At 43.5% G+C, this 72,089-nt stretch overlaps 1 protein-coding gene and 1 long non-coding RNA gene across 2 annotated transcripts; one reads left to right on the top strand and one right to left on the bottom strand.

Moving 5' to 3' along the window:
- Positions 1-12,304: 12,304 nt before the first annotated feature.
- On the bottom strand, positions 12,305-16,149 carry LOC119939950. The gene is made up of 3 exons (XR_005454862.1): positions 15,974-16,149; positions 14,245-14,347; positions 12,305-12,397 (listed from the first exon to the last, which is right to left on the bottom strand). It is a non-coding gene; the product is annotated as an uncharacterized LOC119939950 (long non-coding RNA).
- A 24,032-nt stretch (positions 16,150-40,181) lies between these two features.
- FUNDC1 (FUN14 domain containing 1) lies at positions 40,182-55,694 on the top strand. Its single transcript, XM_038760352.1, has 5 exons — positions 40,182-40,271; positions 43,399-43,555; positions 49,510-49,585; positions 54,299-54,427; positions 55,045-55,694. Exons 1-5 carry the CDS (start codon positions 40,244-40,246, stop codon positions 55,120-55,122), a joined length of 468 nt encoding a protein of 155 aa, XP_038616280.1. The 5' UTR covers positions 40,182-40,243; the 3' UTR covers positions 55,123-55,694.
- The last annotated feature ends 16,395 nt before the right edge of the window (positions 55,695-72,089 follow it).

Here is a 72,089-nt window from a genome sequence, read left to right as displayed (position 1 = left end):
CGTGGAACCCAGACCTGCAGGCAAAGCAACCACATCTCCAAAGAGAACCCCCTTACGGCTTTCAGTCTAGGCAAGCAATAATAGTACTATTAATTAAGCATGATTACCGGTGCAAGTTCACCTTTTTTATGGTCCACGGGTCATCAACAAAAAAACGGAAGTGTTTTGTCAACAAAAAAAGCGGCATATTTTTGGGGGTGTCAGAATGAGTGCTGCTTAACTGCTGGTTTGGATGAGGGAGTGTGGAGTGTAGTCTGAGACCGTCAAATCGAGAGAGAGCTGGGTATACCCAGGTTCCTTTAATCAATCAATCAATCATACTTATTGAGCACTTACTGTGTGCAGAGCACTGTACTAAGTGCTTGGGAAGTACAAGTTGGCAACATATAGAGACAGTCCCTACCCAACAGTGGGCTCACAGTCTAAAAGGGGGAGACAGAGAACAAAACCAAACATACTAACAAAATAAAATAAATAGATATGTACAGGTAAAATAAATAAATGAATAAATAGAGTAATAAATATGTACAAACATATATACAGGTGCTGTGGGGAAGGGAAGGAGGTAAGATGGGGGGATGGAGAGGGGGACGAGGGGGAGAGGAAGGAAGGGGCTCAGTCTGGGAAGGCCTTTAGTCGGATAGTGTGGAAATTCATCATTAGGCTGTTTATGTGGGCATGTCTTCTTCACCTGCCTCTCATGTCTGGCTCTGAAATCCATGATACCTAGGGTAAAGATAGGGCTACCTTGGAGGAACCATAATCTCTTCTCCTTTGTTACCTCTAGGCCACAATTTGTAGCAAGCCACCTGTCCATTGGAGTGATTTTTCCATTTCACTTCACATCCACCCTCAGTAGGCAGTGTTGCTTAATTATTATATAGGGGACTGTTTAGGAAGCTCCCAGCTTCCAGAGGGGCTGATGCAGTGTGGTGAATTATCTGCACAGAAGATGCTTCTCTATAGTTTTCTGCCTGGTCGCGGCAAATGTGAAGTGACAAAAACTGTTTGCCGCATGTTCATTCAGACAGGGCCACCATTCTTGCCTCACTGGTAGGGACCTGTAACAGTTGAGGTGAAGCTAATGCCTCTCAGAGAGTCAGTGGTGTAAAAATAGGCCATTTTCCCCAATGAAAGGTCACTCACCTGAAATGCCTGTATCCCTACAGGAATGTTGGAAGTACCAAGGAGAGGATCTGGGGTGGTAAGAAGGTGGCAGGGTCCATCGTAGGAAGATCATGGGACCGGGAATCAGGAGACTGGGATTGGAGTACTAATCCCAGCCCCCTCACTTGCCCGCTGTGTGACCTGGGGCAAGTCACTTAACTTCTACGAGTCTCTGATTTTTTCATCTGTAGAATAGGGATCAAGTGCCTCTCGTGTTATACTCTCCCAAGCGCTTAGTACAGTGTCCACACACGGTAAGCACTCAGTACATATGATTGATTCATTAGAATGCAAGCCCCATGTGGAACAGGGATTGTGTCCGATCTGATTATCTTCTATATTCCCCAGTGCTTGGCACAGAGTAAGTGCCTACAAATCCCATTATTATTATGATTATTATTATCATTATTAGATGAAAAACTGTAAGCTACTCCTCTAGGCTGTAAGTTACTCGTGGGCTGGGAACGTGTCTACCTACTCTGTTGTGCTCTCCCAAGTGCATCGTACAGTACTCTGTACACGGTAAGTACTCAATAAATATGATTGATGGATTGAAACACCTCTGATGGTGAGGAGTTTTTGCTTGGTGCCGAGGAAAATCATCTAATAAAAGATCTCACATCATCATCATCATCAATCGTATTTATTGAGTGCTTACTGTGTGCAGAGCACTGTACTAAGCGCTTGGGAAGTACAAATTGGCAACATATAGAGACAGTCCCTACCCAGCAGTGGGCTCACTGGAGAGTTACAGCAGAAACATCTGGAGCAACTTCTGGATGCCCTTTGGCATAGTTAAGGGAAATGCCAGTCAACCTGCAATGTTTCCTATTTTTCAATAATTTTTCTGGTAGAAATTCAGCATCTCATACGCCATTCAGCTTCACCATGGGGAAAAAAAGTCCATTTTATTTTTATTTTCTCCATCAATTTTTCAATAAGCATCTCAAAATATGCAATGGTTTCTTTATAACGTGAGACTTACATGACGGCGTCGATAAATAAATAACGCGGAAGTGGTTCGACAAGACTTTTAAGCAAATAACTGGAGTATTCTTTAAATTAAAGGAGCATATAGATCATGCAGACCATGTGGAGTCATTAAAGGAAACTACCAGGGTTCCATTCCCAGAACCGAGCGCATCTGTCCAGCGCAAGCACTCTAACTGCAGTGGGAGTTTTCATCTATTTATTTATTTTATTTTGTTAGTATGTTTGGTTTTGTTCTCCGTCTCCCCCTTTTAGACTGTGAGCCCACTGTTGGGTAGGGACTGTCTCTAGATGTTGCCAATTTGTACTTCCCAAGCGCTTAGTACAGTGCTCTGCACATAGTAAGCGCTCAATAAATACGATTGATGATGATGATGATGATGATCTAAGCTGTAGTCGATCCACAGCCACTGCTTCCATTTTTGTCACTGTACACACTGTACGTTGGAAGGAAATAGGAGACGTGAGGCAGAGGCGGGAACTGTGCCGAACCACAATGTATAGCTCCGATCCTCCCTGTATAGATCCTCCCTGAATCAAAGGAAAGATCCGCGGGTCCTTGCCGATCTGCCTGGAGATGGGTTGGAGAAGGGAGGTACTTAATAATAATGACGGCATTTATTAAGCGCTTACTATGTGCCAAGCACTGTTCTAAGCGCTGGGGAGGTTACAAGGTGATCAGGTTGTCCCACGGGGGGGCTCGCAGTCTTCATCCCCATTTTCCAGATGAGAGAAGTGAAGTGACTTGCCCAAAGTCACCCAGCTGGCAATTGGCAGAGGCGGGATTTGAACCCCTGACCTCTGACTCCAAAGGCCTGGCTCTTTCCACTGAGCCCCGCTGCTTCCCTCTGCTCCCGCCCGGCCCGCGCTGGGGCCCGGCCTCCTTACGGCAGGTCTGGCCCACCCGCCCGGCCCCTATAATAATAATAATAATCATGATAATAATAATAATCATCATCATCATCAATCGTATTTATTGAGCGCTTACTATGTGCAGAGCACTGTACTAAGTGCTTGGGAAGTACAAATTGGCAACATATGGAGACAGTCCCTACCCAACAGTGGGCTCACAGTCTAAAAGGGGGAGACAGAGAACGAAACCAAACATACTAACAAAATAAAATAAATAGAATAGATATGTACAAATAAAATAAATAAATAATAATAATAATAATACTTCTGACCGGGTTTGGGTGACTCGGGCCCTGTTACAAGGGTGAGCGACCACTTGTCTTCTTTCCCACTGATCTTCAAGGGCAAAAGCTCTTGGGAATGCTGCTTGGGCATATCTTTCTTTTCTAATGCCACCTCCTCTCCATAATTATGAATAATTGTGGAATCTGTTGGGTGGTCCATGTGCTAAGTGCTGGGATAAATAAAAAATAACGGTACTTGTTAAGCGCTTACTATATGCCGGGAACTGTTCCAAATGCCGGGGTAGAGACAAGTTAATAAGGTGGGACACAGTCCCCGTCTCACAGGGGGCTCACACTCTTAATCCCCATTTTACAGATGAGGTAACTGAGGTAAACAGAATCAATCAATCAGTCAGTGGTATTTATTGAGCGCTTACTGTGTGCAGAGCACTGTACTAAGCGCTTGGGAAGTACAGGTTGGCAACATATAGAGACAGTCCCTACCCAACAGTGGGCTCACAGTCTAAAAGGGGGAGACAGAGAACAAAACCAAACATATTAACAAAATGAAATAAATAGAATAAATAAATATGAATAGATATGAAATAAATAGAATAGATATGTACAAGTTTAAAGTAATATTTGAATAATCTGGAAAGAAGTAACAATTTTTATGTCGGTATTTTTTTTTTCTATGAAAAATGTCAGATGTTTAGGAAACACTGAATCAAGTTATACTGTTTAATTCACATTAAAAAGCCTTTTATTTTTAAAGCCTTACTTTAATAAAGAACCTGCGACAAGTTCACAAAAGGCCCTTCTAATGAATGAGTCTATTTTAATTCTCTTCAGATCTCTGTACGGACATCATCCTGCTATCCTTTTTGTTCCTAAGCATAGCTTCGTCCTCCTCTCACATTTCCAACAGGATATTTCAGATTTCTTTCAAAAGGGAGAGATATCTTCTTGGATTTATTTAAAGATGTAGTGTTCTAACAATCTAATTAATCACCGCTAGTATAGAGCATGAGAATTCTGACTCCTTTTTATCCTGGATATATTCTGGATATATCGTGGGGAACTCAGACGCCTTTATATCCTGTTTTTCCAAATCAGGACTTACAGCTTAGTTTTTGTTTTCCAGAATTGTGAATTTTTATACAAGTTCCCCTCTAGGGTTAGAGATAACTTCTAATGATAACTGATGATGCCACTTACCTCATCTGTAAAATGGGGATTAAGAATGTGAGCTCCTTGCAGGGCAGGGACTGTGTCCAACCTGATCTACCCCAATACTTAGAACAGTGTCCGGCACATTGTAAACACTTAACAATGCCATTTTTTTAAAAAAAATAAGAAGGTATGAGTGGAATCTATCAATCAATCAATCGTATTTATTGAGCGCTTACTGTGTGCAGAGCACTGTACTAAGCGCTTGGGAAGTACAAGTTGGCAACATATAGAGACAGTCCCTACCCAACAGTGGGCTCACAGTCTAAAAGACTGTGGAAGCATTGACACAACACTTAAAAGAAAAAATATGTGCTTATAGGGGAGCTAAAAGCAACAGGGTGATTAAACAGGAGGAGGGAATAATAATAATAATAATGATGGCATTTGTTAAGCGCTTACTATGTGCCAAGCACTGTTGTAAGCGCTGGGGGGCTACAAGGTAATCAGGTTGTCCCACGTGGGGCTCACAGTCTTAGTCCTCATTTTCCAGCCGAGGTAACTGAGGCACAGAGAAGTGAAGTGACTGGCCCAAAGTCACACAGCTGATAAGTGGTGGAGTCGGGATTACGACCCACGACCTCGGACTCCCGAGCCCGGGCTCTTTCCACTAATCAATCAATCAGTCAGTCGTATTTATTGAGTGCTTACTGTGTGCAGAGCACTGGACTGAGCGCTTGGGAAGTACAAGGTGGCAACGTATAGAGACGGTCCCTACCCAATAGTGGGCTCACAGTCTAGAAGGGGGAGACGGAGAACAAAACCAAACATATGAACAAAATAAAATAAATAGAATCGATATGTACAAGTAAAATAAATAAATAAATAAATAGAGCCACGGAGGGTAGTTGCGACCACCAGTCCATGGCATTTAGTGAACACCTACTGTGGGCAGAGCCCCGTATTAAGCGCTTGGGAGATTTATTACTCTATTTATTTATTTATTTTACTTGTACATATCTATTCTATTTATTGTATTTTGTTAGTATGTTAGGTTTTGTTCTCTGTCTCCCCCTTTAAGACTGCGAGCCCACTGTTGGGTAGGGACTGTCTCTATATGTTGCCGACTTGTACTTCCCAAGCTCTTAGTACAGTGCTCTGCACACAGTAAGCGCTCAATAAATACAATTGATTGACTGATTTAGTGAACACCTACTGTGGGCAGAGCCCCGTATTAAGCGCTTGGGAGATTTATTACTCTATTTATTTATTCATTTATTTTACTTTTTACTTGTACATATCTATTCTATTTATTGTATTTTGTTAGTATGTTTGGTTTTGTTCTCTGTCTCCCCCTTTTAGACTGCGAGCCCACTGTTGGGTAGGGACTGTCTCTAGATGTTGCCAACTTGGACTTCCCAAGCGCCTAGTACAGTGCTCTGCACACTGTAAGCGCTCAATAAATACGATTGATTGACTGATTTAGTGAACACCTACTGTGGGCAGAGCCCCGTATTAAGCGCTTGGGAGATTTATTACTCTATTTATTTATTTATTTTACTTGTACATATCTCTTCTATTTATTGTATTTTGTTAGTATGTTTGGTTTTGTTCTCCGTCTCCCCCTTTTAGACTGCGAGCCCACTGTTGGGGAGGGGCCGTCTCTATATGTTGCCAACTTGGACTTCCCAAGCGCCTAGTACAGTGCTCTGCACACGGTAAGCGCTCAATAAATACGATTGATTGATTGATTACACCAGAGTTGGCAGCTTCTTCCCACTTCTGGCGGTCCCCGGGCTACCTCCATCCCTGCAGCTACTGCTGTTACCCAAGGTCACCCAGCAGACCAGCGGCAGGGCCGGGATTAGAACCCAGATCCTTCTGACTTCCGGGCTCGTGCCCTCCTGCTAGGCAGTGCTGCTTCTCCTCCTTCCCCACTCCCACCGTAGCCTCCCAAGGGCTAAAGTGACCTCCTTGACTGGCCGTTTCGATGCCATCGCGCAGTTTCTTGGACGACTTAAAGACCTCGGTTGGGTCGCCGTCGGCCTCGCTTTAGTTTCTCAGCTAGGCAGCCCCAAATTGGCCACGCGTGGTCCTCGGCTTGATCTGCGTAGCCTGAACTCGGTAGTCCTTAATTCCCGCTGGAGGATCGGGTTTGTTGCGGCCCGCCGTTGTCTGGAATTCTTCTTGACATAGTGGGTGGCGAGCAGCTGGGATTGGTTACCGTAGGAAGCTGCGGAGGGTTTGGAAAATATAACCCGAGGGAGGGTTCGGTGGCCCCGGCTAGGGGAAGGGGGGAAGAGTTAATGCTCAAAATGAACCAGTTTGTGCTCCAACTGGGAGAAGCTGGGATGGTTTGGAAGACCCGAGAGGCAGCGTGGCCCAGCGGATAGAGCAACGGGTCTTGGAGGCGGAAGGACCGAGATTCCCATCCTGGCTCTGCCCCTTGTCTGCTGTATGACCTTGGGCTTCTCTGTGCCTCAGTGGTAAAACGGGGATCAAGACTGGGAGGCCCGTGGGGGAAACGGGATGGGTCCAACTGATGAGCTTTTTCTACCCCGGCGCTTACCGCGGTGTCTGGCAGAGGGCCTGGGTTCAAATCCTGGCTCCGCCGCTTGTCAGCTGTGTGACTTGGGGCAAGTCACTTCACTTTCAATCAATCAATCGTATTTATTGAGCGCTTACTATGTGCAGAGCACTGTAACTGTTCACTTCTAGACTGGGAGCCCCCTGTTGGGTAAGGACCGTCTCTAGATGTTACCAACTTGGACTTCCCAAGCGCTTAGTAAGCGCTCAATAAATACGATTGGTTGATTGATTGATTCTCTGGGCCTCAGTTCCCTCATCTGTAAAATGGGGATGAAGACTGTGAGCCCCCCGTGGGACAACCTGATCACCTTGTAACCTCCCCAGTGCTTAGAACAGTGCTTTGCACATGGTAAGTGCTTAATAAATGCCATCATTATTATTATTATTATTGTAACCTCCCCACCACTTAGAACAGTGCTTTGCACATAGTAAGTGCTTAATAAATGCCATCATTACTTGTATATATTTGTACAGAGTTATTACTCTATTTTACTTCTACCTATTTACTATTCTATTTATTTTGTCCAAAAAATAAATGTTTGTACATATTTATTACTCTATTTATTTATTTATCTTGTACATATCTATTCTATTTATTTTATTTTGTTAGTGTGTTTGGTTTTGTTCTCTGTCTCCCCCTTCTAGACTGTGAGCCTGCTGTTGGGTAGGGACTGCCTCTATGTGTTGCCGACTTGTACTTCCCAAGCGCTTAGTACAGTGCTCTACACACAGTAAGCGCTCAATAAATACAATTGATTGATTGATTGATTGTTAATGATGTGCATAGAGCTATAATTGTATTTGTTCTGACGATTCTGACACCTGTCTACATGTTTTGTTCAGTTGCCTGTCTCCCCCTTCTAGACCGTGAGCCCGTTGTGGAGTAGGAACCATCTTTATATGTTGCCGGCGTGTACTTCCCAAGCGCTTAGTACAGTACTCTGCACACAGTAAGCACTCAATAAATACGATTGATTGATTGATTGATTGATTGGTTGGCACGAAATAAGTGTTTAGTAAATAATATTTTTTAAAAAAACCCACCATCCCAGAACTCCTGCAGCAGTTCCTGAAAGCGGGAACTTTATGGATGCAGGGAGGAACTCCTCTGGGTACCTGTGGGCCTTCCAAGATTTCCTTGAGCCTTGGGCAGGCTTGGAGACTCCCAAATCATCATGGGGCTCAAGAATTTGGTACCCGGGGTCCATGGGTTTGTGCCAGCTTCACCTCTGCCGCTGCCAACACCGTAGCCAAGACGGTGCTCGTTGTGGGTAGGGAACACGTCTGCCAACTCTGTTGTGTTATACCCTCCCAAACGCTTAGTACAGTGCTCTGCACACAGACAATAAATACAATTGATTATCGATAGTGGTCACCCTACCCTTAAATAATAATAATAATAATAATAATAATGATAGCATTTATTAAGCGCTTACTATGTGCAAAGCACTGTTCTAAGCGCTGGGGGAGATACAAGGTAATCAAGTTGTCCCACGTGGGGCTCACAGACTTAATCCCCATTTTCCAGATGAGGGAACTGAGGCCCAGAGAAGTGAAGTGACTGGCCCAAAGCCACGCAGCTGACAAGTGGCGGAGCCGGGATTCGAACCCATGACCTCCGACTCCTAAGTCCGGGCTCTTTCCACTGAGCCACGCTGCTTCTTCTTAAATGGCACAGGGACACTGACTAGGAACCTTGCACAGTCTCGCAGGAAGTGAAGAGCCTGAATTCTCCCTCCCTTCCCTCCGACTCCTGTGAGGGGACTGAATTCTCCCTCCCTTCCTTCAGACTTCCATGTAAAACCTCAGAAGTTAGTGTCTGGAACCCTCAGCCGAGTCCTCTCCTACGCAAGGGGGAAAATTTAATTTTTTATATTGCAGTAGGTAGAACTGGAATGGTATAATCCAAAAATCTTCTCTCTCAGTTCAGGGCTTAGAACGGTGCTTTGCACATAGGAAGCGCTTAATAAATGCCATCGTTATTATAAGTTGGGGAGAAGGAGAAGCAACATTAAGGTCCCTAAGAGACCTGGAATTAACGTGGAGCGGTCTAGGGAAATTTAGGAGGGTACACCTTTAAGAGGAAAAGTTCCAGAAAGACGGTAAGTGTTGTGAGCGTCAACATAAGCAGCAAAAATTCAGAGCAGAACGGGAGAGTGGCTCATTTGTACATACTCATATCTTATAAACCAACAAGCTCAATAAATACGATTGATGATGATGATGATGTTGTTTAATAAAACATTGAGTGACTGAATTATCCATGTAGATACACAACATGGCACCAGGAGTGAATTGAAGAGAGGATACGAGCTGCTGAGGGAGAAATGATACTTATTTAGATACAAATGGCTAAAAGGCATCCGAGACTTAAAAATTGACTGTAAATCAATCAATCGTATTTATTGAGCGCTTACTGTGTGCAGAGCACTGTACTAAGCGCTTGGGAAGTACAAGTTGGCAACATACAGAGACGGTCCCTACCCAACAGTGGGCTCACGGTCTAGAACGGGGAGACAGAGAACAAAACCAAACGTATTAACAAAATAAAATAAATAGAATAGATATGTACAAGTAAAATAAATAAATAAATAGAGTAATAAATGTGTACAAACGTATATACATCTATACAGGTGCTGTGGGAAAGGGAAGGAGGTAAGACGGGGGGATGGAGAGGGGGACGAGGGGGAGAGGAAGGAGGGGGCTCAATGCTGCCCAGGACTGGAAACATTTAGTATAGGGGCTGATTTGTTTCTGAAAACAGATTAACTCTAAATTAGAATCCTCAATCAATCATCAGCGGTATTAATTGAGCACTTATTTTGTGCAGAGCACTGTACTCCCTGCATGGCAGAGTACAATATAACAGGGTTGGTAGACAAGGTCCCTGTTCAAAAGGTGGGCAAAATGGTATAAGGGTTAGAGCACAGGCCTGGGACTCAGAGGGTCAAGGGTTCTAATCCCTGCTCTGCCATTCATCTGCTGTGTGACCTTGGGCAGGTCGCTTCACTTCTCTGGGCCTCAGTTCCCTCCTCTGTAAAATGGGGATTGAGACTGTGAGCCCCACTTGGGACAGGGACTGCGTCCAACCTGATTTGCTTGCACCCGCTATCGCTTAGTACAGTGCTTGGCACATAGTAAGCATTTAACAAATACCATAATTATTATTATTATTGTTCGAAGAGGAGCTGACAGTCTAAAGCAGGGTAAAACGGTGTTTCATTATTCAATAATTTAAATCCCCTGGAACCTGAAGAGGATTTACCTGAAGAGATTACCTGCTAATCTGGGGTACGAGGAAGGATTTAACACGAGTTTTAAAATATCATGGGAAGAATCAAACTGAAGAAGGATACTTTTGCAACTTAAAGGTTTTAAGACAAAGCTGCAGTTTTAGAATTTGAGCAGAATCCTTGATTGGGCCTCAAATAGTGATTAAAATAAGGAATGAGACTATGGAAAAACTACTGGAGATAGAGGAACTGGATTTAAACAGAACTGTTAAGGTACGTGAATCCACTGAAGCAAATTCATTATATAGGGATTTTGGGGAAAACAACAGACAGGGTTATGTGGCAAGAGGATAAGAAAAAATGGGTTGAGGTGGACTAAGAAAACATGGAAATACAGTGAGAATGACAACCCCCTCTCCATCTCCCCCATTTTACCTCCTTCCCTTCCCCACAGCACCTGTATATTTGTATACATGTTTGTACATATTTATTACTCTATTTATTTTACTTGTACATATCTATTCTATTTATTTTATTTTGTTAGTATGTTTGGTTTTGTTCTCTGTCTCCCCCTTTTAGACTGTGAGCCCACTGTTGGGTAGGGACTAGTCTCTATATGTTGCCAACTTGTACTTCCCAAGCGCTTAGTACAGTGCTCTGCACACAGTAAGCGCTCAATAAATGCGATTGATGGATGGACCATTAGTTGCAAAAACTGTTGTTGGAGACAACACAAGAATATCCATATGCTTGTCCAGCATTTGGAAAAATCTGTTACTGCTGCAGTGAATTTAATCATTTCTTCAGTTGTTGGTATAGCAAGAAAAAAACAGGAATTGAAGAGAAGCAACATGTTTAATCAATCAATGGTATTTACTGAGCACTCGTTGCGTGCAGAGCTCTGTACTAGGCGCTTGGGTGAGTACATGTTCAGCGCTTAGAACAGTGCTTTGCACATAGTAAGCGCTTAATAAATGCCATTATTATTATTATTATTATGACATTATAACAGAGTTGGTAGACATGTTCCCTGCCCACACTGGGTTTACAGTGTGGAGGAGTAAGACAGACTTTAATATAAACAAATAAATGATGTATATGTATGGATTGAGGGAGGGGTGAAATTGATCCACGGGAGCATATGAGAAGTTTGCAGTGATCTAGAAAAAAGACAACTGTAAATTTCTAAAAGCAGGCGTGATGGCAAAAATAAAAATTAATCTCCCCCTTTAGACTGTAAGATCATTGTGGGCGGGCAACTTGTTTGCCAATATTGCCGGATTGTACTCTCCCAAGCACTTAGTACAGTGTTCGGCGGATAGTAAGCACTCAATAAGTACTCTTGATGATGACGATAATGATAACGATTATGAATGGAAACAGCTTAGATTGGAGTATTCGGTTAGATTGAAGAACTCAGGTAATTCAGTGTTTAGTTTTGCTAAGCATGGGTAAATAGTGTGCCACAGTAGATTCTTATGTGGTTGAATATTAAAATCAGAACATTACAAATATTCAGAGGTAATACTTGTATCTATACTGGAAATAATTTTTCAATCATATTCCAATCGCGAGCCCTTGCCATATACCAGTAGGATTTCCAGATTGGGGAAAAATGTGCAAGGAATTATTCTGTGCCAAATGGTGCCAAGATTGCATGTGGTTAAAACCGAAAAGGCACAGATCTAGAAGAGGAGTGGGAACATTTGCAATCCTACAAGTTGAGAGGAAGAAAAGCAACTTATTATGACAATAAGGTTTTAGAAAGTGCTGCAAGAGTCAGCCCAAACAGAACTGAGTGTAATAAAGTAACTGACCTGAACCAAATTAAGTCCTAAAAATTGTTTGTTGTTTAGTAAACCTGGCAGTGATAGGATGCATTGACAAAGTGAAGAGACACAAGAAAACCAATGGAAAAATGGTAAGTGCCATAAAATGGTAACTACTTCAAGAACTGGACAGCCAAGTTGAAGAACCAAATTTTTTTAATGAAATGTTAAACAGAGGTTTTAAGACCGCTGACAGTGGGTCCACACCACCGAGGCTGAGTGAATCAGAAAGGCTCGAAAAATGCTACGAAAATCCATCAGCATTGTTGAGACCACCGTGGAACTAATAGGATGAAAAGAAAACAGAGTCCATCTGATGTAAAATGAGGTTTTTCACATGTTGTTGACAATCATTACTGATTGTTGCTACCTGTTGGCACCTAGTTGGAAAGGACAGTTTAAGAACATCTTTAATTTGTGTTCTGCTTTCATCTCAAAGGATACCCGCTATAGACATAAGGCACATTCAGACACAGTATTTTACATGCAGGCAGATGCCAAAAAACCAAGACAGAGACAGAAAAAGCCCAGAAGAGGTTTGGGAGAGGAAATAAAGAAAACAGACAAGAATTTAAGGGACTAAGTAGAGCCAGATAATGAAGTCGTTGCATTATTGGATTTGTCGTGCAGATTTCACCTAATTTGTGATCAGAGCATGACAAGTCAGAAACCTCTTGCACCAAACTTTTGGCACCGAGGAACAGAAACAAAAATCAGCAGACAACTGAAAATAAACTCCCTTCTGCCCAGTGTATCTTAGACTCTATCATCCTAATCTTACGTTTATTTAACACTTTTGATTTTGGATTGTTGCCTTTTAATTGCTCCCATGGTTAGTAACTTATTCCTGTTTTCTGTGTATCTGTTTTCCTCAGCTTAATTGGCCAGTCGTTCAGTAGCATTTAGTAAGTGCTTTTTGTGTAGAGTGCAAAGTGTATAGAGTACAGCAATGTACTAGGAGCTTGGGAAAATGAGAAAAGTAATGGTGTCTCCTGGTTTAAGATTTCTTTTCTGTCTCCTCTTGTAGACTGTAAACTCCTTGTGAGCAGGGATCATGTAGCAACATGACCTAGGGCATAGAGCACAGGCTTGGGAGTCAGAAGGTCCTGGGTTCTAATCCCGGCTCCGCCATTTGTCCGCTGTGTGACCTTGGGCAAGTCACTTCACTTCTCTGGGCCTCAGTTACCTCATCTATAAAATGGGGATTAAAAGTGTGCGACCCCTGTGGGACAGGGACTGTGTCCAACCTGATTAACCTATATCTACCCCGGCGCTTAGAACGGTGTTTGGCACATAGTAAGCGCTTAACAAGTAGTATAATTATCATTATTATTATTACACAGGAGGAAATTGGACATGGTCCCTGTCCCTCCCAATCTAAAATGAGTATCATAGTGGTGAAGCCAACATCTGGCAGGAGGGGAATGATCCAGAGATTCAGAGGTGGGCTGGGGGCAAGGAGGATTAGGATAGATTAGCCCACTGGGCTAATTACCAGAAGAGGTAATTGGCAACCTTAGAGAGGGCATTCTCAATGGATGTGAGTGGGGCAAAACCCCTCCATTTAGATTATGAGCCACTGATGGGACAGGAGCTATGTCTAAATTGTTTATTTTGTGTCTACTCTAGCACTTAGCGCAATGCCTAGCCCATAGCAGATGCCTAATAAATACCCTTATAATAAAGCAAACGATAAAGTCATTTCATGGTTGGCCTGTTTCCCAGCCCAAACAACTTGTCTCACCTCCAGCCACACCCCAAGTTAAATGCTGCTATTTATCGAGAGAAATTCCACTGACACCCCAACGAAACCCAAGAAAAGCTACTTTAGCATTTCAGTGTAGTGACAGTGGCACCTAGGAGGGTAAGGTTTATTTTCCCAAGTCGTTTCAGCTACTTTGCATGCTGACTCTTCAGCTTCAGTGCTAATCGGAGATCTTTTAAACTTCAGGGTTTATCAAAATACAATACAGCACGGTATGCTCTGATTTCCTATAGCTTCTTTCATCATAACGAGCTTTACAGGCTTTACTCACTGACCCTTGCACATTTTCATTGAATTAATAAATCCACCATTCAAACAGGAAAAATAATAAAGCTGTTTCTTATATAATGACTCTTTAAACCCACCCGATTTCCATTTTCTTCATTCGCATGGAATTATTTAGTCTCCCTATTCCATCGGAAGGTCCAGGAGACAGACAAGGCATCAGAGAACCCCAGGAGATCACTACTACAGTGTACAAAATAAAAAGGATTATTCTGAACTCATGTTTTGTTACTTTTCCCCTTTAATCGTGACCTCCAATTGTAAAGAAAAGATTCAGGAGCCTCCTCTTTCCTTGCCTCCTCTTTCCTTGCCTCCTTTTTCTTCATCTTTCAAGGGAAGGACCAGATCTACACTCTCCAGAGGATCTGCCTACTTTAAATTCTGGTGTAACCCAAACCGGGCACTCTTTTGTTCATTTTTTAAATTAGTACTATTATTATTTTTCTTACTGATAACAACAGTGATAATAATGGTGGGGTTTCTTAAGCACTTATTAGGTTCCAAAGACTGAGGCAAATACCAAACAATCAGAACAATCAATTGCATTTGTTGAGCATTTACTGGTTGTAGAGAGTACAGTAAAAAAAAATAGTGGATAGACATGTTACCTGTCTCCAAAGACTTTTCAGTCTAAAGGATCAGACATGAGCCTCTGTTCCACATAGGGCTCATAGTCAGAGAGGGAGAGAGAATAGGTATTTAATTTGTGAGGGAACTGAGGCCCAGAGAAATTAAGTGACTTGCCCAAGGTCACGCGGCAGGCCTAGTGGAAAGAGCACAGGTTATGACACTTACCTGCTGTGTGACCTTGGACAAGTCACTTAGTTCCCTCAACTGCAAAATGGAGATTCATCATCGTCATCATCAATCGTATTTATTGAGCGCTTACTGTGTGCAGAGCACTGTACTAAGCGCTTGGGAAGTACAATTTGGCAACATATAGAGACAGTCCCTACCCAACAGTGGGCTCACAGTCTAAAAACAGTCTAAAAACTCAAAACTTATTCTCCCTCCTACTTAGACTGTAAGCCCCTTATGGGACCTGATTATCCTGTATGTACAGTGCTCCGCACAAAGTAAGTGCTCAGTAAATGCCACTGATTGATTGCACTAAATGATCGGAACAATAATAATAATAATGATGGTAATTGTTAAGTGCTTACCATGTGCCAAGCACTGTTCCGAGCGCTGGGGTAGATACGAGGTAATCAGGTTGTCCCACGTGGGGCTCACAGTCTCAATCCCCCTTTTACAGATGAGGTAACTGAGGCACCAAGAAGGTAAGTGGCTTGCCCAAGGTCACACAGCAGACAAGGGGCGCAGCCGGGATTGGAAGACTGCAATAGCGTAGGTAGATACAACGCCTGCCCTCAAGGAGCTTACGATCTAGAGCTCCACCAATTGTCAGCTGTGTGACTTTGGGCAAGTCACTTCAATCAATCAATCAATCAATCGTATTTATTGAGCGCTTACTATGTGCAGTGCACTGTACTAAGCGCTTGGGAAGTACAAATTGGCAACACATAGAGACAGTCCCTACCCAACAGTGGGCTCACAGTCTAAAAGGGGGAGACAGAGAACAGAACCAAACATACCAACAAAATAAAATAAATAGGACTTCACTTCTCTGGGCCTCAGTTACCTCATCTGTAAAATGGGGATTAAGACTGTGAGCCCCCCGTGGGACAACCTGATCACCTTGTACCTCCCCAGCGCTTAGAACAGTGCTTTGCCCATAGTAAGCGCTTAATAAATGCCATCATTATTATTATTATTATTAGAGAGGGAGGCGGGCGTGCTTATCCTTACGTCAGATGGTGTTGAATTATGTACCGAGATCCTAGTTAGCATTCTTCTATTTGTTGGATTGGAGATAAGGCCAAGACCATAGTGGGAGTTAAACAGTAGCCCTTTTGATACACTGGAAAGAGCCCTGCTGGGGAAATCAGGAGATCAGGAAATCTGATTTCCAGAGCCCGCTAAACCATCAGCGGGGAAGGATTCTGACTGAAGGAACCACTTAACAGGTTCCACGAGGTGGACGGGCTCCGAAGGAATCACGTACAAATCGGTGGCTACCGTGGGCGGCAAAGCAGGAGGCCGTTGCCAAGGCAACCGCCCAGCGGGTCATGGTACTGCAGCATCCCCACTGGCACTGCGTTACAGTCCCTTCGCCATAAGTGGGTCTCGCTTATAAGGAACTTTTGCGTGCTCTTCTCAGTGTGTTGCACTCTTTGCCCCAACAGACGTATGACGGGCAGGGAAGAATGAACGTGAGGTGGACTGTCACTAGAGTCAGTTCGGCTGTTCAGGGTCTCGGTCCCAAAAAGGCCTGACTGTCGTTGCCGACACCAAAATCATTTACACTTCACTCCCCCTTTTCGACTGTGAGCCCACTGTTGGGTAGGGACCGTCTCTATATGTTGCCAGCTTGGACTTCCCAAGCGTTTAGTACAGTGCTCTGCACACAGCAAGCGCTCAATAAATACGATTGATGATGATGGTGATGATGATTTACACGGTCAGTGAGACCCGCTCAGTTTTGCTCTTTCCAAGCGACTCTTGGACTCTGTCTTCCGCGGACACATCTTAAGCCTTTTTACGTCTCTTCTGCTGAACCGATCAATCAATCGATCGTATTTATTGAGCGCTTACACAGTGCAGAGCACTGTACTAAGCGCTTGGGAAGTACAAGTTGGCGACGTATAGAGACAGTCCCTACCCAACAGTGGGCTCACAGTCTAAAAGGGGGAGACAGAGAACAAAACCAAACGTACTAACAAAATAAAATAAATAGAATAGATATGTACAAGTAAAATAAATAAATAAAGAGTAATAAATATATTATACATAATAATACATAGTAGTATAGTAATATATATAATGTATAGTAATATAGTTTATAGTAATAACAAATGCCATCATTATCCCAGCGCTTAGAAGAGTGCTTGGCACACACCACAGAGCAGGGGCTTTGGAGTCAGAGGTCATGGGTTCAAGTCTCGGCTCCGCCGCTTGTCAGCTGTGGGACTTTGGGCAAGTCACTTCACTTCTCCGTGATGATGATTTACACAGTCAGTGAGACCCGCTCAGTTTTGCTCTTTCCAAGCGACTCTTGGACTCTGTCTTCCGCGGACACATCTTAAGCCTTTTTACGTCTCTTCTGCTGAATCAATCAATCAATCGATCGTATTTATTGAGCGCCTACTGTGTGCAGAGCACTGTACTAAGCGCTTGGGAAGTCCAAGTTGGCAACATATAGAGACAGTCCCTACCAAACAGTGGGCTCACAGTCAAAAAGGGGGAGACAGAGAACAAAACCAAACATGCTAACAAAATAAAATAAATAGAATAGAAATGTACAAGTAAAATAAATAAATAGAGTAATAAATATGTACAAACATATATACAGGGAGGGAGCCTTGTGGCCTTCTGGAAGCACGAGAGGACCTTGGTCGAGTCACTTCACTTCTGTAGGCCTCAGTTTCCTCATCTGGGGACTCAATACCTGGTCTCAGTACCTGTTCATGAGAAGCAGCGTGGCTCAGTGGAAAGAGCCCGGGCTTTGGAGTTCAGAGGTCGTGGGTTCAAATCCCATGTCAGCTGTGTGACTTTGGGCAAGTCACTTCACTTCTCTGGGTCTCAGTTCCCTCATCTGTAAAATGGGGATTAAAACTGTGAGCCCCCTGTGGGACAACCTGATCACCTTGTAATTGTAACCTCCCCAGTGCCTAGAACAGTGCTGCGTGCATAGTAAGCGCTTAACAAATACCATCATTATTATTATTATCATTATTATGATGATTATTCTCCCTCCTACTTAGACTGCCAGCCCCATGAGGACAGGGTCTGTGTCTAACCTGACTGTCTTCTGTCTACCCCAACACTTCCTACCGCGGTTTGCATGTAGCGCTTAACAAATACCCCTCATTATTAGGTACCTGCAGGGCCCCTTGCTTGATCCAGGTCATTTGTTTTATTTTTGATCTGTAGACACCCTGAGTTTTCTGAAATCTCACATATTACGCATTTCATTTACAAATGTAGTATGTCCTGCCAAATTTTCTCAGAAATAAATGTCAGCGCGATTATTTGACGATAGTGACCGATTCCATCAAATAATTGCGTGTGTGTCACCAGACACACATAATATGAGGCCACTTTCTCTCCGTAAGGAAAAATACGCATGCAGGGTATGTGTTGGCAAGAGTTTGTAGATAGCTTTGAGAGAAGCAAGGGCACTGATTGGTTCGACTTTTGTCATCAAGCTGTATTTTGATGAAATATCAAGCTGTATACCTCTCTGAAATTCCATTAGAGCAAGCTTTCTATTCTCTCACCTCTTCCAGGTGTGGAGTAGAGTGGCCAGTCGTTGATTCAAGAGCTCTCCTTGCCAGTTAAAGGCCAGGATCATTTCTGGCAGTATAATGATGTGTCTCCTGTCCGTTGCACCAAAATTGAAATCTAAAGTAGTCTCGGTGCGGCTCTTCCTCCAACCAAGAAAGCGTTGTCGGGTCTTTCACATCTGGGCTTTCAGTGACCCGTGCCAAGAACTCAAGTGGAGAACTACAACTGTCTCAAGTGGCTTTTCTTGACTTCAACCTCCACCCGGAGCTCTTGCAAAAGAGACGGTACGGCAGATTTTGATGCAGTGTCCTTCATGCTTTGGAAAAACACGTGGAGCATTGATCAGCGTGGCTTAGTGGGAAGAGCACGGGCTTGCGAGTCAGAGGACGTGGGTTCTAATCCCTGCTGTGCGACTTTTGCCCGCTGTGTGACTTTAGGCAAGCCGCTTAACTTCTCTGTGCCCCCAGTTACCTCATCTGGAAAATGGGGCTGAAAACTGGGGGACAACCTTGATTACCCTGTATCCCCGCCCCAGCGCTTAGAACAGTGCTTGGTACATAGCGAGCACTTACCAAATACCAACATTATTATTATGATCCCATTCATCCCCCACAAATGCAGATGCCTCATACCGCTAACCACCGGTCTCCTTGGCAACATGACCAGGAGCTAGCTTAAAATCAGTAGCTGGCACAGAGTCAGGCAGCAGAAATCCGGATACCCCTAGGGCAAGACTGCCATGCATCTGATAGAGAAGCAGCGTGGCTCAGTGGAAAGAGCACGGGCTTTGGAGTCCGAGGTCATGGGTTCGAATCCCGGCTCCGCCACATGTCTGCTGTGTGACCTTGGGCAAGTCACTTCACTTCTCTGAGCCTCAGTTACCTTATCTGTAAAATGGGGATTAAGACTGTGAACCCCACATGGGACAACCTGATCACTTTGTATCCCCCCCCAGCGCTGAGAACAGTGCTTTGCACATAGTGAGCGCTTAACAAATGCCAACATTATTTTATTAGACTATGAGCCCACTGTTGGGTAGGGACTGTCTCTATATGTTGCCAATTTGTACTTCCCAAGCGCTTAGTACAGTGCTCTGCACATAGTAAGTGCTCAATAAATACGATTGATGATGATGATGATCTGATTTCCCATCTATCACAGGAGATGGGAATCGCACACCGACTCAGCTCAAGTTTTGACAAAAGGAGATGCACAAGGGAAGCCAGGACACCTTAATCAAGACCACTGTGGTGCCAACTTGTACTTCCCAAGCGCTTAGTACAGTGCTCTGCACACAGTAAGTGCTCAATAAATACGATTGATTGATTGATGGGTGATCTGCAGGTCCTTCAGCCTCTACACGCCCATTCATTATGTTTTGTAGCGGTCCTTCTGATTTGAAGCTGAGGCTGCTGACGGTAAAGTCCTATCCATGTGTTGGCCCTGCTGAGAGCTCACCTCCTCCAGGAGGCCTTCCCAGACTGAGCCCCTTCCCTCGTCCCCCTCTCCATCCCCCCATCTTACCTCCCTCCCTTCCCCACAGCACCTGTATATATGTATATATGTTTGTACATATTTTTTTTACTCTATTTATTTATTTTATTTTGTTAGTATGTTTGGTTTTGTTCTCTGTCTCCCCCTTTTAGACTGTGAGCCCACTGTTGGGTAGGGACTGTCTCTATATGTTGCCAATTTGTCCTTCCCAAGCGCTTAGTACAGTGCTCTGCACATAGTAAGCGCTCAATAAATACGATTGATGATGATGATGATGTGCGTGACTGAGGCCGAGAAGATCGATACGGGATCGACACGCTCCGATTCTAGATCCTGGTGGAGCTAGTGGTTTTGTCCCACGTCGGGTCTCTGCTTCCAAACTTGCCTTCTTTCTGGTTTTCATGAAATCGTTGCTCTAGGAAAGCAACGCCGCTCCTGATTTCCACCATCCCGGCTTGTCCGGGTGCTGTAGATTTGAGATAAAGAGCCTATTCTTCAGTGACTTTCCGCATTCATTTTAGGTTCGGCAATTCAGTCACCATAATAATTACGGTGCTGAGCCCGGGGTAGATACCATCAGGTCGGACCCGGCCCCTGCCCCACAAGGGGCTCGCAGTCTAAGGTGGAGGAAGAGCAGATATTCGAGCCCCATTTGACAGATGTGGCAGTCAAAGCACAGAGACGGTAAGTGACTTCACCAAGGCCACGCGAGCCAGTAAATGGCAGAGTAAGATTAGAACCCAGGTCCTCTGACTCCCAAGCCTGTGATCCTTCCACTAGGTCACGCAGCTTGCAACCTTTTAGGAGAAGCAGCGGGGCTCAGTGGAAAGAGCCCGGGCTTTGGAGTTGGAGGTCATGGGTTCAAATCCTAGCTCCACCACTTGTCAGCTGTGTGACTGTGGGCCAGTCACTTCACTTCTCTGAGCCTCAGTTACCTCATCTGTAAAGGTGGGACAACCTGATCACCTTGTAACCTCCCCAGCGCTTAGAAAAGTGCTTTGCACATAGTAAGCACTTAATAAATGCCATTATTATAATTATTATTAGAACCCAGGTCCTCTGACTCCCAAGCCTGTGATCCTTCCACTAGGTCACGCAGCTTGCAACCTTTTAGGAGAAGCAGCGGGGCTCAGTGGAAAGAGCCCGGGCTTTGGAGTTGGAGGTCATGGGTTCAAATCCTAGCTCCACCACTTGTCAGCTGTGTGACTGTGGGCCAGTCACTTCACTTCTCTGAGCCTCAGTTACCTCATCTGTAAAGGTGGGACAACCTGATCACCTTGTAACCTCCCCAGCGCTTAGAAAAGTGCTTTGCACATAGTAAGCACTTAATAAATGCCATTATTATAATTATTATTAGAACCCAGGTCCTCTGACTCCCAAGCCTGTGATCCTTCCACTAGGTCACGCAGCTTGCAACCTCTTAGGAGAAGCAGCGGGGCTCAGTGGAAAGAGCCCGGGCTTTGGAGTCGGAGGTCATGGGTTCAAATCCTAGCTCCACCACTTGTCAGCTGTGTGACTGTGGGCAGGTCACTTCACTTCTCTGGGCCTCAGTTACCTCATCTGTAAAGGTGGGACAACCTGATCACCTTGTAACCTCCCCAGCGCTTAGAACAGTGCTTTGCACGTAGTGAGTGCTTAATAAATGCCATCATTATTATTATTATTAGAACGCAGGTCCTCTGACTCCCAAGCCTGTGATCCTTCCACTAGGTCACGCAGCTCGCAACCTTTTAGGAGAAGCAGCGGGGCTCAGTGGAAAGAGCATGGGCTTTGGAGTCGGAGGTCATGGGTTCAAATCCTAGCTCCACCACTTGTCAGCTGTGTGACTGTGGGCAGGTCACTTCACTTCTCTGGGCCCCAGTTACCTCATCTGTAAAGGTGGGACAACCTGATCACCTTGTAACCTCCCCAGCGCTTAGAACAGTGCTTTGCACATAGTAAGCACTTAATAAATGCTATTATTATTATTATTATTATTATTATTATTATTATTATTATTATTAGAACCCAGGTCCTCTGACTCCCAAGCCTGTGATCCTTCCACTAGGTCATGCAGCTTGCAACCTTTTAGGAGAAGCAGCGGGGCTCAGTGGAAAGAGCCCGGGCTTTGGAGTCGGAGGTCATGGGTTCAAATCCTAGCTCCACCACTTGTCAGCTGTGTGACTGTGGGCCAGTCACTTCACTTCTCTGAGCCACAGTTACCTCATCTGTAAAGGTGGGACAACCTGATCACCTTGTAACCTCCCCAGCGCTTAGAACAGTGCTTTGCACATAGTGAGCGCTTAATAAATGCCATCATTATTATTGTTATTTTAGGTATATGTCCCTTTGCATAATACATAATGGGAGAAATTGCTTTCTGCAATTATGGAAAGCAGTGACCTGACCTGGCTGAGAAGCAGCGTTGCCTTGTGGATAGAGCATGGCTACCTGGGAGTCAGAAGGACCTGGGTTCTAATCCTGTCACAGCCACTTGTCTGCTGTGTTACCTTGGATAAGTCACTTAACTTCCCTTTGCCTCAGTTCCTTCATCTGTAAAATGGGGATTACGACTGTGAGCCCTATATGGGGTGGGGACCGTGTCCAACCCAATTATCTTGTATCTACTCCAGTCCTTAGAATAGTGCTTGGCACATAGTAAGTATGTAACAAATACCACAATTATTATTATTATTGTTCCCCAATCATTATTATTGTTGTTGTTGTTGATTAAGGAGGCCTGACTTTCCTTGCACATTTCATTTGTCCAACTGGGGGTTGAATCTGTGCAAATGATCTCCTGTGATGGATGGAAAATTGGATGCTGTGACAGTCTTGCCCTAGGGGAATCTCGGGAAGTGGTCCACTGCCATTCAGAAAATGGTGGACATAAAATTGATGGACAGAGTTGACCCACTAAATCCTAATGGTTAGCATTTTAATGTATTTTTCTCTTTTTTGTTCTCCTGATTTAAAATAGTTAAGATATTCCCCTCAGACTTTGTGATTTTTCATGATGAAAAACCAATTTGATCCCGCTTTTTGTATAGATTTTCTGGGGCCAGCAATCTGTATAGCTGGTTAACCACTTTTCCAACTTGAGCAGAATTTGGAAAAAAGAAGAGGATTAATGTAATTTCTGCTTTTGAAAGACTTTCAGCATGACACAATCTGTTCCAGCAAAATTGGACTGTTCCCTGTCTTTTTCCTCTAATTTTTTTTTATCGCAACCAAGACATAAGGTTCATTATTATTTGTTTATGCTGGCAGACGCTCAAATCTGAAAAAATCTTCCCTGAGCAGTTGGTCAAAGAATTTGGGTTTCAAAACAAACTTTTTGTCATTGTATTATTAATTTTAAACCGGACCCTAGAAAAGGAACTGTGAGTGGTATTTTAATTTAATCTAGCAATAGTATTTACAGAGCCCTTACTATGCACAGAGCACTGTGCTGTGTGCTTGGGAGAATTCAACAGAGTTAGTAGATGAGATCCCTGACCTCCAGGAGCTTACAATTCAGGAGGTGAGGGCAGACACTAAAATAAATGACAGATTTGTGGAAGAAGTGCTTAAAGGTAGAGCGTGTACATCGATATGTACAAAAATGGAGTAGGACTGTTAAATGCTGAGTTGGTCCAAAAGCGCTGAATTGGTATTTGAAAGGATTTGACTCGGGGAGAATAAAATATAATCGGCAGAACTCTCCTGGATGAAGTGGGATTTCAGAAGTGCTTTGCAGATCGAGATCTTTACATTCATTTTTAAAAGTCAGACCTTCTGAAGCCCCTCACTTTCCCTTCTTGGTCTTTTTTTATTCAGGGTGACCTACTAGAAAGAGAATGAGAATGAGGGGACCCAGCTCCTCATCCCAGCTCTACCAACAGCCTGATGTTTGACTTTGGACTCTTAAGGTCTCTCTCTCTCTTTCTGTATATATATATTTATCTTTACATATAGATATATGCATGTGTGTGTGTGAGTGTGTATGGTTTTGACACCTCAACCATCGGCCTGGTTTCTCTGCAAGTCATCGGCTCTACTGTCTTCCCTCCCCCCTCAGTGATGGTTTTGTGGTATTAGTGGTTTATGGACTTATGGACTTTTGGTTTTCTTACCTGGAAAATGGGGAGAGATACCTGCTTTCTCTCTCTCTTAGACTGTGAGTCTCTTGTGGGACCAGGGCTGTACCCAATCTGATTATCCTCTGTCTGCCCCAGGGCTCGGGCACGGAGTAGGCACTGAACGAAGCAGATCATCTTTAAGATGGCACTCTGCACTGCAGTTTACCATTAGGATGATTGTCTGGGGTTCTTCTCTCTGTTAAAGTTCAGTCAGGTAACCATGCCATGCTGAGAGAATGGTCATAGCTACTCACTCCTCATTCCATCGGTTATTTTTGGTCTGGAGCAGAGCCAGACCAAAGACCTGTCAACGGCGGGTCATTCTCTGGACTTAAAATGTGATTTTTTATTAAGCCCCACCACTAACTGAGTGGGTTTTCTTTGAGTCGACTCAACAAGATTTTCTACCCCAGTTTGCCTTGAAATATCTACCACAGAGAAGAAATTAATGGCTCCATTAGAGTGAAATCTCTTTTGGGGGCAAGGGTTGTGTCTTTGGTCTCAGGTTTCTATCGTACTGTCTGAGTTACCAACTTGTACTTCCCAAGCGCTTAGTACGGTGCTCTGCACACAGTAAGCGCTCAATAAATACGATTGATGGTGATGATGATGAAGTACTTAGTACAGTGCTTTGGCCAGAGCAAGGGCTTAATAAATGCCACCGCTTGGTTATTTCAGTTTGGTCAAAATCTTAGTATAACTGTAGTTTGTCAAATGGCTGTATGCAGAGGAACTTGAAGAGGTGGTTGAGGTGTCAAAACCATATATGTGTAACTAATCTCTCTCTCTTTCTATATATATATATTTATCTTTACATATAGATATAGGCGTGTGTGTGTGTGAGTGTGTATGGTTTTGACACCTCAACCATCGGCCTGGTTTCTCCGCAAGTCATCAGCTCTACTATCTTCCCTCCCCCCTCAATGATGGGCTTGTGGTTTATGGACTTATCAGGCAGGCTCATCTTAGTTTCACGTCAGAAAGTAGAACTACTGATGTCCACCCACAACTACCCCTATCTTTTCGGTTTTTCGGTGCCTCGGAAGTGAACCCTTAGAAAAGCCGTTCTCTAATCGTAGCAGCGGGAAGGCGAGGAGCCGTACGTCTGCCCCACCGGGGCCGTGTGGTCGCGAAAGAAGCTTTGTGGTGGCCACGGTTCCTTCGACTGCTGATGAATGAAACCAGAGAACCCAATCACGCTAGCCTGCCATAATGTAAACCACTTCACTGCTGCTGCAGTTCGTCAATCAATCAGTGGTATTTATCGAGCTCTTACCATGTGCAGAGCACTGTACTAAACTCTCAGGAAAGTACCGTAACAATAGTCGGTAGGCACTATCCCTGCCCACAAGGATGTTATAGCGTGTAGAGCAAAGGTGCCGACTTTTCATTTTGAGCATGGAGGCAAATTTCGGGTCGGGGGGAGAGAGCGGTCGAACTGACAGGACTTTGAAGGTGATGCTCTGAAGAAAGGGGGAAGGAAGGGTGGAAAAGAAGAGGGGGGCGTGGAGATAAAGAAACAAAGAGATAAAGAAATTGGAAGCCCAATTCTCCTCAAAAGTGTGCTCCTGAAAAATCTATGCAGGCTGGACAGAAAAGTCACCATAGGGGGGAACGTGAATTTAAATGGATCCTAGATGGCTCCAGTTGAATGGTGAACCATTAAAGTCTTTGTAAGGGTGAAAGGGACCGCTCACCTGACCAGCCCTTCAGCAGTAGTCCCTAAACATTCAGGTGTGTGTCATTTTAGTTTCTTTACTAGGGCTTCTAAACTTCTCACCTTAAATGAGATTTCCAGGCACTCTGTATCTAACCCTCTAGGAAAGGTTCGAAGCTTCTAAAACAAGCAGGTTTAGAAGAGGTAAGAGCTTAGGCCTGAGAGTCCGAGGATACGGTTCCAGTTCCAGGCCTGCCACTTGTCCACTGTGTGACCTTGGGGAAGTCACTTTACTTCTTTGTGCCTCAGTTTCCTCATCTGTAAAATAGGCGATTCAATATCTGTTCCCACTCCTACTTAGACTGTGAGCCCAGTGAGGGGCAGGGACTGTGTCTGACCTGATTATCTTGTAGCTACCCCAACGCTCAGTATAGGGCTTGGCGCATAGGAAGCATTTAACAATCATCATTATTATTACTAGTATTATTATTGTTGTGTTTGCCCACTGTTGGGTAGGGACTGTCTCTGTATGTTGCCAACTTGTGCTTCCCAAGCGCTTAGTACAGTGCTCTGCACACAGTAAGCGCTCAATAAATACGATTGATTGATTGATTGTGTTTATGCCTATTTAAAAGATGTACAAACTCTCACCAAATGGGGCCACTGAAAAAAATGACCCAATAGTTTTTTTCTACATTTATATCTTTTCCAAGCTGAGATCTGCGTCTCAAGAATTTCAGCTTCAGGTAGTAGCTTTCCAGAACATCAGAGGGAATTTAAAAATGAATGATCTCTTCAACAGCAACCTCAGCGTTTTTAGCAGCCCATTTTCTAGTGTGAATTGGAGTACTGGGACCCAGGGCCTTTCCAATAGGCCACACTGTTTCTTTGAATGCTTTGCATTTCTCTACAGCCTTTATTAAATTATGGTGTATGGTGTTTGTTAATAATAATAATAATAATGACATTTATTAAGCGCTTACTATGTGCAAAGCACTGTTCTAAGCGCTGGGGGGGATACAAGGTGATCAGGTTGTCCCACGTGGGGCTCACAGTCAATCCCCATTTTACAGATGAGGGAACTGAGGCTCAGAGAAGTGAAGTGACTTGCCCAAGGTCACACAGCAGACATGTGGCGGAGCTGGGATTCGAACCCACGACCTCTTACTGAGAGCCAAGCATTGTACTAAGCACTGGGGTAGTTACAAGATAATCAAGTTGGACACAGTCCCTACCCCACATGAGGCTCCCAGTCTGAGGAGGAGAGAGAACAGGCGTTGATTGCCCATTTTTCAGATGAGGAAAGTGACACACAAAGCAGTAAAATGACTTGTCCAAGGTCACACATGGTGGAGCTAGGATTAGAACCCAGGTCCTCTGACACCAGGCCCGTGTTCTTTCCACTAGGCCACACTGCTTCCCTTTTTTCTGAAAAGATTATTCAAATGTATGTAGAAAGAACGGAAAAAAAAGACAGCTCTCAGCTGAAGAATCCCGCACATTTTTCCAATCTGTCATTGCTCAATTCTAATTTTTCCATTGAGTGGCAAGACAAAATATTATTGTGCAGGTTTGCTGTGCTGGAGTAGAGTATTCTTGATTAAGACTGCATTCTTACCACACCGCAGTCTATGCAGGTGTAGTTTTCTGAGACTAAGAGAGTTTTTGAGTGTCTAACTATGAAAAAACCTAATCCTTATTTGAGAAACTAGCTCCACTGTTGGAAATAATTGGATTGAACCAAGCAGATATTTGGCATTACTTGCAGTTCAGTTATTGTTTTGCTTCTCTACTTGGACCTGCAATTATGGTTTCTTTGGCGGTGCCCTTATTTTGAACTCTGAAAATAATAAAAACACTCCCACATAGGGCTGTACTAACATATGGCTTCCTTCATGGTAGTACAAACAAGGCACCCACTCATCCTAAACAAATTTAAGAACACTGACATGAACAAATGATACATTGAGGCTTAATGTTCCCGGTATCACCCGGTGGGAAATGCAATTCGATGGCGGATTTCTACGTTCGTTAAAGATGACTTTCCGGGTTATTCCGGGTTATTTCACGGAAAGTGAAAGAATTGAAGTGGAAACACGACAGCTGACAACAGTATGCGAAGATGATAATTGAAGGTTTTGGGGAGCTGACTAGATCGCAAGATCCTTGAGGGGAGCAATGGTGTCTACCGAGTTACTGTATTATACTCTCCCAAGCACCTAGTGCAGCGCTCTGCACACAGTAAGCACTCAGTAAGCACTCAGTAAATACCGTTAATTGATTGACTGATCGAACGTTATGCAATTATAAGTACTGGCTTGGGGATATCGTGAAGTAAAGTCATCCACTGAATATATCTTAAAATCCCTCCACCAAGATGTCTTAGAAACTCCCTATTTTAGTGTCGCCTTACTAGCTTAGCTTTCAAACCTTTTTGTAAAACTAAAGGTAACAAGAATATATATAATTTTAGGACACACTGATCGGAAATCTGAAACTTTCATATTGTTCTACTCCAGGCAGAGGCATTTCTTTCTTTTTTATTTCAAATTTTTTAGAGGCTGCTTCCCTAATGCCTACTTTCTTCAAACAGGCTTATCGGTGTCCCAGACATTTGCCAAAATGTTAGAGCTAATCCCTCCCCCAGACCCTGGCATCAGCACCTCCACCTAACAAATACCATTAGAATCATGATAATTAATAATAATAACGGTATTTATCACACGCTTTCTATGTACCAGGCACTGTACTAAGTGCTGGGATGGATACAAGCAAATTGGGTTGGGCGCCGTTCCTGTCTCAAATAGGGCTCACAGTCTCAATCCTCATTTTACAGATGAGGTAACTGAGGCCCAGAGAAGTGAAGTGCTTTGCCGAAGGTCACACGGCAGGCAAATGGCGGAGGCAGGATTAGAACTCATGACCTCATTATTATTAAGGCAATGACGTGGTTGTTTTTCAGAGCAAAAGGGATCTGAATGCCTGACTAGGAATCAGTAGAAACACCTAGTGGAAAGAGCCTGGGAGTTAGAGACCCGGAGTTCTAATCCCAGCTCTGCCTGCTATTTGATTTTGGGCAAGTGACTTATCTTTTCGTGGCCTCAATTTCCTCATTTTTTAAAAAAAATGGTATTTGTTAAGTGCTGTACTAAGCTCCAGAATTGATTGACTGATCGAACGTTATGCAGTTATAAGTACTGGCTTGGGGATAACATGAAGTAAAGTCATTTACTGAATATATCTTAAAATCCCTCCACCAAGATGTCTTAGAAACTCCCTATTTTAGCGTTGCCTTACTAGCTTAGCTTTCAAACCTTTTTGTAAAAATAAAGGTAGCAAGAATATAGATGATTTTAGGACACACTGATCGGAAATCTGAAACTTCCATATTGTTCTGCTGCAGGCAGAGGCGTTTCTGAAGCTCCAGAATAGCAGCATGGCTCAGTGGAAAGAGCACGGGCTTTGGAGTCAGAGGTCATGGGTTCAAATCCCGGCTCCGCCACTCGTCAGCTGTGTGACTTTGGGCAAGTCACTTAACTTCTCTGTGCCTCAGTTACCGCATCTGTAAAATGGGGCTTAAGATTGTGAGGCCCATGTGGGACAACCTGATCGCCTTGTATCCCCCCAGCGCTTAGAACAGTGCTTTGCACATAGTAAGCGCTTAACAAACGCGATCATTATTATTATTATTATTATTAATAGGTGCATTTCTGAAGCTCCAGAACAGGTGCAAGGTAAGCAGGTTGGACACAGTCCATGTCCCACATGGGGCTCACGGTCTTACTTCCCATTTTACAGGTGAGGTAACTGAGGCACAGAGAAGTTAAGTGACTGGCCCAAGTCACACAGCAGACAAGGGGGGGAGCCGGGATTAGAACCCAGGTCCTCCTGATTTCAAGGCCTGGGCTCTATCCACCAGGCCATGCTCCTCTCAGGCCACGCTGCTTCTCATCTGTAGAATGCGGATTAAATACCTGTTCTCCCTTCTTAGCCTCTGAGCGCTTAGTCCAGTGCTCTGCACACAGTAAGCGCTCAATAAATACAATTGATGATGAGCCCCAAGTGGGACAGGGACAATGCGCAGCCTGATTATCCTGTATCTACCCCAGTGCTTACTACAGTGCTTGGTGTATAGTAGGAACTGAAAAAATACCACAGTTCCACAGGAAGTGAATCTGGCTATAATGTGACTATATATATATGTATATATGTTTGCACATATTTATTACTCTATTTATTTATTTATTTTACTTGTACATATCTATTCTATTTATTTTATTTTGTTAGTATGTTTGGTTTTGTTCTCTGTCTCCCCCTTTTAGACTGTGAGCCCGCTGTTGGGTAGGGACTGTCTCTGTGTGTTGCCGACTTGTACTTCCCAAGCGCTTAGTACAGGGCTCTGCACACAGTAAGCACTCAATAAATACGATTGATTGATTGATTGTTGCTAGTTGAATAGCTGTGGGATGGTGTCGTTGTTCAGTAACTGTGTAGCTCTGGTTTTTTGCTTTTCTTTCAATGTAGAGGTTGGATGCCAGATAGAGACCTCTTTTCCTCCCCTCTCTGCTTTTCAAAGATCCACTAAACCCAGGTATTTAAATACAGAGGAACAATTACAGAAGCGTTTTGGCTATTAATTCCATAAAACTCAGAGAATAACAGAGTCAAGTATTCAAAAATCAATATTTTCACCTATATTACCCTAATGCATATATTAATGGACAAATCGTGTGCAAAAGAAACAAGGTAATATCTTCATAACTTTGCTTCCCGACTTCCACTGATTTATCAGTGGAATATTATCTTATATAATTAATTATATAATATATTATAATATATTGGTATTATATTATATTATATATTATATTATATTTTATATTATATTATTATGTTATATCATTTCATTATATTATATTATTATATATCATGTATTGATATATAGTATATGACATATAATTCAATATATTATATTATATATCATATATCAATATATAATATATGATGTGTAATTTAACATATAATTTATTATGTTATATATCATTATATTATGTTATTATATTATATATTATATAATATATTATGATATATTATATATTATATTATTATAGTATATGATATTATTATAGTATATAATATATTATATTAGTTATATAATATAATCTATAATTAATATTATCTTTTAGTAATTTATCTTTTAGACTGTGAGCCCACTGTTGGGTAGGGACTGTCTCTATATGTTGCCAACTTGTACTTCCCAAGCGCTTAGTAGAGTGCTCTGCACACAGTAAGTGCTCAATAAATACGATTGATTGATTGATTGATTATCATATTTAGCCCGGATATTTGAGCATAACATTTTACCCAAAAAGGTAGTGACCGGTGGGCTTTATTTAAAGATGTATGAAATCAACCAAATTGAAAAAAGGAAAAAAACAGATGAAAAATCTGGCTTAATAACATAGAGAAAAGCTACTAGCCTTTCTTAAAAATAGAGTGAGAGTTGTCACAGTGAATCAAGATCTAGGGAAATAAAACCCGTTATTTTATTATTACGGTGTTTGTTAAGCGCTACGTGCCAAACACTGTATTAGGTGTCGGGGTTGGTGCAAAATAATGAAATTGGACACAGTCTCTGTCCCATGTGGGGCTTACGAGCATTGAGTCCCCCTTTTCCAGATGAGGAAACTGAGGCCCACAGAAGTTAAGTGACTTGGCCAAAGTAACACTGAAGGCAGGTGGAGGAACTGGGATTAGAACCCAAGCCCCTTGACTCCCAAACCCACACTGTTTCCACAGGCAAAGCTGCTTCTAAAATTAGGAAATCCCTGGCAACGTCTACGATCAGATAAGTGTGTGGGGGGGTCCTGATATCGCCAAAAGGCAAAATAGCTACTTTGCTCCGAATTTAATCATTTTAATGCCATATAACTATGGGTCTCTTTCCCACATTGGTGACCCTTTTTTCTTCCATGGCCCTTACTTCCCATACGTTTTATAAGCCCCATCCCAAAAATACTCTTCTGGGAGCCTATTTCCATTAGAATCTTTGCCAACTCCCTCCTGTATTTGGAAACTTCGGGTCTTTCATTTCATAGCCGGGCATAGAGTAATATTATTCCCTGTATATATGTATATATGTTTGTACATATTTATTACTCTATTTATTTATTTATATTACTTGTACATATCTATTCTATTTCTTTTATTTTGTTAGTATGTTTGGTTTTGTTCTCTGTCTCCCCTTTTAGACCGTGAGCCCACTGTTGGGCAGGGACTGTCTCTATATGTTGCCAATTTGTACTTCCCAAGCGCTTAGTACATGTGCTCTGCACACAGCAAGCGCTCAATAAATACGATTGATGATGATGATGATTCAGTCACATCCCTGTTCAGAATGAGGCGGGTGGGGAGGGGAGACTAGATTGGAGGGGGACTAAATTTGGAGTGTATGAGGGTCAAGAAAGTCCCAAGGACTGTGAGCCCACTGTTGGGTAGGGACTGTCTGTCTATGTTGCCAACTTGTACTTCCCAAGCGCTTAGTACAGTGCTCTGCACACAGTATGCGCTCAATAAATACAATTGATTGATTGATTGAATAGTGGAAGGTGAAGGATGAGGGGAGGGTCTGTGGGGTGCGAGCTACAGCGTTATCTTTACTTGTCGGTAGAGCTCGGCTGTCGCGACGGGGCTGGTTTGGGAACAGAATCTAACTAATTATCCCGAGGTCGCGGGAAAGCGAATGCCACAATACAACCGTTCATGATACACAAATGTTCGAGGAACACATCCCAGACCTCTCTGGGGTTATGGTTGCCTTACCTAACTGAAAACACAATCATCATCATCATCATCAATCGTATTTATTGAGCGCTTACTATGTGCAGAGCACTGTACTAAGCGCTTGGGAAGTACAAATTGGCAACATCTAGAGACAGTCCCTACCCAACAGTGGGCTCACGGTCTGAAAGGGGGAGACAGAGAACAAAACCAAACATACCAACAAAATAAAATAAATAAAATAAAATAAATCTGCAATAGCAATGAAGAAGACAGATTTTCCCTGTGGATAAATTCTACTCTGGGAGTCAGCATCAGGCACTTTGAGGAGGAGCAATAATGTTTTTAAGCCAGTAGAGTAATTTTCAGGACACCCAAATGTACTTCCAGAACATAGCCCAGTAGCAGAAGAGTAGTGTGGCTCAGTGGAAAGACCCCGGGCTCTGGAGTCAGAGGTCATGGGTTCGAATCCCGACTCCACCACATGTCTGCTGTGTGACTTCGGGCAAGTCACTTCTCTGAGCTTCAGTTTCCTCATCTGTAAAATGGGGATGAAGACTGTGAGCCCCCCGTGGGACAACCTGATCACCTTGTGACGTCCCCCCCAGCGCTTAGAACAGTGCTTTGCACATAGTAAGCGCTTAACAAATGCCATCATCATCATCATCAATAACAATATGTTGTTGTCTTATTCAAGGAGCGCCTCCCTCCCTGCCCACCCTCACACACACAGCCAGAAAACCAGAAAGGGAATAGTCGAGACTTGGGAAATTCTTATTCTCATTTGCTTATTGAAGAAATAAAGCCATTCAGTAGATTTGGATGGGTTTGCATGCAATTGTTGGGGCATGAAGAGATTGCTTTGGATTTCTTTTTGAGCCATAAGGCCACCTTTTCTTTTTAACTCATTTTTTTCCTCTGTAATTTCTAGCGTGTTTCCATTGAAATGTAATACAGTACCGCTAAATCCCCATGGATGCTAATCAAAGGCTGTTTATCCTAGTGGATAAAGTACTATATTCTCTTTTCAATTCAGGGTTAGTGGCACCAACTCACAAGTATACCGCTTTCTCGGAATTTCATAATAAAGCATCTTTTATTCACTCGGGGACCAATGAATCATTATATATTCTAGGCTTTATTATCTTTAGCGTCCCCAAATGCAGTACGTTGCATTTAATGAAAATATTTGAACAATTCCGTGGGCTCGAGAAGCAGAAAAATAGAATGGGGTGTGTCACGGAGTGGAGATAATAAAGGCAAATATTAGAGGGAATTTTACTTGAACAATAGAGGCCGAGTTGGGCCCAGTGTATTGCAGTGGCCCTTCAAGAAGGAAACGGGATGTAATCTATTAGAAAGGGAGCCTTCTAGACAATGGCTATTCTTGGTCAATCAATAATAATAATAATAATAATGATGATGGCATTTATTAAGTGCTTACTCTGTGCAAAGCACTGTTTTAAGCACTGGGGAGGTTACAAGGTGATCAGGTTGTCCCACCGGGAGCTCATAATCTTAATCACCATTTTACAGATGAGGTAACTGAGGCCCAGAGAAGTGAAGTGACTTGCCCAAAGTCACACAGCTGACAGTTTGCAGAGCGGGGATTTGAACCCATGACCTCTGACTCCAACGCCCAGGCTCTTTCCACTGAGCCACGCCGCTCCTCTATCAATCAATCGTTCAGTTTTTAGACTGTGAGCCCACTGTTGGGTAGGGACTGTCTCTATATGTTGCCAACTTGTACTTCCCAAGCGCTTAGTACAGTGCTCTGCACACAGTAAGCGCTCAATAAATACGATTGATTGATTGATTTACTGGGTGCTTACTCTGTGCAGCGCACTGAGTTCCTTTTTATTATGGCATTTGTTAAGCGCTTGCTATATGTCAGGCACTTTACTAAGCGCTGGGGAAGATACGACTGAACCCAGATAAGTGGTGGAGCCGGATTAGAACCCAGGACTTTCTGAGTCCCAGGCCCAATCTCGATCCGCTATGCCCTGCTGCTTCTCTGTGAATGAATTAATAAACTGTTCCCTCCCGAGAGCCTGGTATAGCGGTCTGCACCCATTGCTCAGTAAGTACCATTGATTGATTAGTGTCTGCTCTTAGTACAGTGCTCTGCACACAGTAAGCGCTCAATAAATACGATTGAATGAATGAACGAATGGCAAGGGGCCAGGAAAGGTGTGCTATTTCACGTTCACAAAGAGAGCGTGAAGATGTGTGAGATGCACTCATGGTTGTTGTCTCACGTCGATAAAAACATAATAATAATCATCATCATCATCAATCGTATTTATTGAGCGCTTACTATGTGCAGAGCACTGTACTAAGCGCTTGGGAAGTACAAATTGGCAACATTAGAGACAGTCCCTACCCAACAGTGGGCTCACAGTCTAAAAGGGGGAGACAGAGAACAAAACCAAACATACTAACAAAATAAAATAAATAGAATAGATATGTACAAGTTAAATAAATAAATAAATAAATAGAGTAATAAATACATACAAACATATATACATATATACAGGTGCTGTGGGGAAGGGAAGGAGGTAAGATGGGGGGATGGAGAGGGGGATGAGGGGGAGAGGAAGGAAGGGGCTCAGTCTGGGAAGGCCTCCTGGAGGAGGTGTGGCACTGTGTGCCAAGAACTGTGCTAAGCAGCATCTTGGAACCCAAAGATAAGCCTACAAGAACTGTCTCTTGTTCTAAAACATCTGTTTCTGGGAATCCCGGTTGATGGAATTGTGCACAATCTTTATTAAACATCTTAGACTTTAAATTTCTTGGATGAACGTTTTCCCTCTAATTGCAAACAGGCGCACACACACACACACTCACACACACGCGCACGCACGCTTGAACCTCAACCTGTAGTCATGGTAGAATTTGACATTATTAATTTGGGGAACTCTAATGGGGCCCGGGACACTGGTTAATAGCTGCTCTTCAAGCCAAACACGTTGATTGCTGAAAAGACTGAGAATTAAAATCTATTCCAAGGGACTTTTTTTTAACATTTGCTAAATGGCCTTCTGATTTCCTGTATGTTCCCGCTATTACAGGGGTCCTGAGTCTTTTGGAAGCAACCTACCCTCAACCAGCAGTGCAATTCCACTAATCCAAGACCTGTCTTAGTGTGTTAGTCCCTCGGAGGGAGAAATGTTATTTTGAAATCTGCATATGGGAAGGAGAGACACCACGGGGATTGGGCCCGTTGGCAGAATTCCCGTCTCCTAACGGGCTCGGGGCTGACTAGGCTGGCCACGTGTCCACTTTCCAGTCCCCAGAGGAAGCATTTTTGCGTTTTAGAAAAACTGGCCAGAAAAGAAAAAAAAAAAAAGCCCAGAAGGAGCTGTCCAGGAACCTGCCAGGAAGCTCTTTTGGATGGTCTATCATCATCATCATCAATCGTATTTATTGAGCGCTTACTGTGTGCAGAGCACTGTACTAAGCGCTTGGGAAGTACAAATTGGCAACATCTAGAGACAGTCCCTACCCAACATTGGGCTCACAGTCTAAAAGGGGGAGACAGAGAACAAAACCAAACATAGCATAGGCTCATGCTCTATGATGATAATAATAATAATAATAATAATAATAATAATAATAATAATAATATCATACAATGTACCAAGCACTCTTCTAAGCGCTGGGGTAAATACAAGGTAATCGGGGTGTCCTATGTGGGGCTCACAGTCTTAATCCCCATTTTACAGATGAGGGAATAAGGTCCAGAGAAGTTAAGTGACTTGCCTGAGGCCACACAGCAGACATGTGGTGGAGCCAGGATTAGAACCCCGGTCCTTCTGACTCCCAGGCCCATGCTCTATTATGATGATAATAATAATAATAACAATAATAATAATAATAATAATAGTGATAATAATAATAATAATAATATCATACAATGTGCCAAGCACTCTTCTAAGCACTGGGGTAAATACAGGTAATCGGGGTGTCCTATGTGGGGCTCGCAGTCTTAATCCCCATTTTACAGATGAGGGCATAAGGCCCAGAGAAGTTAAGTGACTTGCCTGAGGCCACACAGCAGACATGTGGTGGAGCCAGGATTAGAACCCAGGTCCTTCTGACTCCCAGGCCCATGCTCTATGATAATAATAATAATAATAATAATAATAATAATAATAATAATAATAATATCATACAATGTGCCAAGCACTCTTCTAAGCGCTGGGGTAAATACAAGGTAATCGGGGTGTCCTATGTGGGGCTCGCAGTCTTAATCCCCATTTTACAGATGAGGGAATAAGGTCCAGAGAAGTTAAGTGACTTGCCTGAGGCCACACAGCAGACATGTGGTGGAGCCAGGACTAGAACCCAGGTCCTTCTGACTCCCAGGCCCATGCTCTATGATGATGATGATGATAATAATAATAATAATAATAATATCATACAATGTGCCAAGCACTCTTCTAAGCGCTGGGGTAAATACAAGGTAATCGGGGTGTCCTATGTGGGGCTCGCAGTCTTAATCCCCATTTTACAGATGAGGGCATAAGGCCCAGAGAAGTTAAGTGACTGGCCTGAGGCCACACAGCAGACATGTGGTGGAGCCAGGATTAGAACCCAGGTCCTTCTGACTCCCAGGCTCATGCTCTATGATAATAATAATAATAATAATAATAATAATAATAATAACAATAATAATAATAATAATAATATCATACAATGTGCCAAGCACTCTTCTAAGCGCTGGGGTAAATACAAGGTAATCGGGGTGTCCTATGTGGGGCTCACAGTCTTAATCCCCATTTTACAGATGAGGGAATAAGGTCCAGAGAAGTTAAGTGACTTGCCTGAGGCCACACAGCAGACATGTGGTGGAGCCAGGACTAGAACCCAGGTCCTTCTGACTCCCAGGCCCATGCTCTATGATGATGATGATGATAATAATAATAATAATAATAATATCATACAATGTGCCAAGCACTCTTCTAAGCGCTGGGGTAAATACAAGGTAATCGGGGTGTCCTATGTGGGGCTCGCAGTCTTAATCCCCATTTTACAGATGAGGGAATAAGTCCCAGAGAAGTTAAGCGACTTGCCTGAGGCCACACAGCAGACATGTGGTGGAGCCAGGATTAGAACCCAGGTCCTTCTGACTCCCAGGTCCATGCTCTATGATAATAAGAATAATAATAATAATAATCGTGATAATAATAATAATAATATCATACAATGTGCCAAGCACTCTTCTAAGCGCTGGGGTAAATACAAGGTAATCGGGGTGTCCTATGTGGGGCTCGCAGTCTTAATCCCCATTTTACAGATAAGGGAATAAGGCCCAGAGAAGTTAAGTGACTTGCCTGAGGCCACACAGCAGATGTGGTGGAGCCAGGATTAGAACCCAGGTCCTTCTGACTCCCAGGTCCATGCTCTATGATAATAGTAATAATAAAAATAGTGATAATCAATCAATCAATCAATCGTATTTATTGAGCGCTTACTATGTGCAGAGCACTGTACTAAGCGCTTAAAATAAGCACTTACTTTGTGCAAAGCAATGTTCTAAGCGCAGGGGAGTTTACAACGTGATCAGGTTGCCCCATGGGGGGCTCACAGTCTTAATCCCCATTTTACAGATGAGGGAACTGAGGCCCAGAGAAGTGAAGTGACTTGCCCAAAGTCACACAGCTGACAATTGGCGGAGCCGGGATTTGAACCCATGAACTCTGACTCCAAAGCCCAGGCTCTTTCCAGTGAGCCACGCTGCTTCTCCAATAATAATAATAATAATAATAATAATAATAATAATAATAATAATAATAATAATAATAATAATAATATCATACAATGTGCCAAGCACTCTACTAAGCGCTGGGGTAAATACAAGGCAATTGGGGTGTCCTATGTGGGGCTCACATGCTCTATGATGATAATAATAATAATAATAATAATAATAATAATAATATCATACAATGTGCCAAGTACTCTTCTAAGCGCTGGGGTAAATACAAGGTAATTGGGGTGTCCTGTGTGGGGCTCACATGCTCTATGATAATAATAATAATAATAATAATAATAATAATAATAATAATAATATCATACAATGTGCCAAGCACTCTTCTAAGCGCTGGGGTAAATACAAGGTAATCGGGGTGTGGCTCACAGTCTTAACCCCCATTTTACAGATGAGGTAACTGAGGCCCAAAGAAGTGAAGTGGCTTGCCCAGGGTCACACAGCAGACAAGTGGCGAAGTTGACAAGTTGACAAGTTGAGAAGCAGCGTGGCTCAGTAGGAAAGAGCCCAGGCTTTGGAGTCAGAGGTCATGGGTTCAAATCCCGGCTTCCCCAGTTGTCATACGATTGATGATGATGATGATGCAGCTTCCCCGACTGGGAACCGGGGGTAACCGGGCAGGCCAGCCCCGTGCCCCACAGCTCCCATTACTATTCTATTTATTTATAGCAGAAGCACAGAAGCAGCATGGCTCAGTGGAAATCAATCAATCAATCAATCAATCGTATTTATTGAGCGCTTACTGTGTGCAGAGCACTGTACTAAGCACTTGGGAAGTACAAGTTGGCAACCTACAGAGACAGTCCCTACCCAACAGTGGGCTCACAGTCTAGAAGGAAGAGCACGGGCTTTGGAGTCAGAGGTCATGGATTCGAATCCCGGCTCCGCCACATGTCTGCTGTGTGACCTTGGGCAAGTCACAACTTCTCTGAGCCTCAGTTCCCTCATCTGAAAAATGGGGATTATGACTGTGAGCCCCACGTGGGACAACCCGATCACCTTGTATCCCCCCAGCGCTTAGAACACTGCTTTGCACATAGGAAGTGCTTAACAAATGCCATTATTATTATTATGATTTTATTTTGTTACTATGTTTTGTTTTGTTGTCTGTCTCCCCCTTCTAGCCTGTGAGCCCGCTGTTGGGTAGGGCCCATCTCTATATGTTGCCGATTTGTACTTCCCAAGCGCTTAGTCAATCAATCAATCAATCAATCAATCGTATTTATTGAGCGCTTACTGTGGGCAGAGCACTGTACTAAGCGCTTGGGAAGTCCAAGTTGGCAACATCTAGAGACAGTCCCTACCCAACAGTGGGCTCACAGTCTAAAAGGGGGAGACGGGGAACAAAACCAAACATACTAACAAAATAAAATAAATAGAATAGATATGTACAAGTAAAATAAATAAATAAGTAGAGTAATAAATATGTACAAACATACAGACAGGTGCTGTGGGGAAGGGAAAGAGGTAAGAGGGGGATGGAGAGGAGGAGGAGGGGGAGAGGTAAGCGCTCAATAAATACAATTGAATGAATGACCGTCTCCATATGTTGCCAACTTGTACTTCCCAAACGTCTAGTACAGTGCTCGTGTGTGCAGATTGACTGAATGAATGAATGAATGAAAAGGGCCCTGAAGCCTGAAAATGGCGGCCCAGCGCGAGCCGCCCTTCGGCCCCGGGACTACAACTCCCACAAGCCCCCGGGGGCGGGGGCTTGGCCCGCGCACGCGCGCGACCTCAGGCGCCCCCTTTCCGCCACTACAGGATGCCGATGGCGGGGCGGGGGGGGGGAGGGGGAGGCGATGACTGCCGCTGCGCCTGCGCGGCCACCGAGAGGGGTCGGTAGAGGGGGCGGCCATAGAGTGGCGGAGCGTCCGGGCGGCTAGAGCGGCCGTTGGGGGGTCGGTCCCTGAGGTCGTGCGCCCCGCCGGAGCATGGCCGCCAGGAGCTCCCGACCCGCAGGTGAGCGGCCTCAAGGCCTCCTGCTCCCCAATAATAATAATAATAATAATGATGGCATTTATTAAGCGCTTACTATGTACATTTTTTATGTGCTATATTTATGTGCTGTTTTATATGCTATATTTATTCCCATCAAGGCCCTACTGAGAACTCACCACCTCCAGGAGGCCTTCCCTGACTGAGCCCCTTCCTTCCTCTCCATCCCCCCATCTTACCTCCTTCCCTTCCCCACAGCACCTGTATAGATGTGTACATGTTTGTACAGGTTTATTACTCTATTTATTATTTTACTTGTACATGTCTATTCTATTTATTTTATTTTGTCAGTATGTTTGGTTTTGTTCTCTGTCTCCCCCTTTTAGACTGTGAGCCCACTGTTGGGTAGGGACTGTCTCTCTATGCTGCCAACTTGGACTTCCCAAGCGCTTAGTACAGTGCTCTGCACACAGTAAGCGCTCAATAAATACGATTGATTGATTGATTACTCTATTTATTTATTTTACTTGTACATATCTATTCTATTTATTTTATTTTGTTAGTATGTTTGGTTTTGTTTTCTGTCTTCCCCTTTCAGACTGTGAGCCCACTGTTGGGTAGGGACTGGCTCTATATGTTGCCAACTTGTACTTCCCGAGCGCTTAGTACAGTGCTCTGCACACAGTAAGCGCTCAATAAATACGATTGATTGATTGATTGATTGGTTACTCTTTATTCATTTTACTTGTACATATCTATTCTATTTATTTTATTTTGTTAGTATGTTTGGTTTTGTTCTCTGTCTCCCCCTTTTAGACTGTGAGCCCACTGTTGGGTAGGGACTGTCTCTAGATGTTGCCTACTTGTACTTCCCAAGCGCTTAGTACAGTGCTCTGCACAAAGTAAGCCCTCAATAAATACGATTGATTGATTGATTGATTTTAGACTGTGAGCCCACTGTTGGGTAGGGACCGTCTCTATATGTTGCCAACTTGGACTTCCCAAGCGCTTAGTACAGTGCTCTGCACACAGTAAGCGCTTAATAAATACGATTGATTGATTGATTGATTTTAGACTGTGAGCCCACTGTTGGGTAGGGACTGTCTCTATGTGTTGCCAACTTGTACTTCCCAAGCGCTTAGTACAGTGCTCTGCACACAGTAAGCACTCAATAAATACGATTGATTGTGTTTTGTACAGATTTATTACTCTATTTTATTAATGATGTGTAGATAGCTATAATTCTATTTATTCTGATGGTATTGACACCTGTCTACTTGTTTTGTTTTGTTGTCTGTCTCTCCCTTCTAGACTATGAGCCCGTTGTTGGGTAGGGATAGTCTCTATATGTTGCCAACTTGTACTTCCCAAGCGCTTAGTACAGTGCTCTGCACACAGTAAGCGCTCAATAAATATTGACTGAATGAATGTTTCCCTCGCCCCTTCATAACAATAATAATAATAATAATGGTATTTGTTAAGCGCTTACTATATGCGAAGCACTGTTCATTACAAGCACTTAGTACATAAATAAAATAAAATAAATTCTATTTATTTTATTTTGTTCATATGTTTTGTTGTCTGTCTCCCCCTTCTAGACTGTGAGCCCACTGTCGGGTAGGGACCGTCTCTATATGTTGCCAACTTGGACTTCCCAAGCGCTTAGTACAGTGCTCTGCACACTAAGCGCTCAATAAATATTGAATGAATGAATGTTTCCCTTGCCCCTTCATAACAATAACAATAATAATAATAATAATGATGGGATTTGTTAAGCGCTTACTATATGTGAAGCACTGTTCATCACAAGCGCTTAGTACATAAATAAAATAAATTCTATTTATTTTATTTTGTTAATATGTTTTGTTCTCTGTCTCCCCCTTCTAGACTGTGAGCCCACTGTTGGGTAGGGACCGTCTCTATATGTTGCCGACTTGGACTTCCCAAGCGCTTAGTACAGTGCTCTGCACACAGTAAGCGCTCAATAAATATGATTGATTGATTAGTACGGTGCTGTGCACATAGTAAGTGCTCAATAAATGCAATTGAATGAATCCCATCTCCCCCCCAACAATCCCCTGCACCCCAGCCCCCGAACTAGGCTTGGGGGGGGGGTCCTCACCCCTCCCTGCCAGAAAGGGGGTACACAAAACAGCAACGGTGATGAGAAATCTCATCATCGTTGCGGTAATAATAATAGTTTTGGTTTTTGTTAAGCGCTCAGTGGGTGCCAGGCACTGTAATAAGCGCTGGGGTGGGTATAAGCAAACGGGGTGGAGACATTTCCCATCCCACGTGGGACTCAGTCTCAATCCTCATCTTCCAGATGAGGGAAACTGAGGCACAGTGAAGTGACCTGCCCAAGGTCCCAGAGCAGACAAGTGGCGGCGTCAGGATTTGAACCCATGACCTTCTGACTCCCAGGCCCGTGGTCTCTCAATCAATCAATCAGTCATATTTATTGAGCGCTTACTGTGTGCGGAGCACTGGACTAAGCGCTTGGGAAGTCCAAGTTGGCAACATAGAGAGACAGTCCCTACCCAACCGTGGGCTCACAGTCTAAAAGGGGGAGACAGAGAACAAAACCAAACAAACTAACAAAATCAAATAAATAGAATAGATATGTACAAGTAAAATAAATAAATAAATAAATAGAGTAATAAATATGTACAAACACATACACATATATACAGGATGGTATTGACACCTGTCTACTTGTTTTGTTGTCTGTCTCCCCCATCTAGACTGTGAGCCCACTGTTGGGTAGGGACCGTCTCTCTATGTTGCCAGCTTGTACTTCCCAAGCGCTTAGTACAGTACTCAGCACACAGTAAGCGCTCAATAAATACGATTGAATGAATGAATGAATTTTATTTTGTTAGTATGTTTGGTTTTGTTCTCTGTCTCCCCCTTCTAGACTGTGAGCCCACTGTTGGGTAGGGACCGTCTCTCTGTGTTGCCAACTTGTACTTCCCAAGCGCTTAGTACAGTGCTCAGCACACAGTAAGCGCTCAATAAATACGATTGATTGAATGAATGAATGAATCCTTCCTATGATGGTGTTTCATCCGTAACTTCAGGAAAAACAAGTAAAGCTTAGTCCTCGACTAGGCTGGTTTTAACGGTTGTGGTTTTTTTTCCTCTTTTCTAGAACGCGACAGCGATGATGACTCCTACGAGGTGTTGGACCTAACAGAGTATGCGAGACGACATCGCTGGTGGAATCGCGTCTTTGGCCAAAGCTCCGGACCCATCGTCGAGAAATATTCAGTCGCTACGCAGATTGTAATGGGCGGTGTGACTGGCTGGTGAGGCGATAACATCTTTTTGGTTGCTCTTTCAAGATGTACTAATCTGTCACCTTAATAATAATAATGGCATTTATTAAGCACTTACTATGTGCAAAGCACTGTTCTAAGCGCTGGGGAGGTTACAAGGTGATCAGGTTGTCCCACGGGGGGGGCTCACAGTCTTAATCCCCATTTTACAGATGAGGTAACTGAGGCACAGAGAAGTGAAGTGACTTGCCCAAAGTCACACAGCTAAGTGGCAGAGCCAGAATTTGAACCCATGACCTCCGACTCCAAAGCCCGGACTCTTTCCACTGAGCCACGCTGCTTCTGTCTAACCTTGTAACCTCCCCGGCACTTAGAACAGTGCTTTGCATATAATAAGTGCTTACTAAATGCCATTATTATTATAAGCGCTTAGTATAGCACTTATAGTATTATATTATTATAATATATATAATATAATATAATATATATTATAGTATTATATATATATATATATATTATATGTATATATTATAAGCGCTGGGAAGCAGCGTGGCTCAGTGGAAAGAGCCCGGGCTTTGGAGTCAGAGGTCATGGGTTCAAATCCCGGCTCCGCCACTTGTCGGCTGTGCGACTTTGGGCAAGTCGCTTCACTTCTCTGGGCCTCAGTTCCCTCCTCTGTAAAATGGGGATGAAGACTTTGAGCCCCCCGTGGGACAACCCGATTACCTTGTATCTACCCCAGCGCTTAGAGCAGTGCTTGGCACATAGTAAGCGCTTAATAAATGCCAACATTATTATTATTAGTACAGTGCTCTGCATACTGTAAGTGCTCAATAAATACGATTGAATGAATGAATGAACTATCCCCACTTTCTGCTCCTCCTTCCCCTCCGCCTTTGCAGGGCTATCACTCTTTACAATAATCATCATCATCATCAATCGTATTTATTGAGCACTTACTGTGTGCAGAGCACTGTACTAAGCGCTTGGGAAGTACAAATTGGCAACATATAGAGACAGTCCCTACCCAACATAATAATAATGGTATTTGTTAAGGGCTTACTGTGTGCCAAGCACTGTCCTGAGCGCTGCCATTATGTGCTACAAAGAACGTGTTTATTAGTCTATTTATTTATCTTACTTGTACATATTTATTCTACTTATTTTGTTAATATGTTTGGTTTTGTTCTCTGTCTCCCCCTTCTAGACTGTGAGCCCGCTGTTGGGTAGGGACTGTCTGTATATGTTGCCAACTTGGACTTCCCAAGCGCTTAGTACAGTGCTCTGCACATAGTAAGCGCTCAATAAATACGATTGAATGAATGAATGAATTTCCTCCTTAGAAATTGGGGCGGGACGCTGTGCAAGTAAACACAGCAAAATCGCGACCCTCTTACGTCGTTCCGGCTTTTGGGAAAATCCCTGTGGAGATTGCTCCTCTAGAGCCAGCTTTTAGCCGATCCCACTTCGTCCGTCGTCAACCTTGGAATGAGTAGAAGCAGTGTCGTGTAGTGGGGAGAGCCTGGGTTTGGGAGCCAGAGGGACCTGGGTTCGAATCCGGGCTCCCACACTTGCCTGCTGTATGACCTTGGGTAAGTCACTTCATTTTCTGAGTAGCCCAAGGTCTATGAGGGACTGTATTCAACCTAATTAGCTTGTATCTACCCCAGTGCTTAGTAGAGTGCTGGGCACGGGGTACCCCCTTCATTCATTCATTCAGTCGTATTTATTCGTTCATTCAATCGTATTTATTCTTGTACTTCCAAGCACTGTCCTGAGCGCTGATATTATGTGCTACAAAATTTCCTCCTTAGAAATTGGGGTGGGACGCTGTGCAAGTAAACATAGCAAAATCACGACCCTCTTACGTCGTTCCGGCTTTTGGGAAAATCCCTGTGGAGATTGCTCCTCTAGAGCCAGCTTTTAGCCGATCCCACTTCGTCCGTAGTCAGCCTTCTTGGAACGAGTAGAAGCAGTGTGGCCTAGTGGGGAGAGCCTGGGTTTGGGAGCCAGAGGGACCTGGGTTCGAATCCGGACTCCCACACTTGCCTGCTGTATGACCTTGGATAAGTCACTTCATTTCTGAGTAGCCCAAGGTCTATGAGGGACTGTATTCAACCTAATTAGCTTGTATCTACCCCAGCACTTAGTAGAGTGCTGGGCACAGGGTACCCCCTTCATTCATTCATTCAGTCGTATTTATTCGTTCATTCAATCGTATTTATTCTTGTACTTCCAAGCACTGTCCTGAGCGCTGATATTATGTGCTACAAAATTTCCTCCTTAGAAATTGGGGTGGGACGCTGTGCAAGTAAACACAGCAAAATCACGACCCTCTTACGTCGTTCCGGCTTTTGGGAAAATCCCTGTGGAGATTGCTCCTCCAGAGCCAGCTTTTAGCCGATCCCACTTCGTCCGTCGTCAGCCTTCTTGGAACGAGTAGAAGCAGTGTGGCCTAGTGGGGAGAGCCTGGGTTTGGGAGCCAGAGGGACCTGGGTTCGAATCCGGGCTCCCACACTTGCCGGCTGTATGACCTTGGGTAAGTCACTTCATTTTCTGAGTAGCCCAAGGTCTATGAGGGACTGTATTCAACCTAATTAGCTTGTATCTACCCCAGCGCTTAGTAGAGTGCTGGGCACAGAGTGCCCCCTTCATTCATTCATTCAGTCGTATTTATTCTTGTACTTCCCAAGCGCTTAGTACAGTGCTGGGCACAGAGTACCCCCTTCATTCATTCATTCAGTCGTATTTATTCGCTCATTCAATCGTATTTATTCTTGCACTTCCCAAGCGCTTAGTCCAGTGCTCTGCACACAGTAAGCACTCAATAAAGACGATTGATGATGATTTATTGAGCGCTTACTGTGTGCACAGCACTGTACTGAGCGCTTGGAAAGTACAGTTGGGCAACAGATAGAGACAGCGTGGCTCAGTGGAAAGAGCACGGGCTTTGGAGTCAGAGGTCATGGGTTCAAATCCCGGCTAGCTCACCTCCTCCAGGAGGTCTTCCCATACTGAGCCCCTTCCTTCCTCTCCCCCTTGTTCCCCTCTCCATCCCCGCCATCTTACCTCCTTCTCATCCCCACAGCACCTGTATAGATGTATATATGTTTGTACATATTTGTTACTGTATTTATTTTACTTGTACATATCTATTCTATTTATTCTATTTTTGTTAGTATGTTTGGTTTTGTTCTCCGTCTCCCCCTTTTAGACTGTGAGCCCACTGTTGGGTAGGGCCCGTCTCTATATGTTGCCAACTTGGACTTCCCAAGCGCTTAGTCCAGTGCTCTGCACACAGTAAGCGCTCAATAAATACGATTGATTAATGTCTGCTGTGTAACCTTAGGCAAGTCACTTAACTTCTCTAAGCCTCAGTTCCCTCATCTGTAAAATGGGGGTTAAGACTGTGAGCCCCACGTGGGACAACCTGATCACCTTGTATCCCCCCCAGCGCTTAGAACAGGGCTTTGCACATTAGTAAGCGCTTAATAAATGCCATTATTATTATTATTATATTATCCCTACCGAACAACGGGCTCACAGTCTTGAGCACTTACTGCGTGAAGAGCATTGTACTAAGCAAATGCCATCTTTTTCAGCAAAACCCAGTGAACTCCCTGTAGGCAGCGAACATTTCTACCAACTGGGTTACAGTGTTTTCTCTAAGTGCATGGCTCAGTGGAAAGAGCCCGGGCTTTGGAGTCAGAGGCCATGGGTTCAAATCCCGCTCCCCCAATTATAATAATAGTAATAATGGCATTTGTTAAGCGCTTACTATGTGCAGAGCACTGTTCTAAGCACTGGGTGGGGGTTACAAGGTGATCAGGTTGTCCCACGTGGGGCTCACAATCTTAATCCCCATTTTGCAGATGAGGGAACTGAGGCTCAGAGAAATTAAGCGACTTGCCCAAGGTCACACAGCAGACATGTGGGGGAGTCGGGATTCGAACCCATGACCTCTGACTCCAAAGCCCAGGCTCTTTCCACTGAGCCACGCTGCTCCCCAATTGTCAGCTGGGTGACTTTGGGCAAGTCCCTTCACTTCTCCGTGCCTCAGTGACCTCATCTGTAAAATGGGGATTAAGACTGTGAGCCCCCGGTGGGACAACCTGATCACCTTGTAACCTCCCCAGCTCTTAGAACAGTGCTTTGCACATAGTAAGCGCTTAATAAATGCCATTATTAGTAGTAGTAGTACAGTGCTCTGCGCACAGTAAGCGCTCAATAAATTCCATCGATCTACTGAAAAGCGTCCTAAATCAATCAATCAATCAATCGTATTTATTGAGCGCTTACTGTGTGCAGAGCACTGTACTAAGCGCTTGGAAAGTACAAGTTACGTGCTCAATAAATGTCCGTTGTTGAAAAGGTCCCTTTTCTAGGACGGCCCCATATTACTGTACGAGGGCTTTGAAGAACAAATATAGAAACTTTGTTTTTCAAAGAATTTTCAAATTGCACACCTACTGCATGTAATTATAGTCTTAGTGTAGGGAAGCATATTTAAGAAGATTAGGTATGAAGCGCTCATTTAATCAGTTGCCAATTCAGGCCTTAAGACTCCATGAACTACGCTGAATCTAAATTTATAATTTTTCCCGAGTATAAAGATTAGCAGAATAAAGGAGGGAAGGAAGTCTATATTTAAGAATCCAAGCTACTTTTTAAATAAGATTGACCCTTTATTTAATTTAGAAAATGTAGAAGGCTGCTGAGAAGCAAGTCAAGGAGGATCGCTTGCGTGAAACCACATCTCTCTGAGACTAAGTTGAGTTCACATATTATCAGAATTGACTTAGAATGTGTGAAAGTCGCTGAAAACGTGTGGGAACTCCCTTAGAAAGTGCATTTGCACCCAATTTGAAACAGCAAAGCACCCCCTGAAGAAAAGTCTTTTTTTTTTTAATCCAAACACACTTTTATAGTGTGCATTTAGAGCGACAACGCTCCATAAAATCAAAAAGGTGACAGCGGTGCAGTCCAGTGGAAAGCGCACAGCTCTGGGAATCAGGAAATCTGAGTCCTTCCACTGGCCTGCTGAGTGATCTTGGAAAAATCATTTAACCTCTCTGTGCCTCAGTTTGCACGTCTATCCCCACAGCACCTGTATATATGTTTGTACCTATTTATTACTCTATTTTACCTGTACATATCTATTCTATTTATTTGATTTTGTTAGTATGTTTGGTTTTGTTCTCTGTCTCCCCCTTTTAGACTGTGAGCCCACTGTTGGGTAGGGACTGTCTCTCTATGTTGCCGACTTCGCAAGCGCTTAGTACAGTGCTCTGCACACAGTAAGCACTCAATAAATACGATTGATTGATTGATGAGCGCCACGTGGAAATGGACTATGTCTGATCTGAACGTCTTGCAGCTACCCCAGGGCGTAGCAATGTGCTCGGCACTATTTTCTTAATAGTATTTGTTAAGCACTTATTGTGCGCCAAACACTGTACTAAATGCTAGGGTCGATAAAACATAATCAGTTTGGCCACAGTTCTTGTCCTACAGAGGGCTCACGATCTTAACACCCATTTTACAGATGAGGTCACAGATAAGTGACTTGCTCAATGTCACACACCAGGTGTGTGTTAGAACCCAGGTCCTCTGACTTCAATGGTAAGTACTCAGTAAAAAACATTAAATAATTAAATGCCTGGCAATGGGCCCGGTTGTATATGGTTTTTTTTTTTCCATTAAAAGTCGTGCAAATCACATGGCAAGTCCAGCCAAAGAAAAAACTGATTAGGAAGGACAGGAGAAATATGTCCAAGAAGAGAAATGAAGCAAGAGCTTCTTTGTTGGTTTCTTCAGGGTCGCACTGGCTTCTCAAAAACAGCAACGGTCCACAACTGGAGCCTGATATTACACCGTTATTATTTTGATCTCGTTGCCAGGATTTACTTTAAAATCTGCCGGAATGTTTCACGAAGAGGGACAGACATTAATTGGCTTCCCTACATGTTTTTCTCCTATTCAAGGTGTGCCGGATTTTTGTTCCAGAAAGTGGGGAAACTTGCGGCCACTGCAGTGGGTGGTGGCTTTCTTCTACTTCAGGTATGGATCTTGTAGCACCATCATCATTTAGGCCAGAGGGGAGGAAGTTATAAAGTCCCGAAAATGAGAAAGCTCACTTTTTTCATGTAGTCATTGAGTGACAGATTTGAAAATGAGTCTTGTTCACCTCTGCTTAACAAAAAATTCTCCAGGGATTTCTGACCCTGAAGCTATCCGTCCGTCGGACCGTTATTCCAAAAAAAAAAAAAATTCAAGGCCCAAGGAGCAGTAGCTAAGCTAAAAAGTGGAAGTGGCTGGGAATGAGAACTGGGAAGCATCCCAAAGATGGACCCTATTGGTCCATACTTATTATTATAATTTATTTATTTATTTATGTTAGCGTCTGTCTCCCCTTCTAGATTGTAAGGACGCTGTGGGCTGGGATCGTGTCTATGAACTCTGTTTTATTGTACTCTCCCAAGCACTGAGTACAGTGATCTGCACGCTGTAAGAGCTCAATAAATACGATTGATTGATTGCTACAACAAAAAACCTAACTTCAGTATCCACATGGGATGAGGTATATTAGCAGCCATTGTCCTTGGGGCTGCCGTAGAGGATTGGGTCGAATACGTTTTTCAAAGTGTGATTTTTGCAAACACATTCTGAAATATTCATTTTCCCTTTCATTTCCAACTTTGGTTAGGGGAAACATTTCAGTGTCCCATTATTCATCATTGGAATTTATTCCCTAGATTCTGGAAAGTAATTCCTTTTGTAAATATTCCAAAGGGGCACGTAAAATGTGTTAGATAACCACATTTTTTGCCCTCTCATTCTTCAGTAGTGTAAAAGGTAATTTTGCTTCAGCTAACTTGCAACTTTGTCGGTATCTTTGTAAACTCCCACTAAATTGTCAGCTCCTTGTGGGCAGGGATCATCAATCAATCAATCAATTGTATTTATTGAGCGCTTACTGTGTGCAGAGCACTGTACTAAGCGCTTGGGAAGTACAAGTTGGCAACATATAGAGACAGTCCCTACCCAACAGTGGGCTCACAGTCTAAAAGGGATCATGTCTACCATTAGACTGTAATCTCGTTTTAAGCACAGTAGTGTGTCTGTTTATTGTTATATTGTACTCTCCCAAGCGCTTAGTACAGTGTTGTGTATACAGTAAGCACTCAAAAAATAATTTTGGTATTTGTTAAGGGCTTACTATGTGCCAGGCCCTGTGCTAAGCACTGAGATGGATAGAAGCAAATTGGGTTGAACATAGTCCCTGGCTTACGTGGGCTTCCAGTCTCAATCCCCGTTTTTCAGATGAGGAAACTGAGGCTGAGAGAAGTGAAGTGACTTGCCCAAGGTCATTACAGCAGACAAGCGGCAGAGACGGGATTAGAACCCATGATTGACTGACCGTCCAACTCTATTTTAGTGTACCATCCCAAGCCATTAGTACAGAGTTCTGCATGCAGGAAATGCTCAGTAAATTCCATTGCTTGATTGATAAATCGAAGAAAAGCCCATTTGTGTTACAGGAAACGTGCAGCCACCATCGTATTTTTAGGATCCTAGGCAGAAGCATTGTACGATTCCTGGAACAATGAAGAAATAGGCCCTGATTTGTCAGCTGCGCAAATAGTTTTCAGAAATCATGAAACTGCTAAAAAAAATCCCATTAGTCTGCAAAGACTGTATTGGCTCCATTTCCCCCAGTCAGTCGATCGGTCGTATTTATTGAGCGCTTCCTGGGAACAGAGCACTGAACTAAGTGCTTTGGAGAGGACACCACAACAGGAGCAGACCACAGTTGCCCCTTTCTGCCATCTTCACTCCCATTTCCTCCTCCCAACTTTAGGAAGCCAAGAAAACCTAGGCATCCTCTGCCCGTACCGTCCTCCTTCCCAAATTTCCCTTCCAAATCAATCAATCAATCAATCGTATTTATTGAGCGCTTACTATGTGCAGAGCACTGTACTAAGCGCTTAGTCCAAACCCAGAGTCTCCTTCAGCCCCAATCAGAAGGGAGTGGAGGGGAAGCCGAATGTCTTTGTTTCCTTTTGGCCCGCTGCCTAATTTTCTTTAGGCCCACCGTTACGATCCAATAGGCTCAATTTATTCAAGGGCATTGCTTTTTCAGGAACAAAGAGCAATTTAGGCATCGGGCTTTTCCCGGAAAAGCCTTAAATATTTATCAGTAGCCTTTACCAAATGAGGAATGCACAGAGAGCGGTGTCATGAAAGTCTTGTTTTGGTAGCGATCAGATGCATTTTTAAAAAATCTAAGCTCAGGCTCTGTACTTAAACTACACTGATGAGTTAAATTAGGTTGTTCTGTGTTTTTTAAAAAAAAATCCTGAAAATCAGACACTCAAAGCAGAGGTTACCGTCACAATGCAGGCCAGCTGTGAAAGTTGGTATCAGATAGGGAGCAGTTTGCACCAGAGTTGTTGGTGCTAAGAGGATGGGTGGGCCCGAGGAAGATGAGAAGGAAGTCAGGTGGCAGGGGATCAGCAATGGACCAGGAAAGGGAGAAACCAAGAGGGTGGAAGGGAGGAATTGTGGACTGAAGGAAGCCCTGAAACAAACTGGACTGTCTATCCGGTTTGGATGTGTTCATCGACAGGGCCTCGGCTCATCCATCGTCCTCACTGGAGCCTCTAACGTTGATCTGCATTGATAACTGCCCTTAGATCAGTGATCCCCCATTTCTGTTTTTTTAACAGACAGCATGCTAAATCCATATTTTCTGGATTCACAACCCCCCACCCCAACACGCGCACACACTGTGAATGGTTTTCATTAAGCGTGTGGTTTTAAAGAGGATCATTACAGTGGATTTGATTGGATACTTTACTTGTAGCCTAATCCTTTAATATTTTCATTTCATAATTTGCAGATCTACAGTAATCCCATACATATTTTTGTACAATGGTCTGGCATAGTCAAATTCATCAGCGGTTTAATTCCCCAATTGACATGTCATTAAAATGCTTTTCTTCTGGGCAAATAGCCATCTACTGACAATTGTGCTTAAAGGACTTTCAGAAGGAAAAACCTGCCGCACACCACTTTTGCACTCCTGATGAAGGTAAAGGGTTGCATTCAAGAGCCACGAGGCAAAGAGCAGACCGCTCCCTGATCCAAACCCCTCCAAAAGCCGACTTGTTCAGTGAAAACGAGTGTGAAAATCTTCCCGGGACCAACTTCTGGGAAAATAGAACTCCCTCTAACAAAACCTTGAGGATCAGCAAATTTTTCTCTGGAAAATGGCTTGATTTTGTCTTTCTCCTGGAGCCAACCCCTTGACCCTGGGCACTGTCAGTGGGCTGCTGGCTCTAACCCCCAACTTTCATTCATTCATTCATTCAGTCATATTTATTGAGCGCTTACTGTGTGCAGAACACTGTACTAAGCGCTTGGGAAGTATAAGTTGGCAACATATAGAGACGGTCCCTACCCTACAGTGGGCTCACAGTCTTGATTGCTGTCCTCCCTAGAATCCAGCCCCAGCCAGAGGTGGAGGTATTTGTGGTATTTGTTAAGGGCGTACAGTGTTCCAGGCACACTCTACTAAGTATAGGGGTATATACAAGTTTATCAGGTTGGACACAGCCCCTGCCCCTCCTGGGGCTCCCAGTCTCAACCCCCATTTTACAGATGAGGTAGCTGAGGCCCGGAGAAATGAAGTGGCTTGCCCGATGTCCTAATCAGCCCCGGCTCCCTTCAGAGCAGCCTGGTCCCCCAGCTGAGCAACCCCGTCTGTTAATAATGCAAGCCAGGCTAGCAGCCCCTTCAACTTCGTCAGTCGTATTTATTGAGCGCTTACTTGGGCAGAGCACCATACTAAGTGCTTGGGAGAGTACAGTGGAACAGAGTTGATAAACACATTCCCTGCCAACAATGAGCTTAGAGGGGAAGGCAGACGTTAATATAAATAAATAAATGACGGATATGTACGTAAGTATTGTTGGGGCTAAATAAAGGGATCAAATCCAAGGGCAAGGGTGATGAAGAAAGGGGTGGGAGAAGAGGGAATGAGGGTTTAGTTAGGGAAGACCTCTTGGAGGAGATAGGCCTTTAATAAGACTTTGAAAGTGGGGAGAGTAATTGTTTGTTGGTTATGAGGGGGGGAGGGCGTTCCAGGCCGGAGGCAGGACATGGGCGAGAGGTCGGCGATGAGATAGACGAGATCGTGGTTCGGTGACTTTAAGCAGCAGGCCCCCAAGGGAGGCCAAAACAAGCTGTCCTTTTGCAGTTAGTGACTGCCCAGTTTCCCTAAGGCTTAATGTAAGCAATTTGTTCCCATTCCCTGGTAGCAGTAAGAGCGCAGATCTAAAATTCCCCAAATTCCTACCATGAGTCAGTCAATAGTATTAACTGAGTGCTTACTTTGTGCAGAGTGCTGTACTAAGGGCTTAGAAGAGTACATTAGAGTAAGTAGGCATCACCCCGTCCCTCAAGGAACTTAAAATGTAGCAGGCTCTAATTTGAGTCCTTGTAATGCGGTGAGAATAAATATAGTCATTCATTCATTCAGTCGTATTTGTTGAGTGCTTACTGTGTGCAGAGCACTGTACTAAGCGCTTGAGAAGTACAAGTCGGCAACATATAGAGACGGTTCCTAAACAACGGGCTCACAATCTAGAAGAAATATATCATCACAGTCTAGAAATATATCATCCTCATAGAGCATCCCCTGCCCGTGAAGGTGAGCATGTTATACCGATTGAATGTTCCTTTTTTGTTGTTTTTTTACTGTTTTCTTAGATTGCTAGTCACAGTGGCTATGTGCAGGTGGATTGGAAGAGAGTTGAAAAAGATGTAAATAAAGCAAAACGACAGATTAAAAAGCGAGCTAATAAGGCAGTACCTGAAATCAATACCATGATTGAAGAGGTAAACTAAGATTCCTATGTGTGTTGTTTTTTGTTTTCTAAATTAAAAGAACAGTTTGTATGTTTGTTCTTGCCTCCTCTTCCTCTCCTCAGAAATTTATTGTGGTGGCTAGGTTGTCTAGAGCCCAGGGAGAAATTTGGAGTAAGATCTTAGAGATTCAGCGTCATTCTTTATGGAGAAGTAATGTCAGACTTGCAGTTTTCAGAATCAAAATAGCCGCAAGGCAACCATGCCAAACTCAAGGCATTTGAGCTCTTTTCTTCTCAGACTGGACAGGGTTGCGTGCCTTCTTCCTTTGGATCACATATTTTTGTACACTCCCAGTAAAGTGGAGATGATTGAAAAAAGCAGGTGGCAAAGGTGAGAGTTTGTATAAAGGTTTTGATTTTTGCCACTTTTTAACAGGTGTTTGGTCAAGGGATAGTGCTTTGTCAGGAGAGTTATTGAAGATTCATTTAGCACTCAAATGTTTTCTAAAATGAGACTTGTGAGCTATCCAAAGATCTGCAAATGACCTCTTTTCATTCATTATATAATTTACCAGAAAAAAGTTGGGGACTCCTTTGGTTACATTTAGTAGCAGGTGCAGCTTTATTCAAAATTGTTTTCTACTTCAGTCGACAGAGTTTATCAAACAGAACATCGTGGTGTCCAGTGGATTTGTGGGAGGATTTTTGCTAGGCCTGGCGTCTTAAAGAATGTGAATGTTCTGGTCCTGGTGGATTCAACCCTAAAGAAGAACAGTGGTGACAGTGCACTCCCTCCAGATGTGGTGTAGGTCACAAGATTTTCCAAGAAAGGAGAATGGCTGTCTGGATAGCATTGAAATTTTACACTTTTTAGACGCTTGCCTTCCGAAGCTTGGCAAAACTAGGGTTTGCTGAAAAAATAAACTGTGCAGTATGTAAAGCATTTCTGGACAAAACCTGGCTAACCGTCGTGAATTTTTTTTTATTTCAGGCTTGATCAGAAATTAGCATTTTTAATGTAACGAATATAGAAATGTATCTGTCTCGCAAAGAGAAAAATCTGTTTGTTCTTTTTTTCTAATTAAATGCTTCCTTTTCTTTAAGTTAAAGATATTCTCCATTTGTGCTCTAGTAAATAGTGCCAATAATGAAATGGTATGTATTTATATTTCTAATATCAGGGCTGACATATCATTATGAAATCTGGTTGCAATAAACTGTAGAACTCTAATGCCCTTTTGTGGAAAAGAATTCAGAAATGATCATTATTAGAGTTATTAAAGGCAAAAAGAAAACCTGAGCCGTCTTCTGTCGCTATTCAGTATTAATGACAAGGTTGTTCATGCTTTTGTGTTCTGTGCAGTATTCTTTTTGCTTAATATACAACTTGGAGTTTATATTTGCACAAATAGCCACCATGGCAAAGGTATCTTCAGTGTTTTCCATATTCAAAGGGTTAATAATTGTGGTATTTGCTAAGGGTTTACTACATGCCAAGCACTGTACTAAGCACTACTAGGGTAAATACAAGATAATCGGGTCCCACATGGGGCTTACAGTCTAAGTAGGAGGGAGAACAGGTATTGAATCCCTATTTTTCAGATGAGGGAACTGAGGCACGGAGAATTGAAGTGACTTGCCCAAATAAGTAAAGCAGATGAGTGGCAAAGCTGGGATTAGAAGCCAGATCAATTGATCAATTGTATTTATTGAGCGCTTACTGTGTGCAGAGCACTGTACTAAGCGCTTGGCAAGTACAAGTTGGCAACATATAGAGGCGGTCCCTACCCAACAGTGGGCTCACAGTCTAGAAAAGAGTCTAGTCTAGAGTCAGATCCTCTCATTCATTCATCGTATTTATTGAGCGCTTACTTTGGGCAAAACACTGTACTTAGCACTTCCAAGCCCCTCCTCTTTCCACTAGGCCACCCTGCTTCACTAGTTCTGCCATAGTGTCCTTTCAGCATGGATTTTAGCTAAAATGCACGGAGGAATTAGAGGATGTGAGGAATCGGCAGACAAGTAGGAGCCGGAATTAGAACCCAGAATCTTGTGTAGAGAGGGTGGCCAAGACTAATAATAATAATAATGACATTTATTAAGCGCTTACTATGTGCAAGGCACTGTTCTAAGCGCCATGAAGGTACAAGGTGATCAGTTGTCCCACAGGGGGCTCACAGTCTTAATCCCCATTTTTCAGATGAGGTAACTGAGGCATAGAGAAGTTAAGTGACTTGCCCAAAGTCACACAGCTGACAATTGGCAGAGCTGGGATTTGAACCCATGACCTCTGACTCCAAAGCCCATGCTCTTTCCACTGAGCCGCGCTGCTTAGTGACCCTGCTGATTAAACTTAGTTCCCTTGGATGAATATTTGTTAGCTCTCCTTGGTAGGCGACAGATTCACAGTCATGGTTAAAACTACTGTTGACAGTCAGTAATAGTACCAATAATCCCAATCCACTGCTAAACTACGTTAGTTTGAAATATCTTGTACATTCTTGCAAACGTACATCTTTTATGCTTCCAACTTTCTTTTAAGCTTCTTTGTCAAGACTTCTTAGTCAAAAAGAAGAGCCTTCAGGATTTGAAGAGCTGATCCCCTTGAAGTTTTGCCTTTCCACAGTGAGCTGTGTAGGCTTTTGACATGGAAATGCAAACCAGGTGAGTGGTTGTAGAACAAAGGAGAGTGAAAATTCAGCCTGAGTGGACAACTTGAGATGAAGCCTGTTCATCGTCCATGGGACAGCAGTATCCACCAGACCACAAAATGCTAGGAGACAGAGCCAAGATACAGGAAGTCTCCTCTGCTCTTGTATGTTGCCAACTTGTACTTCCCAAGCGCTTAGTACAGTGCTCTGCACACAGTAAGGGCTCAATAAATACGATTGATTGATTGTTGTATTCATTCAATCGTACTTATTGAGCAATGGCTGTATGCAAAGCACTGTACTAAGCACCCGGGAGAGTACAGTGTGTGACTTTGGGCAAGTCACTTCACTTCTCTGTGCCTGAGTTACCTCATCTGTAGAATGGGGATTAAAACTGTGAGCCCCCCTTGGGGACAACCTGATCACCTTGTAACCTCCCCAGTGCTTAGAACAGTGCTTTGCACATAGTAAGCGCTTAACAAATACGATTATTATTATTAACAGATATTGAACCCCATTTTCCAGATAAGGAAGCACTTAGTACAGTGCTTTGCACACAGTAAGTGCTCAATAAATACAATTGAATGAATCATCATCATCATCAATCGTATTTATTGAGCGCTTACTATGTGCAGAGCACTGTACTAAGCGCTTGGGAAGTACAAATTGACAACATATAGAGACTGTCCCTACCCAACAGTGGGCTCACAGTCTAAAAGGGGGAGAGAATGAGGAAACAGACCCAGAAAAGCTAAGTGACCTGCCCAGTGTCACACAGCAGGCAAGTGGCAGAGCCAGAATGAGATCCCTGAGTTAGCTCATCTGTAAAATGGGGATTAAAACTGTGAGCCCCCCTTGGGACAACCTGATCACCTTGTAACCTCCCCGGCGCTTAGAACAGTGCTTTGCACATAGTAAGCGCTTAACAAATACCATCATTATTATTATTATTATAACTAACCGACACATTTCATTCCTCTGTAATGGTGAATGGTTATGTTTTCACCACTGTATGACTTGTGGGGAGAGGGCTACAATTTAGCTTTAGTGGAACCTGGTAACCTCCTAGAGAAAGAACATTGCCCTAAATTTCCAGGTACAACAATTAAAGCAACATACGCACTCGGTCAGCCCCCAAAATTCTCGTGATGAATTTTGTCTTGTAAAACACTTTGTTCCTTCATATAATTTTCTTTAAAAAAATTGAAATCTTGACTAGATTTATCTACTTGATTATTTGCATCTATTTGTATGCTCTCGTCCCTGGGCAAGGTGCTCTTCTTTCTGGTATTCTCTCCCAGGTGCTTAGTACAGTGCATTGTGCCCTGTGGGTGCGCATTAGATACCATCAGATACCATCCTTTTAGACTGTGAGCCCACTGTTGGGTAAGGACTGTCTCTATATGTTGCCAACTTGTACTTCCCAAGCACTTAGTACAGTGCTCTGCACACAGTAAGCGCTCAATAAGTACGATTGATTGATCCTTCCCCTGCCCTTTATCCTCCACCATTAGCCAGTTGCTTGGCCTTCAAGTACATATGTTTTTATCCCAGCCAGGACCAATTGTTATTCCTTCTTTGTTCCTACTCCAGTTCTTTTCCAAAGTCCTCATTTGAATAACCAAACACTTCTGAAGAATAACTAGCAGGAGAGGGAACTTTTATCTCCTAAGCATCCTGGAAGTTTAGGTTTTACCATACCTTTTGCAGACTCGTTGTTCATTCATGTGGAATCAGCTGTATCTTCGCAAGGCCTTTACAGATATTTCCTAATCCTATTTAATATTCCAGGAACGGAAATGGAGGGAAAGCAATACTTCTGTGTTTCCGCAGCGGTAAAAGTTAAAGTCCCATCTTGGCCAAGTCTGCAAAGGTCCGAGAGCAAAAAGCCGAACCCCAGGCCGTTATGTTTCTTAAAGGTGCAGTTGGGCTAGGTTTTCATTTCATTCAAACTGAGAGGGGATTGGCAAGTGGGAAATTATTGTGATGTTTGGGGGACAGCTGTAGATAATGGATTTTCGGCCCAGGGGCTGCATTCTCCAGCCTATCTTCTAATTGGCCTGTGATTCTACCTGACATAGCTGGGCCTGAGAGTAGTGGGGTGGAGGTCTGTCGTTGGGGGAGGATTCTGCTTGTGTTGCCGGCTTGTACTTCCCAAGCGCTTAGTACAGTGCTCTGCACACAGTAAGCGCTCAATAAATACGATTGATTGATTTAGAACTGCCCTGCAGCTCTCTGGTTTGGCAGGAGTTGGGGAGAGACCTGAGTGCCGAAAATGCTCTCATGGCAGGGTTTCCACAGAGGATGTTGGGATTGGATGTACTTTTTGAACTCTCCAAAGGCATTGCCTCTTCTGCCTGTGATCCCCCCCTTCTGATATTTCTTTGGCCCTTGAGTTAATTTGCATTGGCAGGTCTGAATCACAGGAGGAGGAGTCTATTAGGAGAAATCTCTCACCCCCTTTATCTGGTTGGCTGGTAGGCCCAGCCAGAGAGACAAAAGACTGCTCCATGACCTTGGGCAAATCACTTCTCTGTTTCCTCATCTGTAAAATGGGGATTCATTCATTCAATCGTATTTATTGAGCGCTTACTGTGTGCAAAGCACTGTGCTAAGCGCTTGGGAGAGTACAGTATAACGACAGACACATTCTTGCCCACATCCAGCTCTGGAAGCTCTTCTCTAATAATAATAATGATGGCATTTGTTAAGCGCTTACTATGTGCCTTCCCACACTGAGCCCCCTCCTTCCTCTCCCCCTCCTCCCCATCCCCCCCTTATCTCCTTCCCCTCCCCACAGCACCTGTATATCTGTATATATGTTTGTACGGATTTATTCCTCTATTTTATTTGTACATATTTATTCTATTTATTTTATTTTGTTAATATGTTTTGTTTTGTTCTCTGTCTCCCCCTTCTAGACTGTGAGCCCGCTGTCGGGTAGGGACTGTCTCTATATGTTGCCAAATTGTTCTTCCCAAGCGCTTAGTACAGTGCTCTACGCACAGTAAGCGCTCAATAAATACGATTGAATGAATGAGTCCAGCTCACAGTCTTGGGTGGGGGGGAGATAGACATTAATATAAATAAGCAAATTACAGATACAGGTTGAAATACTTGTCCTCCCCTTGAGACTGTGAGGCCCACGTGGGACAGGGACTTTGACCTGATCATATCTACCCCAGTGCCTAGTACAGTGTTTGGCACGTAGTAAGCACTTAGCATATATTATTATTATAACTCAAATCCATTTCTCAACAGGGCTGGGACATACAGGTGTTCAGGCATCCGTGCCTTTTTCAGGTAAGGAGAAAATCCTGTGATACCATTCCAGGCTTCCACCAGCCAGGAAAGTTCCCCGTGGCCAAAACCCATTTGGAAATTGAAATTTGAAATACCATCTCAGTCAGGCTGAAATTGGAGACAAGGAATGATGTGCAATTTGGAAGCTTTGTGTCCAACAGTTTACCACAACCAAACTTAGGTGATTTATAGGAAGAGTTCCACCCACAGAGGTAGGGCCTTAGCATGAATAAAATTGTTATTGTCTCCAGTTTAATGGTATTTGTTAAGTGTTTACTATGTGCCAGGCACTGTGCTAAGCGCTGGGGTAGAGACAAAGTTGTCAGGCTAGACACGGTCCTTGTCCTGCATGGGCTCACAGTCTTCATCCCCATTTTACAGATGAGGTCACTGAGGCACAGAGAAGTGAAGTGATTTGCCCAAGATCACACAGCAGACGGGTGGTAGAGCTGGGATTAGACCCCAAATCCCACTGGCCATGTTGCTTCCTGGTAGATAGTGATTTAAAACCGAAGCCTGTTCATTTTTAAATTGCGGGGCAGCAGAACAAATTTTGCCAACTGCATCGTGAGAGTTTGGATGTCGGTCTGGATTTCTTGAAGTTAGACGGCAGCCTTCATTCAAGCAGGAGGCCAAACTTGACACCGTGGCTTCGGAGCAGAGCTTTGAGCAGGCAAGTGTGTAAATATATTTATTTCTAAACAGATTTGTTTCTACAGAAGCCCCAGAGTGATGGGAGATGAGTCAATGGGCAAGCCGGGTTCACCTAAGCACATGGATGCTCACATCCTCCTGTGGCTCTTATGTACGCATATTTACACTCTTTGGCTTTCTCCAACAGTTTGTTTTAGTCTAGTTTATTGTAAAATCCTTGAGGGCAGGAATGGTGTCTACTATAACTGCCTTGTACTCTCCCAAGTACAGTGCTCTGCATAAAGTGCTCAAAAATCCTACTGATTGATTTTGAGTTGAGGATTCGAAATCAGGGAGGATGTCTTGTGGAGACTAGGAATGAATACTCTCCCAAGTACAGTGCTCTGCTTAAAGTGCTCAAAAATCCTATTGATTGATTTTGAGTTGAGGATTCGAAATCAGGGAGGATGTCTTGTGGAGACTAGGAATGAATAATAGTAATAATACAACAACAATAGTAATAATGATAATAATAAATGTGGTATTTGTTAAGTGCCTACTATGTGGCAAAGCATTGTACTAAATACTGGGGTAGATACAATGCAGTCAGATCAGACTCAGTCTCTGTCCCCTATGGGGTTCGCTTGGCTCAATACTCTAGATCAATCAATCAATCAATCAATCGTATTTATTGAGTGCTTACTGTGTGCAGAGCACTGTACTAAGCTCCTGGGAAGTACAAGTTGGCAACATATAGAGACAGTCCCTACCCAACAGTGGGCTCACAGTCTAAAAGGGGGAGACAGACCAAACATACTAACAAAATAAAATAAATAGATATGTACAAGTAAAATAAATAAATAAATAAATAAATAGAGTAATAAATATGTACAAACATATACATACATAGATGAGCCCCACTTTGCTTAGGTTTCAGTGACCATTATCTCCTCAGCCCTTTACTGTAAATCTGAGTCCCCAAAACTGATTAAATTGTCCATTTTCTAGTTTCCTTTTCTCCGGAATAAATCTGAAGCGTAGCCAGTTGCCAGCACCTCCTGCAACAAGCTGCCACTTAACTGTCCTGTTGGCCGTCCCTCTTGGCTGCTTCCTGACTGACTGCCTTCTGCCAGAGCAAATGCCAGGATCCTAAAATAAGCACCAGATATGGGAAGGTGCCCGCGGAGATGGAGAGGGTAATGGGGTGGGCAGAGTACAGAAGAAAAGGCAAGAGCCCGAGGCTAGGAGTCAGAGGACCTGGGTTCTGAACCCGGCTCTGCCACTTGCCTGTTGTGTGACCTTGGACAAGTCACTTCATTCTCAGCGCCTCAGTTTCTTCAGGGATTCAACACCTGTTCTCCCTCCCACTTAGATTGTGAGCCCCATGTGAGACGGACCGTGTCTGAGGGAGTTATCTTGTATCTAACCAGTGCTTACTACAGTGCTTGGTAGTAACATAGTAAGTGCTGAACAAATCCCACAGTCACTATTATTATTGTTGTTGCTTTTATCATTATTATTATTATTATATGCTTTCCCTGTCACGGGTTGAGAGCTGATTGCCCTACCTAATTGGTTCCATGGCCGAAAGTACTCAGACTCTGAAATCTAATCTTGATCTTGATGGGTGTGATTTTGAAGAGGTCTGAGTTTCTGTATCCTTCTCTGAAAAGTAGGGAGACCCTAATTCTGACCTTTCGCCCTACTCAGCATTGTGGGGATGTAAATACCACAAGGATGGGGCTGGGGGGTTGTATCTGTAAAGGGCCAAGAATATACTTCAGGCAGATAGTTTCAATTAGGTCAGAAAATGATTTGTTCTTTTACCTAAGGAAGAACCTGCAGTCTGTGAGTCAGTGGTATTTATTGAGCACTTACTGAGTGCAGAGCACTGTACTAAGTGCTTGGGGGAGTCCCATACAGCGGAGTCGGTGGACATGTTCCCTGCCCAGAAGGAGCTTACAGTCTGGAGGCAGGCGCTTACGGTCTACCACCTGGGATATGAACCACCCTGTGTTTTGAGATTCTTGTCGTCAGAAACCGTCTCCATCCTCTACTTCTGATACAACATCACTGACCTGAAGTTACACTTTAACCCAACTGGGCAGGCCCAGTTCTAAAGGTAATAATACTAATTTCGGTATTTGTTAAGCGCCAGGCATTGTACTAAGCTCTGGAATACAAGCAAATCGGGTTAGACACAGTCTCTGTAGAAGCTGCAAGGACCCTAGCCAGGGGTAGGTCTGTTAATAAGCCTTCTGGCTACCACCAATGTAAACAAACTCCACCCTCAATAATAATAATAATAATAAAAAGGTCCCTTAAAGTGTAGTCATTCTACCATCAGGGCAGAATTCCTCTTCTCCCTGCTAATCAAGTGACGACAAAAAAGATCTGATGTTTTAACTCCTAGTGCTTTTTTTTCACTCCTGTCCAGATTGGAAAATCAATCAATCAATCAGTGGTATTTAACAAAGCAGTTATTGGGTGCAGAGAATTGTACTAAGCCCGTGGGAGAATCCAATATTATAGAATTGGTAGACACAATCCCTGTCCTCAAGAAGAGTAATAATAATGATGGCATTTGTTAAGCACTTATGATGTGCCAAGCACTGTTCTAAGCGCTGGGGGGGATACAACGTAATCAGGTTGTCCCACGTGGGACTCACAGTTTTAATCCCCATTTTAGAGATGAGGTAACTGAGGCACAGAGAAGTTAAGTGTCTTGCCCAAGGTCACACAGCAAAGTGGTGGAGCCGGGATTAAAACCCACGTCCTCTGACTCCCAAGCCCATGCTTTTTCCACTAAGCCATGCTACTTCTCCTATCCTGATTATCGTGCATCTACGTAGTGCTTAAATTAGTACAGTGCTTGGGCACATAAGTGCTTCCCAAATAGCATAAAAGACACCACCCTGAAAAGAAAATATCTAAGAATTAACTTTCAATTTCGGCCACAAAGATCTGTGGTTTCTTACGCCACTCCCTCCTCTGAGTCAACCCTGCCAGGGAACAGAGAGGCAGTAGGCTGTTCCCTGAGCGATCATTTGTCCCAGCCCCAGGCAAAATAATTTAGAAAGCCTGTAGCAGCCATTTATTACACTACAAGCCAGTGACTCTCACGAGCAGTTATTTAAATTAATAGCAAAAATTTGGGGAACAAAATGCCTGTGGAGGGTTTAACAAAGCTACTTGCACCTGTGGGCATTTAATACATGCTACTTGGCGGTGATGAAGGCAGAAGATGGAAAGTTTTATATCGAATTTACTCAAGCTCATTTCCCTCTCAAGCCTTCAGACCCAAATGACAAACATTAAAACTGGAATTAATCAAAAATTCATTCGCAGCAGGTGGCTTAAAACGTAAAATCGAAATTCTAACTTCTGCCGCTAAATTAGCAAGAGCTGTGAAAAATAAGCAACTGCAACCTGTGAAAATAAACAGAGGGCTCATTGTGGGCAGGGAATGTGTCCATTTATTGTTGTACCGTACTCTCCCAAGTGCTTAGTACAGAGCTCTGCTCACAGTAAATGTTCAATAAATATGATTGAATGAGTGAATGATGTGCCCAGACCCCGGTTTGGCATCTGATCTGGGCCAAATCAAACCCACGGCCTTGGCAGGGGAAACAAGCTGGGCTTGGCCACCAGAGCTGCCTAAGGAGTTCAGCGCTTAGAACAGTACTTGGCACATAGTAAGTGCTTAACAAATGCCATCATTATTATTAACAAATGCCATTATTATTATCAGTTGAGTCAGCGTGGCCTAGTGGAGAGAGCAGGGGCTGGAAATCCAAAGAACGTGGGTTCTAATCCCAGCTCCACCACCTGCTGGCTCTACGGACTTGGGAAAAAGCTGGGCCTCAGTTCCCTCATGTGTAAAATGGGGATTAATCAATCAATCGTATTTAAAGACTGTGAGCCCCGTGTGGGACAGGGACTGTATCTAACCCGATTCGTGTATATCTACCCTATTGCTTAGAACAGTGCTTGGCACATAGTAAGCACTTAACAAACACCATAATTATTACTATTATTAGGAAAACCGGCTTCTAATCCTGGCTCTATAAATACTATAATTAATGCATTAACTAAGGAAATTCTCCCACTCATTTACGGAAGGTTCAGCTCCCTCAGGGTTGGGAAAACATCTTGATCTGTTTCCTCATTTCTTGAGGCAAAGGGCAAGTGGTAGCTAGTTTCTCAATTAGCCTCATCTACTAATGCCTGGGTTGGCCATGGTTGGATGGCCCATTGCTCTGAATGAGAATGCCACTGTTTATGTTCTTAACTGGGAAGGGGGATTGTTTGAACCTGAAAATACTGGGATCCTGCTAGCTTGGCTCTCCCACTTGCCTGCTGTGTGACCATGGGCAAACCACTTCATTTCTCTGGGCCTAAATTTCCTCATCTGTCAAATGGGGGTTAAATATCTGTTATCCCTGCCCGTTAGACTGCGAGCCCAGTATGGGCAGGGACTGGGTCCAACTTGATTATCCGGTGCCTAAATCAGTGCTTGGCACATAATTACTTAACAAATACTATTATTGCTAGCCAAACCTAGAAAGGTGATCTGTATCAATCGCACTTGAAGACTTCCAAGGCAGAGGACACTGTGGTAGAGGCGGATCCGTGCGTGAAGGTGTGGGATAAGCAGGAGCCAATCAGTGATCCCAGAGAGGTCTTCGATTAATATAACACCTATTCCTGAGGCCCTGAGAGACAGCATTCATTGGCCTTGAGAATATACAACAGGAGGAAAAACTGCAGGGGCCTGCCTTCAACAAACCTGCAGTCCAGAGAGAAACTTACAAATCTAATATCCTAGATGAGGGTGGTAGCACAGCCAGGTTAAATGATTCACCCTACACTCCAGAGTAATAATAATAATCATCATCATCATCATCATCAATTGTATTTATTGAGCACTTACTGTGTGCAGAGCACTGTACTAAGCGCTTGGGAAGTACAAGTTGGCAACATATAGAGACAGTCCCTAACCAGCAGTGGGCTCACAGTCTAAAAGGGGGAGACAGAGAACAAAACCAAAAATACTAACAAAATAAAATAAATAGAATAGATATGTACAAGCAAAATAAATAAATAGAGTAACAAATATGTACAAACATATATACATATATACAGGTAATAATGATAGTTGTAGTCATTAAACACTATATGCCAACCACTGTTCTAAGCACTGGGGTAAATACAAGACCATCAGGTCAGTCATTGTTCCTTTCCCCCATGAAATGCACAGTCTAAAGAGGAGGGAGACCAGATATTTAATCCCCATTTTACAGATCAATCGATCAATCAGTCATATTTATTGAGCACTTAACAGTATTCAGAGAACTGTACTAAGTGCTTGGGAGAGTACGGTATAGCAGAGTTGATAGATATGTTCCCTCGCTCAAAACAAGCTTCCAGTCCAGAGCGGGAAACAGACATTAAATAAATTACAGATACGTACATAAGTGCTGTGGGACAGAGGGAGGGGTGAATAAAGGGTACATATCCAAATACAGATGAAGAAATGAAGGCATAGGGAAGTGAAGCGACTTGTCCAAGATCACACAGCGGGCAAGCGGAGGAGTCAGAATTAGAACCGACTCTTAGAATTAATAATAATAATAATGTTGGTATTTGTTAAGCGCTTACTATGTGCCAAGCACTGTTCTAAGCACTGGGGTAGATTCAAGGTCATCAGGTTGTCCCGCATGGGGCTCGCAGTCTTAACCCCAATTTTACAGAGGAGGTAACTGAGAAGAAGCAGCGTGAGAAGCACGCTTGGAGAAGCAGCGTGGCTCATTGGAAAGAGCCCGGGCTTTGGAGTCAGAGGTCATGGGTTTGAATCCCGGCTCCACCAATTGTCAGCTATGTGACCTTGGGCAAGTCACTTAACTTCTCTGGGCCTGTTACCTCATCTGGAAAATGGGGATGAAGACTGTGAGCCCCCCGTGGGACAACCTGATCACCTTGGAACCTCCCTAGCGCTTAGAACAGTGCTTTGCACATAGTGAGCGCTTAATAAATGCCATTATTATTATTATTATTATTAACTGAGGCCCAGAGAAGTGAAGTGACTGGCCCCAAATCACACAGCAGACAAGTGGCAGAGGCAGGATTAGAACCACGACCTCTGACTCCCAAGCCTGGGCTGTTTCCACTAAGCCACGCTGCTTGGGGGCCTAGACTACCAGGGCTGTGCACTTTCCACTAAGGCCCCATTGCTTTTCAAGTGGGAAATTCATGTTTTTACCTGAATGTGGAGTACTCCTGCAGGGCCTCTAACTCTGTCAAGTGAACAATTGCAGCTGTCACACTGTGCAGAGCTGGCAAATCATTATAGATCCTCAGGGCACAAGCTCCCCACTCCCGAGCTGCTCAGGGGGCCCAGACATCAGCTTGCCATCCTGAGGGAGTTCAGGCTTTTCCACCTCCCCCCAACCAGCCCTGTTCCCTCGCCTTACTGCTGCCAGCTCCCTGCATCCTTGCTTCTGTGCAAAACAGAAGGAGGAGAAAGGTGGGGAAGACACTAGCACAGGGTAAGCGCTCAATAAATACCACTGATTGATCGCTTAATGTCTGTCTCCTCCTCTAGACTGTAAGCTCCTTGTGGGCAGGGAACTCTGGCCTCTCCCAAGTACTTAATAATAATAATAAGAATAATAATGGCATTTATTAAGTGCTTTCTATGTGCAGAGCACTGTTCTAAGCGCTGGGGAGGCTACAAGGTGATCAGGTTGTCCCACGTGGGGCTCACAGTCTCAATCCCCATTTTACAGATGAGGGAACTGAGGCCCAGAGAAGTTCAAGTGACTTGCCCAAAGTCACACAGCTGACAATTGGCGGAGCCGGGGTTTGAGCCCATGACCTCTGACGGTGCTCTGCCCACAGTAAGTGCTCAATAGATATTATTGATTGATTGAGCCTAATTACCACAGTCATTGTGTTGATCCCTACATCTTCAAGAAAGGATGGCAAGTGATCACAAAACCAACCTCCTCTTCTTCAGTCCAACAGTCATTGGTATTCACTGGGCACTCATCCATAATGACTGTAGTACTTGTTAAGTGTTTACTATGTGCCAATCACTGAATTAAGCATGTATATATGTTTGTACATATTTATTACTCCATTTATTTATTTATTTTATTTGTACATATCTATTCTATTTATTTTATTTTGTTAATATGTTTGGTTTTGTTCTCTGTCTCCCCCTTTTAGACTGTGAGCCCACTGTTGGGTAGGGACTGTCTCTATATGTTGCCAACTTGGACTTCCCAAGCGCTAGTACAGTGCTCTGCACACAGTAAGTGCTCAATAAATATTATTGATTGATTGAGCCTAATTACCACAGTCATTGTGTTGATCCCTACATCTTCAAGAAAGGATGACAGGTGATCACAGAACCAACCTCCTCTTCTTCAGTCCAACAATCATTGGTATTCACTGGGCACTCATCCATAATAACTGTGGTACTTGTTAAGTGTTTGCTATGTGCCAAGCACTGAATTAAGCATGTATATATGTTTGTACATATTTATTACTCTATTTATTTTACCTGTACATATCTATTCTATTTATTTTATTTTGTTAGTATGTTTGGTTTTGTTCTCTGTCTCCCCCTTTTAGACTGTGAGCCCACTGTTGGGTAGGGACTGTCCCTATATGTTGCCAACTTGTACTTCCCAAGCACTTAGTACAGTGCTCTGCACACAATAAGCACTCAATAAATAAGACTGATTGATTGATTACTCTATTTATTTTACTTGTACATATCTATTCTATTTATTTTATTTTGTTAGTATGCTTGGCTTTGTTCTCTTTGTTCTCTGTCTCCCCCTTTTAGACTGTGGGCCCACTGTTGGGTAGGGACTGTCCCTATATGTTGCCAACTTGTACTTCCCAAGCGCTTAGTACAGTGCTGTGCACACAGTAAGTGCTCAATAAATACGATTGATTGATTGATTAAGCACTGGGGTAGATACACTATCACCAGATGGACACAGACCCTGTCCCCCACACAGCTCACAGTCTAAGTAGGAGGGAGAGGTGGATTTGAATTTCCATTTTACAGATTGGGAAACTGAGGCACAGGGATGTTAAGTGACTTGCCCGTGGTCACAACAGCAGGCAAGTGGCTGAGCCGGAATTAGAACCCAGGTCCTATAGACTCCCTGGCAGCATGGCTTAATGGAAGCAGCATGGCTGAGTGGTAAGAGCACAGGCTTTGGAGTCAGAGGTCATGGGTTCAAATCCCAGCTCTGCCACTTGTCAGCTGTGTGACTTTGGGCAAGTCACTTAACTTCTCTGTGCCTCAGTTACCTCATCTGTAAAATGGGGATGAAGACTGTGAGCCCCACGTGGGACAACCTGATCACCTTGTAACCTCCCCAGCGCTTAGAACAGTGCTTTGCACATAGTAAGCGCTTAATAAAATGCCATTATCATTATTAAAGAGCACGGGCCTGGGTGTCAGAGGTCATGGGTTCTAATCCTGGCTCCACCAATTGTCAGCTGTGTGACTTTGGGCAAGTCACTTTACTTCTCTGTGCCTCAGTTACCTCATCTGTAAAATGGGGATTACAACTGTGAGCCCCATGTGGGACAAACTGATAACTTTGTATCTACCCCAGGGCTTAGAACAGTGCTTGGCACATAGGAAGTGCTTAACAAATGCCACCATTATTATAATATTATTATATCCACTTTGCCTTGGGACTGAACAGATTTTCCTGTGGGGAGAGAGCCCAGTGTCCCAGAGGAGAAAGGACACCCATTCCTGTTTCTGCCCTGCAAAAAGGAGCATTTTCTGCCTTCACATAACACCTTGGGGTGTACATATACTTCTTCAATTACACAATAATAATAATAATAACTGGTATTTGTTAAGCACTTACGAAGGTGCCAAGCACTCAGAGCTAGGGAAAATACAACGTTTAGTATAGTGCCCATCATATAGTAAACACTTAACAAATGCCATAATAATAATACAAGATAATCAGGTTGGTTTTGCCTCCGTCCCACATGGGGCACAGTCTAAGGTGAAGGGAGATGAGGCATTTAATTCCCATTTTTCAGATGGGGAAACAGGCCTAGAGGAGTTAAGTAAATTGCTCAAGATCACACAGCAATTATTCACTTTGATTACATTATTTATAATAATTTTATCTGTGGCATTTGTTAAGCGCTATGTGCCAAGCACTGTAGTCAGGTTGGGTGCAAAGAAAAAAATATTTTTACACCCCTCCTCAGCCAGAGAGTGAGCTTCTTGTGGATAAGGGACCATTGCCAAATGCGTGGTGAATTAGAGAAGCAGCTTGGCTCAGTGGAAAGAACACGGGCTTTGGAGTCAGAGGTCATGGGTTCAAATCCCGACTCCGCCAATTGTCAGCTGTGTGACTTTGGGCAAGTCACTTCACTTCTCTGGGCCTCACTTACCTCATCTGTAAAATGGGGATTAAGACTGTGAGCCCCCCCGTGGGACAACCTGATCACCTTGTAACCCCCCAGCGCTTAGAACAGTGCTTTGCACATAGTAAGCGCTTAATAAATGCCATTAAAAAAAAAATTGCACTTTTGTCTGGGCCCCGGTGAGCAGGCGATAAATGCTTTTAGTAGTCGTCGTCCTCCCCGCCAACAAAAATGCCCGAGGTGGAGAAATAATAGCCTTAAAAGGGATTCACCTGGCCTCCCCCATTAACCACCTCATTAGCAATTCTAAGCAACACTTGTCACTACATAGCTTTTTGCTAACTGTAAGGAAGGGAGGAGAGCACGAGAAAAGGAGGTATCTTTTCGAAATAAGAAAAGGCAAAAAATTAAAAAGAGACAGGAACCAGGGCAGCCTACCCACTTAGTTTCTTAGTCGCTAGGCTCAGTTTCCCCAACGTTGCCGGTGGAAAAAAATGGTAGGCCCCTGGGCCTCAGAAGACCCAAATCCGAAAGGAGGAGGGCAGAAGAAATCTTCGCTTACCGTCCATGTCCATGACTACTCGTGATCCTGTGCTATTTCACTCAATTGGATTTATTTCTTTTGCTTGGAAAGCCTTCTCAACAGGCCTGCTGCTGCTTGACCTCTTGGAGCCGGTAAGTCTATTGTCTTGATATCAATCAATCAATCGTATTTATTGAGCTATTATTGTGTGCAGAGCACTGTACTAAGCGCTTGAGAAGTACAAGATGGCAACATGTAGAGACAGTCCCTACCCAACAGTGGGCTCACAGTCTAAAAGGGGGAGACAGAGAACAAAACCAAACATACTAACAAAATAAAATAAATAGAATAGATATGTACAAGTAAAATAAATAAATAGAGTAATAAATATGTACAGACATATATCCGCTGTGCCTTAATACTGTCAAACTTTCTTAAGTGGGGTCACCATAACTTGGTCAGAACCAAGTTGGCCTGTGTTTTGCTCTTCCCCACACCCTTCTGCCACAGTGACGATTCTCGATTTGGCCGATGAATCGATCGAATGTGCTTTCTGACTAATTGTACAGAAAGGAAACTGGTTTAATAATAATAATGATAGCATTCATTAAGCGCTTACTATGTGCAAAGCACTGTTCTAAGCGCTGGGGAGTTTACAAGGTGATTAGGTTGTCCCACGTGGGGCTCACTGTCTTCATCCCCATTTTACAGATGAGGTAACAGGCCCAGAGAAGTTAAGTGACCTGCCCAAGGTCACACAGCTGATAAGTGGTGGAGTAGGGATTTGAACCCATGACCTCTGACTCCAAAGCCCGGGCTTTTTCCAGTAAGCCACGCTGCTTCTCCTACAAGTCCCAACGTGGAGAGAGTCAAATGAGAAATGGAAGAACAACCCTTTCATGTTTTGTAAATCCACCGCCAAAGTTAATTTCCATTAAATGTAATGTGATAATTCTATATAATTATCATATGTAATTTAGTCGTAAAACTGCTTGAACTCAGCAAGTGCTCCCGTGGACACAACTTTGCAACAATAGATTTTATCCTCAGTGAAAGTGTTTGTGTGGCTGCAAAACTTCCAAGTCTTGAAAATGTGACTGATAAAACACCGTCATTTAATAGTTACCGTGGTATTTAAGCACTTACTATGTGCCGGGCACTGT

Source organism: Tachyglossus aculeatus, chromosome 18 (genome assembly GCF_015852505.1).
Source record: "Tachyglossus aculeatus isolate mTacAcu1 chromosome 18, mTacAcu1.pri, whole genome shotgun sequence".
Taxonomy (NCBI): domain Eukaryota; kingdom Metazoa; phylum Chordata; class Mammalia; order Monotremata; family Tachyglossidae; genus Tachyglossus; species Tachyglossus aculeatus.
The sequence above is the reverse complement of the archived record's forward strand: the minus strand, read 5'-3'. Positions and strand labels throughout refer to the sequence as shown.

Excerpts from the sequence above, each read along its gene's own strand:
- FUNDC1 (XM_038760352.1), top strand. The coding sequence starts at position 40,244 with ATGGCCGCCAGGAGCTCCCGACCCGCAG. Across the intron at positions 43,556-49,509 it reads ATGGGCGGTGTGACTGGCTG|GTGTGCCGGATTTTTGTTCC; the intron begins GTGAGGCGATAA and ends CTCCTATTCAAG. Across the intron at positions 49,586-54,298 it reads GTGGCTTTCTTCTACTTCAG|ATTGCTAGTCACAGTGGCTA; the intron begins GTATGGATCTTG and ends CTGTTTTCTTAG.